The sequence below is a fragment of the Nelusetta ayraudi genome, unplaced genomic scaffold (assembly GCF_046127955.1).
Source record: "Nelusetta ayraudi isolate G7.1 ecotype Tasmania unplaced genomic scaffold, CSIRO-AGI_Nayr_v1 ptg000011l, whole genome shotgun sequence".
Taxonomy (NCBI): Eukaryota; Metazoa; Chordata; class Actinopteri; order Tetraodontiformes; family Monacanthidae; genus Nelusetta; species Nelusetta ayraudi.
In genome coordinates, this window is record NW_027466061.1 from 15,515,541 (window position 1) to 15,576,525 (window position 60,985).

The window sequence follows — 60,985 nt, forward strand, 5'->3', positions numbered from 1 at the left end:
GTGCAAAACACACACAAAAAGATTAAAGATACCGTATTACAGCCATTTTGCAGATGTCTTGTTGTACGTCTCGTCTCTGTTTTAGCTTCCTGTTATTTGCTGAACCTTCCACATGTCCAGAAGAGGACAAAGAGAAGCTGCAGCCTTGAGAGGAAGACCTGGCTGGGGGTGTTGTCACTAAACTGGGGCAGGAATTGATTCCCTTTGTGACATCACAAAGGGTAGATACGTCCTGAAGGGCAAGACACACAAATACAGATAATGTTTTTTGTGGGTTCATTGACACATATTGTCATTGTAATGCAAGGATGCATTTTTGTTATTCAATTTTTCTCAGATGAAAGGTCCTGTCCAATGAATTGAAACACACCAACGTCATCATCTTGTGCAAAAAAGAGTCATATTATTGTTCAAAATCAAACAGCTCAGCCTCCTTTTCTTTCCAGAAAGTAAAGCTGCGGTCGATGTATTTACAGATGTCCTCGTTGTTGAAACAGGAAAAGTCTGTGTCGCTGCCGCTGTCATCTGGAGTGGCAGCCTGAACGACAACTTTGGGTACGAGTCTAGAATCTGACGACAGCAGCGAGGACGACGTTGGACAGCAGCACAACTTCGAGTCACCAAAGAAGCAAACTTTGATGTCTTCAAAACCGTCTCCCCATTGTCGCCTTCCGGCCCGGATTTCTTGAAGAACGGTTTTGTGGAAGTCCCGGACTACCTCCCAGGGGAAAGACCCTACATGGTCAAACACCTCAAAGCAGAGAAGGTGCCTCATTTTCCTCTCCTCCGGAGACAGGTCCTGCTCCAGGATGTGAAAGTAGCCCAGCATGAAGAGGTCGAGGGTCAGACTGTCGTAGCTGACTGCGACGCCATCCACCTCTGGCAGGAACTGCTCGGGAGAGTAGGTTTCTTGTGGTGAAGGGTTTTGAGAAGGGTCCAAAGAGGACAAGTTGGGTTTTTGCACAACCCTCAGTTCTAGTTTATTCTTCCAGGAGTTTAACATCTTGTCCACAGCACCTCGCTGTTGGCAGAAGTGAAACATGGAGGTTATTTTCCCAGAGGGCTCTTTTCCAGATATCGCCTTCTGATCCTGTCGCTGCCTCGCCGCTCTCACTGAAATGGCGTACGCGGATTTCTTCCAGTGGCTCAGGAAAAGCACCACGATGCGCTCCTTCCTCAGACTGTTTGTCTCCATCACTGGAACGGGTTTTTTGGGCGTACTGCAGTGCCTCACATGGCAATCGAGGCCCACATTGGCATTCTGCGAGCTCGCTTCGGAGGTTCCGTGCGCTAATTGGCCTCCGTTCACGACACCAGCAAAGGGATAAATACCACCGATCTGACCTTCAAAGTTGGATCTCAGGTTTCTGACGGATACGCCGCATTGCTGGATTTCCCGCTCCACTCGCTGGATCCGTGCACGGCTGTAGCTGTTTGTCTCCAGACGGTGGCTAAAAGCCGACGCCATTCCAACGTGAGGGATCCTGCATCCGCCAGAGTTCTCGGAACGCGCTGGCTCGATCTCGGGGCCTCCCGACGTCGGCCCACGCTCGACTCCAACTCCTGAACTACCTCTGAGCCCTTGCAGGCCCTTGATCTCATCCATCATGCCCTCCACGATCCTCCTCTCACCCTGATGCTCGGTGCCCTGGGTCAGGTTGGCCACCAGCAACGACATGCTCTTGACGATCTCCGAGACTCGACTGCACCACGCCGGCAGGGTCAGCGGCATGGCGCCCTCCGCATCCATCTGTCGCAGTGCCTCCTTGTTGAGGGAGATGTTCACCAGCGGCTCCGGCAAAATGGAACGCAGCTCCTCGGTGAGCCTGGTCAGCTCCAGCTCGTAGGCCTGGCAGCGCTTCTGCAGCGACACAACCTCAATCTGCTGCTGCAGGTACAGCAGATCCTCCTCCGTTAGCAGCTCGCCAAACGGTCCCAAGACGGCGTTGTGGGCTTGGGAGTATTTCCAACCGTCCTCCGACGTCATGCCGTTAGTCATGTCCTGTTGGAGGGATAAGAGCATTTGAGAAGATCATGCAGGAAGGAGGTAATGCCAATTTGTTTTCAGGCTACAGCTGTTGAGTGCTAGAACATTTTTCAGTCATGATATTTGAACTGCTGGGAGTTTAAAGGTCCAGTTGGTAAAATTTGGCGTGATTTTTTTCTTTTTATAGGGGTAAAAGCTGAACATACGGCCCATAAATGCAGTAATGTAAGTGTATACTCACAGCACAGTAAAAGTAATTTGGTTTTAATTCCCTTAGGAGAATTCTCGTGTATATATATGAATATACATAGAGTAAGAGTCTCGCTCCCAGTTAGCTTCCATCTTGCGCTGCCATTTTTTAAGGAAGCTTGCCGGTGGGCTTCCTCAGAGAGTTTACACAGTGAACCGTTAAAGCGTTGTGCAGACATCAGGCACACACACAGACACACACAAGACTCTGGTATTTGTGCCAGCAGCTTGACTTTAACCAGACTGATCCACTCAATTGTTATTACCTCTCCCACCCATAGAAACACTTGCACTGCAATGGCTGAGGAGAAGCACCATTGAGTACCTGTCTCCTCTGCTCCTCCTCATGCTGCAGCCTGACCTGCAGCTGCCGAACCATCACCTGACGCTTCCACTCAGCTATGGGTCGGCCAGCTTCGTCGTGAGTGGGCACCAGAGAGTCGATGTCGGCGAGGATCACGTCCACAATCTGCACCTCCTCCAGCATCTCCTCGCCGTCGAGTTTCTGTCGGTGGTGAGGTCAATGTGAGTGTCGCTGCTGAAATTAGGGCTCTTGTCCCGAGTTTGGCAGAACGCCACCACAGAATATGGAAATGGGGCCTGTTTTCTGATTGCCTCTTTTCTTGAAAATGTGTTGTACGCTATCACGTCTATTCTGCGATGCCTCTATATCCAAAGAATCATGGAATTTGTTATTATCACAGAGCAAAAGCAAAGACTTACATAGAACATCTATCAAATCGCAAGGTCCTTTAACTCCACAGCCTGCCACTAAAACTGTAATCAGTTTGTAAGGTCGTTAAAATCAAACCTGTCGGGTCTTCCTTCCTCCTCTTTCCAAGCAAGCAAATGCCAAATTGCAGATGCATTTATTAAACATGACGGTTGCTTAGACAAGACTTTGTAATTTGGTTTGATCGTTCATGTTTTGTGATGACGCGTGGTTTAATATTTAGATTCAATTGTGCTGCAATCCTCAACAAGACAGACAGACTGTTTAACTTTGGGCTTTTTCAGAACCTTTATTGCTTGGTTTATTCCGTTTACTTGGAATGCTAACCAGCTTACCGCTTGGCCCGTGAAGACTGCAGTGAGGCCTGCGTGCCTCAGAGACTTAATGGATTTCATGTGGGAGGCCAGGCAGAGATCTCTCTCCGGAGGCTTCAGGTGGTTAAATGAGGTCACCACTGAAAGCATAACAAAGCAACGGCACTTGTGAAAATCGGCACAGAAATTTCAACTAGCTGTCAGATGCATCCCACAGAGCATGAAACCACTTGACACAAGCGACACGGCTCCAGGGCAACGACTGCAGTGGAATCAATAAATGCTAATTCACAAAATTAGAAATGCAAACGTGCGATGTGTGACATGCAGGTCACCTGAGGAGGCCACCTGCACATGCTGGATGGTGCCTGGAGCGGGCTTCTTTTGAGTGGCAGCAGGGCTCAGGGAGGTCACAGGAAGTGGAGAAGGGTGGCGAGGGAGGGGGAGCACCTCCTTCACTGGCTGCTGGTGACACACACACACACACACACACACACATACACACACACACAATAATGTTGAGCAATAAAAAGGAAGAATGGACATTCAGAAATACAAAAACCCGAAAATATTAACGTCTTTATCTGAATACTGACTTTCTTGGTTACAGTTGGATGACCATTTTGTAGCATGTCAGAATCAATTTTAGTCAAACCTCTGTATTCAAAACAAGTTAAAGTAACAGTGCTGATTGATTGTCACCTTGCTGTTCTCCATTTTGATTCCACTTATTCAAAGTCCAGCGTGATGCAGCGACAGGAAGATCAAATGGCAGACAAGGAGTATCGCACCACAGTTTAACATAAAAGATTGCAAAGTAATCCTCTAAAAGGTCGAGACCCCCTTGATGCTTCGTATATCCATCTGCAATAAAGAAAAAGGGGGCAGCGGGATTATAGTACCTGAAACAAAAACAAAACAGGCACAACACAAAGAAGGACTGCAATCGGAGCCTGTCGAGGGAAAGCAGCGTAGGCCACACAGGGTGCTGGAGAAAGTGTAAGAGTCTGGAGACACGATATCCTGTTGCAAGTAATCTTACTGATCCAACAGGCTGCCTTGCACATGGCGACTTGGCTGTGTTCTTTTTCTCATTGCATAACAGTAAAGAAGACACCTTGTCAGTGGCTTTCAAAGGCTCCACGCATACTGTATGCTTACTGCAATGTATACTACCTGCTGTCAACTTCAAACTGAACGCTTTTTAAATATTAGCCAATCAAAGTACAGGCAATATGTATGTTGTTCAACTATGAACTATGTTCAACTAAAACAATGGATTTTTTTTCACCAACTACAGAGATAAAAAGAAATGACTTAATCTAAATCAGCTTCTATGTCATACTTCTAAAATTGAACCTTCTAACGGTACATCTACGTGAACAGAAAGACCAGTGGTCCTCAAGTATTACAATAAAATAATGCAACAATGTATACAAGACTTACTTCTTATTTAACTCACTTACTTTCAAAAGAAAAAAAATTAAAAGAAGACGCCTGTACCTACTTTTGTGTCCGGAACTGAAGCATCAAAGATGACAAAATGATGCTGGGGGATATATTGAATAAAATATTGTAGAAAAACAGTTTGAAGAGGCGTCAAAGCCGTTGCCTGCCTTCACGCTGAGGCATACAAATTGACAGTAGGACCAAGGAGCAGCATCATCGGGACCCAAACCTTAGATGGGGGGCCTTCTTAGTGTGCATAATTAAAGAGGTAGGATAGGGTGACCTGCATCTGGAAGTATAGGATAATAGCTGCGTGAATGTATGTAGGAGACGACACGGGGGGCAGCTGTGTATACGCTGCCTCGTTCTCGTATGCATGTTGTGTTATAACAAAACTGACAGACTCCGACAGCATCAGGTTTAGCCACAGTTTGCACAGTTCAGCAATTTTAGCATAGCTTAGCAACTCACCCTGGAAGTTGTCATATTAGCATTTTTAACAAAGAATTAAAATAATTATTAATACCAATGTTATTATTTTACCAGGGGATAATTATAGTTGCTAGCATCATGCTACCAGCAAAGCTAAGTGTGGCTAACTGTCAAATTCATTGCACAAAATTTGCAATACAAATTGCACATATACTGGAACCCTTGTCTTAAAATATGCCTGATCTTAAAAAAGTCTTCATGACTGCATGATAACAACACTCCAGAAATTCATATTGAGAAAATGCACTGAGGTCTTGCACACAGCAGATCATAAAGACACTCCAGATGAGAAACAACCTCCAGTTTTGAAGGTATGGCAGTGACGTGGCTGGCAATTTTGAGACCTATCACTAAATATCAGTTTGGTGTATCAATCCCAATGCACAGCATACTAATAACAGTACAACATCCCTCGGGCCTAACGTGACTGCTTGGCCCATAGAATCGTCCCTATTTACCCCCCTAAGGACGCCCCATGCAAAACCTCTTGCACGGCGTGTTTTGCCATGTCATGTTTGCCATTTACTGACCGCATGTGACACAAAAGTCGACTGGGCCAAAGCCTGCATTCACACGAGTCAGCCAGAAGAGAAACTCCCTCAAATTTTGAATCAAAGATACGGCAAAATACAATATGGCACTGATTTGGCCCTGATTTGCTTGGACTTGCCACATCTGAGGTGCAGATGCCGGTTCAGCACCAGGTGTGGAACGGACATCCTCGCCGTTGGGGATTTTGCTCTGTCTGGTGAGAAATGGCTGCGGCTCCGTCCTTTGTGCGCAGCTCTGTGTATCAGTCTCTCTTATTAGGAGGATTAGACTGACTGGCCTTGTTGCAGCTGAGCACATAATCAATAATGAAAGGCCGCAGCAGCGCACAGGGACGGGCACGTGTTGGCCCAGAGCAGGGGTAACTGCTATGGAGAACATGCCGAAAAGATTCTTTTGACTGACGTCAGCCCATTTCTCATGAAAGACTGAAAGGCAGCTTTAGATTTTCACTCTCCCTCCGTGTCAGTGTGTGATATATGGCTATGAGTGACGGTTTAGTTTTGATCAAAGAAAAAGAGACAACACACAAAATATTTGCATAAGTTTCAACACTCATTTATTGGTTTGCCTTGTTTTTTTGATCTTGACAACTTTTTTTTTTTTTTTAACGTGTCCACAGACATGAGAAAGAACTCCAGATCACTCAAAAGATAAATGTGAGCACTGAGCTAAGACTCCATGAAAGACTTGGACCTGTGTGGGGGGGGGTTTCTTTTTCTTTTGAAGCTTCAGTCAAGTGGCTCTGGGCAAGAGAGTAGACCTGATATCCGTCCACCCCGGCCCGTAGCGACCATCTCCCTCACTCTGAGCTGACATGTGCAAAACCGATCCCCAACCAGCGCTCTTAGCTTCTGGACACCTGGCGAAGCAGCAGGACAGCTAACTGTATTCATCACGGTATACAGAGGATGAGAGATTTAATATCATCTGTTGTGGCGGGACCCAGAACACAGAAAGTCTCCATTTATATACAAGACAGAGCCGAGAGGAAAGTTTCCAGTTAGTCATGGAAAGGATCATGAATGACAATACTTTACAAGCAGCACTTCTCGGGGAGGGGAAGGTCGCTGTCTTTAGCGAGCTGTAGGGCAGAGTACAGCAGAGGGACAAGTGGACCAGCATGCTTCGATCCAGAGATATGACAGTTAAAAAGCGACCAAATACAAAAGTTCCTAAACGTCTTTGATCAACCTTTTCTGTATTTCTCGGCCAGACCTGTTCATTTCAAACCTTTAACACAGTACCCTAAATTTTAAGGGCTGGAAGCATCACAAGAAACCTGCCGGTTCTAAAGAATTCAAACTAAAAACGAAGAAGAAGAATCAATATAATTTGTTGGTGGTTGGATGTTTACAAGCAAAAGCAAAGAGAAAAAGCCAATCTTCCCCCTCCACGTCAGAGGTGTACTGTTTCTCCTAAAAACAGAAACCAGTTATTTCTATAAATCATCTTAAAAAAAAAAAATCATACTCAAAATTACTTTGTGCATGAGTGTGATATTTTTAAGAACATAATCCATCTTTCAAAAGCTCATAAATAAAACTTTCAATCTGTCTTTCTGTCCCAGCAGACAATATACAGTTTACGGCAAACTTATTAGCTTTTTACACAATACACATATTAACTATTCCGAGATGACCCCCAGAACATTCTGCTATAAATGCCCACAACTGATCACTTTTTGCCTAACAATCAAAAAAAGAAAAAAGAAAATGAAAACGGGTACTTCTTAGCAGTAGGCTGCAGTGCTCAACAGATTGGTTGGCCTGTGGCATACAGACAAACATGGAAAAGGCAGGAAACAGGAAAGACAAAGTGGTTGGCTGACCACGTCTTCCAGAGCAAATCAAACGGAAATAGAAATAAAGTCTAACTTAAATATTTTTCTCAGCAAAAGTAACGTTTGTGCTCCAAGATTTCTGCATTCACTCATTTAAACCTTGGGGGTCATCTTGAAATGATTTCAAAAACAAAGAACTGCATAAAAGCAACAACAAAATATCTCTGTACATAAAAGTCACTTAAAAACACCAAGTTAATCTTACTTTTGTGTTCTGACACAAGCATCAGGTTGTCAAATACCTACAGCAGCTGCTACAGTACAAAAGCGTGGGGGAGGGCTTTAAATGCAATGTATATGGTCAATGCTAATGAGATATGGTGTGCTGTACTGCTACAGGCTATACCCACATATTATAATAGCATTAATGAGAATATTCACTCTCCCAAACATTAATACACTGTATCCAAAAAAAAACAACAACAAAAAAACCCATAGCATTACTTTTACGCTACATAAAAGCTGTGCCTTGGACTTGTAGCTAAATTGGGTGCTTTGCTAAACACACAGAGACGACGGAGGCGAGAGAAGAGACAGAGGTGAAGATAGGGAGGCACTATCTGGTGCATGGACAGCGCTTTTGCCCGCTCGTAGCAACCACCTTCATTAGGTTACAGGTCCACGGTCAATTGCAACTTTCCATTTGGGGGTTCAAAGTTATTTAATGTAGCATTATAGCTACAGTACAAGACTGAAAAATGCACTTAAAGCCAAATGAATTACAAGTGAAATACTCCTGTTCAGGTGTCTGTACTGGAAAGAGTGATTTTTTGGGGGGGCGACTTGGATAAAAAAAAATAAAAAAAAATGTTTTATGCTTGCTAAGTACAAGCTTTAAACTTTACATTTCATCGGCATTGGGATTTGAAAAATTTGGCATCATTGTGTTCCGATTAGCTTAGCATCACTTGAAGGCTTTAGATAGACATAGCTATCTCAGATGCATGTGAAAGTGAATATAATTTTAGCCCTAATCTAGCCACATCTGAACCTCTATAGTACAGTTCCTTATAATTCAGACGCAACAAATTAAATAGCAAAGGTCCGTTTCTTTTGGTGTATGCAGCATTTATGATAAGCTAACAGCCGTAGCGGCTGTAGCTGGGATTGCAATGTATTTACTAAATATTGTTTCATTTTGTATCTTCTCATCTGACTCTAGGCAAAAATAAAGCAAACATATATTTCCCAACAACTCAGATCATTCCTTGTACATCCTAAATGTCTGCTGACGGGATTACACAGGCCAGCAGTGATTTTTTAGAAACAAAAAAAATAAAAATACAACATTGACGCTTTGGTTAGAATAACTTAAAGTGTGAGACACATTAACTCATTAAAGACAATAAAGTGCCATGCAACAAAACTGATCAGTGATCCTGTCACAATAAGAGCACAGAGAACCCCTGACAAAGTAAATAACATTATCCTCTAGGGTTCTACGCACATGGAATAATAGATTTTTTTATTATTATTATTATTATCATTATTGTTTCACAGACTGAGAACATTTGTGGATTTTTCCCTCTCTGTTACTAACACATTTCATTTTACTTTGTCATGAAAAAGAAACGACACAATGACTCAGCTTTTGTCCTACTGTAGTGTGCGTCTACTGCTACTTTGTGTTTTGAATGACAAATACGTTCTCAGTCTAAAACCCCTGCAGTAAAATGTTTCCTCTGTGCTGTGGAGCACCAGGCCTTCTTCAAGCTGAGGCAATGTCTGTGATGTGTGGATGCACATGAAGCCATCTGTGATCCTACACAAAGGAACATCCACTTTGACATTTTCATTTCCCCTCTTTGCCTGACGGCAGTAACAATTTTTTTTTCTTTTAAATACATGAATGGTTGATTTAAAACTGAGAAATGCCCCTTTAATCCGACTAAGTTATTACAAACAGCTGATCACACACTTACTTTCTGCAGTGGACTGGTGGCCTCATTGATTACCAACTACAACATGAAAACTAAATGAGTCCCAATGCCCAGCACAGGCAAGTCTACAGCTTTGTTTTCTGTAAAGGTCAGGAGAAATCACACCATGCAGGGTTTTGGGTTCGGCGAGGGCGGCGTTAATGTTTTGCTTTGTTTTCTGGATGAGCGAGAGCATCAATGATATGTAACATATCAATGTCACTCCAATGGTTGTATGTTTACATTGGCATATATGGTCATTTGAGCAGATGAACTGAGTTTTAAGATTGTAGTTTTTTTTTGTCTTATTTTTGTATACTTGTTATTTTCTACCCAGGTGAAAAACTTCTCACATCCTCGGAGCAGCTGGGGCTGACTGGATGGATTTCCTCCGGGACAGTTTTGACCTGGAAATAGAGGGACAAAGAAAAGATGATTCAGAAACAAAAGAAATGTTATAAAAAAAAAAAAAAAAGTAACGCTTTACAGTGTGTTAAAGGTCCCATGTTGTACGCACTGGAGTTCTTTATTCTTCATCATAGACTGCAATGAAGCGGCAAGGTTTTACCCACAAATTCTACTGATCAAACACAATGAAAAACAGGAAAAACAGCTTATTTAGCCCTCTGTTTACAGCCTTCTGCAAAAGCACTATTTTAACTTACTGCTGAAGCCAAAGACTTGTTGCATGTCTTGAAGGGAACAGAAACAAGGCACCCGTGATGTGTCCCAGAGCCCTTTGTGACATCACAAGGGTCAAGAATGCCTCTAACGAGCTGTGCTTACTACATCTGAACCCTACTTGAACACAGTTGTTCATAATATGCTTACATGAAATGCAAACACAGTGACTACAAGCATGACGACTCCTTGTTTTTCCTCAGTGTTGGAAAAGAATCAACGCTTTGTAAATCTTGTTTGCAACTCACGCTATGCCAACATGGACCCGTGGATTTTTGCAACTGCACGGAAAATGTGCAAATACAAGCGAGTGCTGATTCTCTGTGGATTGCAGAGGTATCTCTTCAACTTGAAAGTTATCATCTCTTCACCTTATGGTGCCGGCTAGCAGTGGATTGAAAGCATACAGCCAGTCGTGCATCTCTTTGTCGTTGATGGCCTGCAGCAGTATCCCTCTGTGCTCAGTGCACACAGCAAATGTGTTGGGAGTCTGAGGATGGAACAAAAAAAATAACAATACAGAAAATGAATTTATATATTATATAGGGGTCTGCTTATGAACTTGTTGGAACGAAGCCGGCCCTTACCCGCAGCAGAGTCTGCTTGTCCTCGCTGTACTCCACTTTGGCAGACGACAGGTTGATGACGGCTCGCTCCACGCTGTCCCTCTCGCTGCGGTACAGGTAGACATAGGGCCGGCGTACCACCACGTAGCGCTTCACCCAGCCGCTGGTGTGGGGCTCCAGGAAGTGCAGGTAACCCTTCTTCGACACAATTGGGCTGCAAACAGGCAAAACAGACAAACGAACGGGACACACAAACCCCTCACGTTAGACAGAATGAGTAAAAGCTGTTAGCAGCAGTGCACAACAAATACATATAAGCCGCCTGCACACAGTGAGGATAAAGTGACCGGTGGGCCTGACCTGACACGAATCTCCTGGATATCAGGGACAAAGGTGAATCCTTTGAGGGCCCTCTTTCTGTCCACCGGGCTGAACGGGTCCAGGTCTGGTGTGGAGGCTCCTGAACCAGGTTCAGTGTGTCTGCACACAGTTAAGTAAGTAAACTTTACTTTACTTTACGTCCCTAGCACATTTCACAGATAAAGCAAAGACAGACGGTTTAATTCACCCTAAATTATGCATTTGCCCAGACAATGATGGGTGAGTGACCTAAATTCACTGCCAAACAGGGTCATAATTGTCAACGAAAACGAACAAAATAACGAAAACTACATTTGAAAAAACTATTTTGTTAACTGACATAGATCAAAACTAAAATTACAAGACAAAAACGATAACTAACTTAAACTGTTTTGTGTGTTTAGAAAACTAACATAAATTGAATTCATATTTCCCTTCATTTTCGTCTCTGTCAAATGAATACTTGCCTAGGAAAATTTTAGTTTTAGTTTTACGCAGCAACACCTAAATGCACCTCGCGTTCTGTGGCGTCACCCCTTTTTCACAGCAGTAGGTTAACGAACGACTCAATGCAGCGGTAAAGTCCGATACTTTTTCGAATATGACGAGGAGAGTGATAAAAACAAATGTCTTGCTGTGGAAAAAAACAAAATATTTGGCTTGCTTCTAAAGGGGAAAAAACGGACAAACCTCCATTTAAGAAGCTTGCACAAAGCGGCAGATCATGAGTACCTAAACAAGCTAGCATGTGTCGGTCCACTCTCCTGCCGCCGCCCTCCGAAAGAGAAGCAACATCTCGGCTAGGTAGCACGGGGAAGGAGACAACTGTAATGGACTGCTTTCACTGACGACCAAGTTGCTGGTCAGTAAATACAAAGGAACACCACAAGCGGGATCAGTATCAGTAATGCACTTTGTATATAGTCCTTGATGTAGTAGTAGTAGTAGTACAAAGTCAGTTATAATTAACTCACCCTCATCTTTTAAACTTCTATATTTTGTTGAATTTTATCGTACAATAGTCATTCTGACCTTTTTGAATCCTGCACCAGACAAATAAGCCAAAGTATGAAACAACTAAAACTGTAACTAAAACAAATAAAAACTAAACTAAAACTAAGCTTTTTGAAAATATAAAAACTAATGAAAACTAACAAACCCACGCTAAAAATGAATTAAAACTAACTCAATTGTGGGGAAATAAGTCAAAAAAAAAAATAAAACTAAACTAAAATGAAAAATTCAAAACTATTATAACTCTGCTGCCAAATCACTTTTAACTCACGAACAAGAAAAATCTGTTTTTCTTTATTTATTTTCTAATGTTGTCTATAATGCATCATTTAAAAACAGTGGCTGCTTTTTTTTTCTTTTTTTTTTCAAAGAAGAAGAAGAAGAAGAAGAAGAAGAAGAAGATTAAGCAATGCCTCTTCAAAGTACATAAAAAAATACCAGGGCAACCACAAAAACAAGAAAATGAACTTGAGTGGGGCTGATGTGATTCCAGCCTTCAAACAGCACCCTCTGACACACCTGATGTCATAGTGTCCCTCCAGCAGCGAGGGGCAGGTAGAGGATGGCGTGAGCGTGCTCAGCGTGGACGAGGACGAGTCCCTCATGAGCGACGCCGACATCTCGGAGAGCTGCGGCACACGCGGTCACACACAGGCGCACATTCACAACAGATCGCGCCAGGAGCAACACGGCACAACAATACAGACAATGAAAAATAACAACACACAAAACGTACCGGCAGAACAATTAAATACGTACAAGACAAAGACGTGCGTTCAGAGAAGAGTTTCATCAGTGCAGTTGTCATCTACAAGTACTGTACTGCAGAATCATGCATGTGTGTAAGTGTGTGTGTTTGTGTGTATGTGTAAGTGTTTGTGTGTGTGAAATCCTGATAAACTAAGAGCCCCTTGTTGGTTAATATGTTAAAGAGGACATGCAGGAGGGACACTGGGGTTTATGGAAGCTTTGCAGACAGGAGAGTCAGTGTGGATGGGCACAGGAGGAAGGAAAGCTAATATGTGTACAGTGGTTAACATAAACGGGTGAATGCAGCAGATATGAATGAATACTAATGTCCACATGTGGCAAATATCATAAATGCAGATTTTTCAACACAGTTTGTCTGTAATTTTAGGTCACTTTTGCAATGAACCACTTTGTTTCTTTATGACTTGTCCTTTTTGTTGTTGTTGATTTGAGAGCTTCTTAGTAGCATGGACTGACAAGCTGCATATGCAGTTGCAAGTGTATGACGTGGATAAATCATAATAATACCTATGTACATGTAGACGAGGCCTGGTCGTCTGTGGACGATATTTAAACCAGGATTGCATAGTTTGAAAAAAAAAGGCAGATTTGATTTGATGGGAAGGAAGTTAATAAGAAAAAAAGGGGGGGACTGTGTTCTGGAGAGATGTGAGAGTGGTGGCTGAGTGAGATGGCAGGGGGCTGAGGGGCGGGGCTAGATTATTTTGCGGTACAGGTTGAGAAGGGTTAGCGGGCTGGGGTCAGCGGGCCTAGGCTGGGGCTCACCTTGCTCTCACTGGCACTGCTGCTCACCTGGCTGTACTCCCTGTTGAAGGTGTGCATCAGCAGACGCAGACACTGGAGAGGGAGGAGGAGACGGCAAGGAGTTAAAACACACACGCTGAGATGCTTCTTCTAAAGTGCCTCAGAGAGGGCCGGTCACCTTTGCAGCCAGCTCCCTCTGCCTCTGGTTGGGGCTGTCAGGGGCTGGGCTGCTGCAGGGGCTCTGGCTCAGCACTGGACTTTTGGCCAATTCGCTGATGTCGCTGCTCTTATAAAGAGCATCTTGTCCGGCCTGCAGAGTGGCCTCCAGCTTCTCCCTCAGCAGCAGGTAGTGCCTGGTCTTCTCCACCTGAAGATCAAAATCATTGGTTTGAGTCAGAAAATCTGAAAACTATGACGTGGCAGCTTTTCTAATGTCCACGAGCCAACAAGGAGACTGACCTCCTGCAGCAAACTGAGCTTCTCCAGCTCCCACTGGTGGTCCAGGATGAGGCTGTCACTGCGAGGCCTCCAGCCAGCCAGGTTCTCCTCTCCTCGGACATAGGCCACCGAGGTGTCCAGAACCCTCCTGCGACGGCGCTGCATGCCTGAAAAAAAAAGGAGTCGTAAATGCAGCACAGCTGCAGAGAAAAATCCCTCATTGTTGGTTCTGTTTATTTATTTATTTTACTTTGGTCTAACCTGGGCTTCCGTTGTCTGCCACATGGCAGAGTGTGACCTCATAGACTCCAGTGACACGATTGCTGAGAAGATTGACAATGTAGTTGAGACAGTTTCCGTGAAAAGTACTTGATTATCATTTTCTAAAACTCTGCTATAATAATATTATTTAAATAATATTTCAAGCACGTCCCAGATGTCTGCATCGTTTGGTATTTCAGTGAAGCAGTTCACTTATACTCAAATGTGTGCGGTGGAATTATATTATTTTGGGACGCAGCTTTAGACTGTATGAGGATTTTAATCTGTACCTCTCAGACGGGCGCAGGCAACCAGTGCTGAAGAGGTTCCTGATGGAGCGAGAAGCCGGCAGCTTTGCATCGCGGGAGTAGAACACCATGCAGAAGTCTTTGGTGATCACTGTTGGCTGGGTGCAGTTCTCCATCTGGAGAAGAAAAATATGCCAGTAAGTAACAGTAAGATGTCTGATTTACCACAAGACCTCCTTTAAAACAAGGTCATTATTATCACTTGCATTGTAAAGTACCTCTAGATAAGCAGAGAGGGTGATGTAGATCTTCTCCCCGTAGGGCGTGACTCTGTTCAGAAGGAGGGAGTTGTGCATGGAGCTGTCCCATGCTGCCTCGAAGCGGTAGAAAGTTCTGCATCATGAAAACGTTGAAGTGTCAGTTTGGTTTAAACGTCATGGTTTTGGTTGATCACAAGCAATGATTATGGAGTAGAAAAAAACAAACTGATGATACCTGTGGTCAACTCCCAGCGAGATGCTGTCGTCAGCAAACGATCAAGAGAAAAAGCGTTAACAGAAGGCGTGAAAATTTCAAAGTGGTGATGAGAAAGCGACTTTAGACTGCAGCTTATTTTTATGTTAATTCTGATCCAGGATTTTGAACAAATCAAACAAATGTCAAAGGTCAGAAAGTCCTACTTGTCGTTTTGTTTTGGCCAGAAGTATCCAGAGGACAGGATGTTGAGGGACAGAATGTTCGGGTCTATGATGGTCTCATCCGCCTCTGGTGTGTTTCGAATACGGCCTGGAAAAAAAACGTTTTTTTTTGGGGGGATTTTTTGGGATTCTTCAATTTCCAAACCCCCCACCCCAGGCTTTTTAAATGTGCCTTTTAGCAACTCACCAATCACCAACTCCTTCACCTCCTTCCACTCAATGTCATTTCCTGTCTCATGAGCGATGGTGACTGTGATTCTCCTCTGAATGCCCTGCATGATTGATGTTCAGGAAGGGGAATCAAACCATTTTATCAGTATACATGAAAAAATGTCAGGCTCGATGAAATAGCTAAAGGATTTTAATGTTTTTTTCATACATATTTAAGAAGGATGAGTTCATATTATAAGGAGAATATGATCCTGAAATAGTGGCCGAGGATCTGTTGTTGACAGTAAGTTTGGGGAGAAAGGACCAATGTTTGCAGTGACATGGTCATACCTGATGTAGGAGGAAGGTGCCGTGGCAGGGCATCCCTCCTCTGTGGTCAACAACAGCTGGGATGTAGCTAGAGAGAGAGAAAGAGAGAGAGAGAGAGAGAGAGAGAGAGAGAGAGAGAGAGAGAGAGAGAGAGGGAGAGGCAAACATCAGTACATTGAACCGTGTGTGCACTGCTGCGTGGCACAACATTGGTAGTGTGGACTCACTCTCCATTTGCCTCCAGCTCACAGATCTCAAAGAAGACCATGAGGTCGTATTTGGCGTGACAAGGACCAGCTGTGGAGCGAGTCATCGTGCTGAGCTTTGTCGCTGGCACTGCAGGGAAAAGAAGCGGAGGAGACATGAGTGAGTGACGGAGCCTCAAAATGTGTCAAGAAAATTACATATTTGAACCTGAACCTTTTGTTTTTGTTTCCAAAAACATAAAATATGTTCTGAATTATCTTAGGTCATGTTGAGCGCCCTCAGCGTTACTGTGAAGCAGCTAAACACACGGGTTCGAGTGCAGCTTTATGTCATGGCAACAAAATCAAAACCAGTTGCTGGTTAAGTTGGTGGTGAAATACCGTACCAACATTTGGATGGATGAACACATTTGCCAAGGTGTTTAACAAACTGCGATCAAACAAACAAAATTCAAGAGCAACAACACTGTTAAACACACGAAGACGGCAGAGCATCATAATACAAGATTATTTTGTCAGTGATCTTTTGGCTCAAGGCTGACTTGTTCCTTGCGTCCAATCTTCCCACTGAAACTTTCAGCTTTCAAAGGAATCAAACGAAGACTAATTCTTCTCCACCACCTCGTGGTTTTGTTCCAATGGCGAGCGCATCAAAGTTTAAAGTTGGTTCTACAAAGCACTTTTAGATGCATTTATGTAGGAAACGTGCAATACAAATAAAGTTTTATTTGATTTAATTTGAAAGCACCTTTAATGTCACTACTCACCTGGTTTGGACAAAGGCATCACCCTGGGGAACTGTCTCCTGGACGGTCTCAGTGGACTGGAGGGCAAAGAAACCAAATGTGAAGAACCTGTCCTTACATCTCATAAGATCACCTCATAAATAATCATCAGTTTGTGTAAATGAAAGCACAAATGCCCTTGAGTGAGCCCTGACCTTATGAGGTCTTTGCAGAGGAGCGGGAAGGGCTGTTTCTGGTAGTGGCCGAACACCTCGAAGACGATGGGCTGCGTCTTGATGTACTCCACAAACGACTTGGTCACTTCCACTGTGATCTGATGGGCAGTGGAGGGAAGAAATGAGCAGCAGGCCAAAGCACATTTTGACGGACGACTTGAAACACCGTGATTATACTAAACATACATTTTGAACATGATAGAAGCCCAGCGGGGGTCCCCTTCCTGTGTTCTTCAGCGGCTCGGTGGAGAAAGCTTCGTCATGACGGTGGATGAAGCTGAGAAAGTTGAAGCCAACATATCAATGGATCTTTTGCAACAAAAAAAAATCAACATGAAACACTGCAACACAGGGAATTCTAATGGCAGGAGCTGGATGTCATAACTTACTTGAACTGACAGAAGATGTCGGCGTACTCGGCCGAGATGCTGGAGGCCTGGAGGACGGTGACTCTGAAGGTGAACGTGCTGCCAATATTCAGGTGGGACAGAGCTTTCTGGGGGGACAAGTCCAGCGGAAGATCCAGGCTCAGGCCTGAACTCTTGGCCGGACTGTTGGGAGTATCTAAGGAGGCTGCGTCAAACACATTATGGGATTATTTTCTCACTAATCTGAGGCCGCACGTCCTATTTAGTTTGTTGACCATCAGAAATATGAATATTACTCTTGAAAGACACAGATCTAATACCCATCTGTTGTCTCTAGGATATTTCAGGCTGTTACACACCTGGACAGGTGTTGTTGTTGACCTCATCCGCAGAGATTCCAATATCTGCATTCTGTCCTTCTCCCTCAACGATGCGCAGCTCCTCCTGAGAGGTGTTGGAGTGGGAGAGTCCACCAGGACACGACTCTGTCTGGAACTGGACCAAGAGCCAAACTCAGCCAACATGCTAAAAATCAGATATTCTAAATCTTTGCCATGACACAGGCCATTACCAGCCTTTTTTTATCAGATTGTTACTGATTATAAAAGACAGTGACGGTACAAAGCAGTGACGGGAGCACCTTCTCAAACTGTTTATCTTCAAAGGAGATCTTGGCTGTGCCTGACTGCCTCACGCCGGAGCCGTAGTCAGGGGCCTCTTCATCAGCTAAATGGATGTATGAGGACTAGATGTGAAATCTGCGCTGCAGTCATATGACAAGAGGACACTCAGAGTGCCAGGGCTTTGTTGGTACCTGAGATGGCCTGCACAGCCACTCTGAGGAAGCCTTTCACTTCTCCTTTTTCACTCACAATGGCCACGCGATGCACCAGAGGCACCGGGTACAGCAGGTTACTCAAGTAAACAAACGCCCTGGGGAGAAGGACGAGGCGGATCAGTCGCATAGAGGAGCGAGACAGAACGATTCGAATCAGGTCTGCGTTGCTGCTGGTTCAGGGACCGACCTGCCGACCAGACGAAACCAGGGGAAGCGGTCATAGAAGGGGTCACCGCCAGTCAGGGCGTGGTCGCAGTCCTCCACAGCGCTGCTGGGGAGCTCAGCTGCACGGTCGTACATCTCTCGCATCAGGTCCAGCCTCAGCCTGCAGGGGGCAGTATGTTAGCGAGACTGACAGTTCAACAAAGGACTGCTGATTTTAAGCATCAGCAAAAATAACCTATCTCAAACCAACTGTGACTACTACAATTGTGAACAACATTTGCTTTTCAGGAATTTATTTTGACTAGTTATTTGTTTTTATTTATAATTTTACTCATACATGTGTATCAAGAAAATTATTATTGAATATTTTGGATAATCAAGTGATCACAGCAAGAACTAATGTGACAGTACAGTATACTTAAAATAATATCCGTAATACAATTTAGAAATCATTTTTTTTCTCTTTGGATTCAGCACCAAGTTTTTGTTTTTTGTTTTTTTTATGAGCAAACTGGAGGACCTGAGTTTCTCTAGAGTCCAGTAGTGTGTAGCTCCGTTCTTCTGGTCTTGCACTTCGACAGCCACAATGGTTCGAGGGAAAGGTCGTCTCTCCCTCTCTTTGGCCTCGCTGGCGGGCAGCAGATCAGGAGGCAGCGGAGAGTAGAGGGTGTCTGTCAGCAGCACAAACTGAAACTGCACCTGTGGGCAGGATGTGGGATGGAAATCTTGAATAATTGAATCCTTTGTGTAATCACAACATGTTGTAATATTGCATATCTTCATTAAAAGTCAAAGGATTTTAACAGTTGAAGATATTTTGGTATTTTGGCTCTTATTCAGGTCAAGACTGTGCTCAGTTGTTGACCCACTGGAAGACGATCAATAGCTTTCAGAGAGGTTCAGGCTGAAGCGCGTGAAGCTAAATGGGCTTTTGTGGCTGCTGATCTACACTCAACACAATGAACCGCCTCATTAAGGGGGTTTTAAAGAGGAAGAAGTGCATTGTACATAAGGAAAAGATGTAACTTTGACTCAAATCATGAGGGTTCACTGCACTTAATGGGGATGATGAATCTTTTTTCAAGCACCTTTTTCTTGAGCTCAACACTGATTGCGTTGGCTTCTTTCAGGAAGATGGCGTTGCCCCACAGCTGATCCCTGAGGGAGGTGAACTGGTAGAAACGCCACTTTCTGAACGCCCACAGAGCCAACTCGGTCTCACGCACAGTCCACGGCACTGAGAGGGCGGGACAGAGGAAGTGTGAAGACATCTTCAGAGGATCAAACAGACACAAGATTTCTGGAATACTTGAAAGTGTCCATTTTACCTTCCTCTTCAGGCTCCTCCTCTTCTTCAGGAGACTCCAGGTAGCGGGAGTCCACTTGTTTCTGAAGAGCTTCCAGTTTGCTCTCATAGTCCTGAGTTTCAAAAAATTTAAAATATTTCAATGAAGCTAAAGAGTATTTTTGAGGAGGTAAACCTCACCGTCAGTGGTCCCTCACTCACCAGCCGCTGCTGCTCCAGCAGGTTACTGGCTTCTTCCCTCTCTTTGCGGTACTGGTCCTCAAGCTCCTGAAGTCTAAAAAGGATTTCGAAAATAAATGAACAGAACCACTCTGGCAGAAGGAAACATTCTCACCACTCTCCACTCACCTCTGCTCCATCTCCTGCTTCATGTCGATGCCCTGTTTCTCCAGCAGTTCCCTCTGAGCGAAGGCCCAGTCGACGGGCTCCACGGGGGTCTCGGCGCACGGCGTCCGCTCCCGCTCCAGGCGGGCCTGCTCTGGGTCGTTAAAGCGGAACACGTGGCTTTTGCCCATAATGATGCGGTTCCCTAAAAAGTCCAGGTGGAGACACAAAAGTCGACCTATAGCGGCGTTCCACGTCGTCCTGCTGATGGCTTCGGCTGCGACGTACCTGACCGGAGGACAATGGGCGAAGTCACCCGCTTCCCGTTGACGTACGTCTCTGCCCCCTCACATGGCTCCATGATGACGCATCCTGGTTAGTCAAAATATGGAAAATGAAGTTGATAAAAAGCGTGTGTAAAACTTTTCTGTTGCGTGCAGCAGCAGCCGTCACCTTCGCCCTGAGGACTGGTGGTGCTGCTGAAGGTGCAGTGCTCGTCCTTTATGAAATGGCCACTGAGAACGATGTCTTGGCGGGTTTTGGCGTTTTCACGGCCCACCCTGAGGAAGGACAAGATCATCTGGTTGAGACAAAGTCCCGTCCACATTCACACATTATTTGGATTCAATTTCCCCAATCCGGATCTTACTTGGTGGTGCCATCTTTGATGTAGTAGAGAAGACATTCTGACATCAGCGGGTCCTCGTTCAGGTTCACCAGATGAGGGGTCTGGAAGTGTCCGACCGCAAGGGTTAGTGCTTAATGCCTCAAAATAAATCTTGTTGCTGACAGGGACAAACTGCTGACCTTTTTAGGGGAGAAGACGCCCACAGTGCCTCCATCTTCTCTCATGGCCACACCCATCTCAGCCAGCAAGGCCTCTCTGCAGGAGCCAAGACAAGGTTTAAAGGTCATTCATTGAGGTCAAATCATTTGAAAATTCACATCAGTTCATGTTTGTGTATTAGACTGGGCAAAGGAAGAAATTCTGCTGCTTAGAAGCTTTTCCTGATAACCTTAAAGTGAGAGAGGTTTGCAGATATTGTATTGTGAGGTACTGAAATCAATTTTATAAAGTTAAACTTCCATGACCATATGTCAATTAACAGATTAGATTAGGCTCATGTCTTTTCTTACATTTAAGGTAAACCTCCGGCAAAGAAAACTATCCACTAAATGGCCAAACATCTAAAGAAGTGCCAATAAACCATTAATGACAGGAGCGATGTGGTCGGCAGACCTGTCCATGCGGATGGCTTCCGTGCGGCGCAGCTTCTCTTCCCACGTCTCATTCAGCTCAGCTATAATCTTCTCAGTTTCCTGTTGGCGATGCAAAGGCAGGTGTCTCAAAGTGAACTATTAATTCCCCCAAGTGCTTTGAGGAACCCCGTTTTAACATTTCCCAAAATGCTGGTGTCCTACCTTGAGCCTCTCGATGGTCTCCTCACTGGCCGGGCTGAAGATGCGGTCGTGCAGGTTGTTGATTGAGCCGGCTCGGCTGGAGAGGGCCGACAGCGAGGGCGAGGGGCTCATCCCTGTCATTGCATTGGACACTGTGGAGAGATCACCCCTTTGATTGACAGCCTGGCGATTATTGACCAAGTTCTTGTAATCGCACAGGTCTGCCAGAGAGAGAGGCGTGGGAGTGAGGAGGACAAACGGACGGACGGACGGACGGACGGACGGGAGGTGGGAGCAGACGCCGGGTGGTTTAGGAGAGACGTTACAAAAAAAGGAACAGGCAGAGGAACGGATGAAAAGAAGGAAACAAAACGGGCGGGGGAGGGGGGACAACAAGGAGGAGTGAAAAGCTCAAATAATGGTTCAAGGAAGCAGAGCTCATTTTGCTAACCAAAGCCATTGCTCACAGAGAGAACACGTTCAAGTGAGAGCACAGAAAAACAATGCCAGATTGCCTCGGATGCCGACGACAAGCACGCAAGCATGGCAATGTCATGGAAAAGAAAGACAAAAATCGCATGAAAGACTCGGCTGCTCTCATGTGCTGCATGTCAATGTGCCCCCAACATGTGCCTGGCGCAGGTGACGCAGGCCTCACAGCACCCCGCTGTGGTGGAGCCCACACACAGAGAACCAGGAAGTTCCTGCGCAAGCCAAAAGGGCTTCCTCGTTAGTCCTTCCGTCCATGGCCAGTGATGTCACAGCCGATGTCACCATCTACTGTCTGCCGCGTCGCACATCTTAATGGGAATATAATCCCAGCCAATTTAAACTTTTTGTACAAAGATTAAAGTATGAGGACGGCTGCAGTGCTTCATGAAAATAAACTTCGACATGGAAGGAAGAACAAAAAATTCAGAGGAGGCCATTTTGCATTGAACTGCTAATAAAAAAATAACTTGGTTCAGGTGCAAACCTCTTAGAATCTCAACTGGCCGAGGAAGAGAAGATTTTGCGTAATTTATGGCAACACTTTGCAAGTATTTTCTCAGTATTGTTAAATTAGGCTCCGGTGTGAAGGCTGGCGCGAAATCTATCTCCATTGGTAGCAAAAAAAAGCAACAAGCTGGCTCGGATCATACACACATTTCAAACCAGTGATGATGGGGCCAGTGCCACGATACGCTGAGAGGACAGAGGAGAGAAGAGAAGGAGTCTGAGACACAGCGGCGCTCCACGGCAGACCGCCGCCCTCCCACTTTTCATGAACACACTCAACAATCTCTGAACTGTGTTAACTTCAGGTTGAGCGCCGCCTTTCTTGTAGGTAAGCACACTCACTCTCGATGATGTCTCCCAGGCCCTGGGCGTACAGCAGGTCCTTGAGGCGAGCCACCTCCTCCTTCAGCTCACGCACCAGACGGTTGTTGGGGTCCTCGTTGATCACGGCGTTGCAGCGGATCTGCTTGGCGCGGTCAGCGTACCTGCAATCACAAACGTAGTGAATTCCTTGGCAGCACACACGAAAAAAACAAAACAAAGAGACTGCGAGCCTAGTGGGAGCAAAGAGGCCACGATGAGCCGACCAAAGCAATTATGGGACAGAAATTCTGGCTATTCCACAAAATTCCTGCTGTCTGAAGTGCAAAATGCTCGAAAAATGCTAGAAAAAGGTTTCGAGCAACTTCATTATTCTGGAAGTGCCAAGGCAACAAAATAAGATCTCATTCAGCATTGTTCATGAAGGCGTTCTGCTCACCGAAGGGTGCTGAGGGTTTCGTCGTAGTTGATATCAGCAGGGCTGAGAGCCGCCACCATGGCGGTGCGAGAGTTTCCTCCTAGAAAAAAAAAAAGGTCAAAAGAATGACCACATTAATTGAGGCAGACAAGTAATTTGCTGTGTGTGTATGACCTGAAAAATCATATGAATGTGTTCATACCCAAATTCTCCCTCAGTAGCCACGTCAGGACTGAATCTCTGTACGGAATGAAATTCTCCACCTTCTTCTTTTTCTTGTTCTGTCAATAGAATAACTATAACTCCTACTTGCATCATGTTGTCTCTAAAGCATGTTAAAATTGCATGAGTTGAAATGTTCCAGCACTAAGGCGCCAAAGTGCCAAGGTTAGTTGTACTGACCTTGTTTGGTGCAGAGTCCTGTGAGTTGGAGGAGAAAGGCCAACATTCATTAGTTTACAACAAATGGATTTTCTCAGTCACCTGTATGTCACAGCATGTGCAAAAAGTAAAACGCACCACTTCGGCAAGAGCTGAGATCACTTTTCCCAGTGTAGTTAGAGATTTGTTGATATTTGCTCCTTCCTGTAAAGAAAATTAAAATAGAAAATCAAAAATTGTTTGTCCATCCGTTTTTCTTACAGCTTAAAGTTCCTGTGTTTAGCTATTAAGTCCATCATTCACTTATTTTGCTTTCTCCACTTTTCAGAAAGTGAGTTTTAAAACACAGTTCCGGAAACCAGTCTGTGTGATGTCACAGAGGGCATCGAAAACTGACTGAGACCTCTCTCAGATTTTGGCCAGGCACCTGCAACCACCTTGTTGTTGTCTCCTTTCAAATGTGGGAGCTACAACAAAGTGATCTCAATATTTTTGCAAGAAGTTGCAAACAGAGAGCTAAATATTTTATTTTTTTTGTAGAATTATTTGTTTGTTTGAAAATTTGAGTTACAGTATATGGACACTGTAGATACTGTATAGAATAGAATATATTGGCCCCACACCAATATTCGTGTGTGTGATAAAATATGTTTGACTAAACACACAGGCAAACTTTGGCCTGGGGGCCATATGCGGCCCGTTAAGCTTTTTAATCTGGCCCGCGAACTTGAAACTATATTGATAAACCTAAATCTTAGTGTTTTAGTTTCCCTGATCCCATGATTTAGTTTTCCTCCTATGAGGTGAAACAGTTTGCCCATCCCTGGACTGAACATTATTCTATATGCTCTAATATGATGCACGTCGTCCATGGAAACATATCAGGGACTCTTACCTTCAGTCTAGTTCCTTTAGCTCCAGTCGAGTCAGCTCGCTCACTGCCAGCCAAGTCCACCAGACTGATTTTACTGACCTGCCGCAGTAAAACACAAATTTTCTAAATAGGCCTTTAAATATAAATCTTCCACACAGAGTCACGAGTGCGGTGCCATTTGTGGCTAGTGATCAATAGAGCAACGCATTTGTCAGGCAACAGCACCACAGTCGGCCTTTCGTGCTGCTCATAAAAAGAAGGCAACCATCATCATTCAACTCTGGCCAGGCTGCAGTGGCCACGCAGGGTTCAGAGGATGTACAAACAGCACAGGAAAGCTCCAACTCAGGACACAGCACTGAGCTTGAGTCAGGACCTTTTCAGATGTGTTCTCTGTCTCCATGTCGTGCTTCTTCTGCGTGAAGATGATGTTGAAGACGGCGTGGGAGCGGCTGCTGGTCTCGTTCATGTTGGTCGCAGCCACAGTGCTGAAAAGAAGCAAATGATTCAGCCATTGTTTTTTTTTTGTTGTTGTTTTTTTCCACCGAACATCGACATATTCATAACGTATACGAGTCCCAACTCACCGGGCTTTGTTCCCCGAGTCCATCAGGTCCTGGATGTCATTGTACGAAGTGACAGCGAGCTTGGAGAGATCTTCAACGTAGGGTCCCATCAGAGGGTGCTCACGGACACGCAGGTTCCCTTTGTTCTTGGGATTGAGCAGGTCCCGCACACGCTCGCAGTAGATCTCCATGTAACTCACCTTTCACAGGAGGTTCAAAATGAATTTATGAATTGTGAAAAGCAATTCATAAATTAGGACTGTTTTGCAAGACGTCCTAATGTGGAAAATATCTTATATCTTATATCTACATCCGGCCTCACCTCCACAGAGTACGACATGCTGTTGTGATTATTGCCTTCATTAATCTTGGTGAAAAGGTCCTCACACAGCTAAAAATAAACAAACAAACAAACACACAGATCAGAATTGTTCTGTTTGAGTTCCCCCTTGCCCAGAGTTGCATCATTCATTACCAGAGGTATGATCCCCTGCTGGTCTTTCTCCTGCCGCCCCATCATGGTGTAGCTTTTGCCTGCTCCTGTCTGACCATATGCAAATATGCACACATTGTATCCCTCGAAGGCGTGAAGCAGCATCTCTTCTCCGATGTCCTTGTACACCTGCATCTGGGACGCATAGTTGATGTCCTCGGGCTGCGCGAGAAAGAAAAGGTGCCAAGATGAAAGAGATGCAAGTTACAAGTGACACTTGCTGTTAACGATCCACACAAATGTCAACTTTAACAGTTTGAGAGGATGTCATTCCCTTATTTTAAGTCCTGTACAGTGAACTCACCGTGGTGTGTGACCAGTAAGAATAGTCAAAGTTGAAGCTTTTGTTCTCTTTTGGCTGTTTGGGATTCAGGATTGCTGGGGACGGCAGAGCAAACACAGTTAGAGGCATCATAAAGGTGGCCTGCATTGGTCACTTCAGTCATGTCAGGAATCAAGAAACATGACTGCGTTTTATTAAAGATCCTATACTGCACTCAATATCTGAGCTTTATTCATTTTTTTCCACCTGGACTCCAACGACGCACCCTCACAAGATTAATTGTGCCAAAATTCTCAAGCTCTGCAGAAATCCTTATATTTAGCCGTTGCAGCCTCCTTTCAGGGTTCCTGCTAAAAGTGGTACTTCATTGTATCCTGCACATGTTTTGAATTAGATAAAAACATAGTGGTCTCAGAAGGGAGAGCAAACATCTGGCAGGAGTCACTAAGATGGGGAGGTATCAGGGAAGAACAATTTATTGTAGCCAAGAAGAAAATATATATATATCTGATGCCCCCTGTGGACAAGATCAATACAGCAAAAGCAACATTTTTTTCCACACATTCGCATTTAGCCCAGAACATCACAGTGACACATCCAACTGTCTGTTAGCTGTAAAAGCTAAAAGCTAAACTTTAGGAACTGATAGAGCCAAGAGACATGCAAGGTGCGCGCGCACACACACACGCACACACACACACACACACACACACACACACACACACACAGCCATCAGCTGATCCATTGACTCAACCAGAACTAAAAGGTCTGTTTGTTCCCTGCAGCTTGATGAGAGAAGAGAGCAACAGGGGTCATCACATCCTACAAACACACACACATACATACACGCACACAAGCACACACAGCAAAGCTTTCGGCCTGACTGACTAAAGCCTTTGTTCCCTTTCCGTGCTGCCAAGATGCCGCTCGCCTCTCTCGCCTGCTTCCACACAAATAACTGGGGGAAATGCTGGGCTTAATCGAAGTAGGTCAACATTAATGAAATCAAAAGCAGAGCCAGTGCATCGTTCAAGAGCTAAGGCCAAACCGTATGAAGCAATGGGTGAAATTTAAAAAGGACAAAATAAACTACAGAAAAACTATTGGATCAGAGATGCATCAAGAAGTCTGGGACTTGTTTATGATGTTTACTGCATGTATACCACATGTCATCAGCTTTGTCATCAGGCAAAGACATTTTCACATCAAGGAATCCATTAATGGAAATGAATTTATCTGCCTGCCTTTGATGGGGAAGCAGTTCAAAGCACCCCCACACAAGCAGAATTAGCTAATCTGATGACAAAAACAGTGTCACTGTCAGTGAATCCTTCATTCAACAGCAGGTGTTAAGTGCAGCGCTGTTCTATACCTCTCATGCACCCCTGTGACTCTCCACATCCAACTTCAGAAACATTGATCCAGCATTTACAGTGAGTTCAGCCCAGAGATCAATAAGAGTCACTTTTTTTTTTTAGCAGAAGCTCTTAAACTGATATATTTTCTTACAACTCAATTTAAGGTGTAAAACTGTCCAATTGGTTTTCCCTGAGTTTTCTAACAATAAGAATGATAACCATCTCCATCTAGTCACAGAAAAATTGGAAAAATCAGCCCTTTACTTATTTTGCTTGCTCAAATTTTTGTAAAGCATGTGCAAAAACAAACAGTTCAGGACATTGTCCCTTTAGGATTTCACAGCTCTGATGCCTCTCCTCAGTTTGTAAAAACAGTTCCATCTGCTCAAGGACAGTCACCATGTTTCTATTACCTTTGAAACACACAGGACGTAGAAAAAAGCATTTGTTTGTGCAGGAAGTTAAAACTAAGATGTTTTTGACTATAAACAGAGGGCTTATATTGTTTTCTGGACTAATATTGTTTTCTGGACAACCCATAAGTTTTTTCTGTGTGTGTGTGTGTGTGTGTGTGTGTGTGTGTGTGTGTGTGTGTGTGTGTGTGTGTGTGTTTATTATTGTTAATTGTGCAGTCAGTGTAAGTCAAAATCTGAGAAATAGATGCATTTGATTGCAGGTTAAAGTTAGGGCGAGGAGAAAAATTCTTTCTCCTTTTAGCAAATGTTAATTATTTTGACCTTTAGCTGTGATACTTTGCATTTCCCAACTTGTCACATCACTGCTGTCTACGTTTGGCAACAAACAAGTAAATGATGCCACAATAAACAGAAATCATTTTCTAATTCCCAAAGGCAATTCCTGTCAGATTCGAAATTCGATCACGCAATCTCACTGAGTCCGGTGTAAATGAGGCCGGTGGCACTTACTGGTGGTGTTTCCTGACATCTGAATGATGCACTTGCTGTCCTTGCCCATCTCCCTGGAGTTGAAAGGTCGGACCCTTACCGCCACCTTGACAGAAGCTCCAGCCATCTTGCAGGTGGTGCGTGTTGCCCGGCAGAGCTGAAGGTCTGTGTGGCTGCAGTGTCACACAGCTGGAAGCTGCACAGGCAGATGATTGTATGGGGATTAGTGATGCACTTTTAAACTGCACTCTGTTATTTATCTATTTACTTATTTATTTCTCTGTTTATTAATTTTTTTTACTATGACCAAAAGCCTCAACAAGCAGCTCAGGCTGTGCCAGATCCCCCATTTTCTACTGCTGGATCAGCTAGTCAGGGAATCATGCAGTTTTTAAAACGCGCTGACTCAATGGCTGCCTGTGTGTTTGGACAGTGAGTCGATGAATCTCCGTGGTATTCTACAATAAAATGGCTTCTTCTTCTTCTTCTTCTTCTTCTTCTTCTTCTTCTTCTTCTTCTTCTTCTTCTTCCAGCATCATCTCTCCTGCTGAAGGCCCTGCAATCAAACTGTGTCTTCACCTCCATCATCACACACCCAGCCAGCCAGTTTCAGCATCATTTGCATAAAATTCTCGAAATGACGTTGGCATTTACTTTTCAAAGCCGTACTGTTTTTGTTTATTTCTGTTTATTTCTAAGGCCAATGACGACACGTTTCAGTGTTGCCAGCATAATCAGAATTAAGAGTCGTGTGGCTGCGATCAAGCCACTTTCTGTGTAGATGAGGTGGAGATTGTGGAGGACATTTTGGGTAGCGACGAGCGAGTATATGTGGGCCATGTAAATATTGCCTCCTCCATCTTGCCTCGCCTGCCTGCCGCACCTCAAACACAGGCCGCGTAAACACACGGGGGTCGGCGCGCCACCAAATACTGCGTCAGAGGATGTCAGCCCGCATCACCCCAAAAAGAATGACACCAAAAACCGATCGAGGAGCTTTGACGGCCATTTGGTGTCCTGGTCCAGTTTGTCGTCAAATGAACGCATGTTGTCTCGGTTTGTTATTTATTTATTTATTTATTTATTTATTTATTTTAGCCGGAGGACAGCGAAGGGAACCATCCAACCACCTCTGACGCAGTCGATTATGTACAAAGCGCCACAACAACCAAAGCACAGAGCTAATGACCCTGAGTGGCAGCTTTCTAACAACCACTGTTTGTATTAATAAACAAAAAAAAAATAACGTGCAAACATGTGAAATCCCGGAGATGACGGCTTACCTCAGCAATTCAGGCTCGACGAGCGCCCATTCAAAGCAGCGATCTCCGCCTTCCTCCTTGCTGAATCGCCCTCGTTTTTTTCCTCTTTCTTTTTTTGTAAACCTCCACCTGCACTGTCAGCCTACAGCATCCCTTTCCTCTGCGCGTCCATACATGGAGAATCCGCCGGCGGGGAGGTGGATTCTGCGCCTCGGCAGCGGCGCTGGGTGTGATGGAGCGTCAAATCGGAGCGGTGCGTCAATAGGCGGTGTGAGGTGGAAGAGGGGGAGGAGGAGCAGGAGGAGGAGGAGGGCGGGGGAGAGGCAGGAAGAGAGGGAGGGGAGGAGAGGCCCGTATTATTTAAAAAAAAAAAAAAAAAGAAAGAAAGAAAGAACAAAAACAAGCAGGTGCGGGATGTGGCGGCGGTCGAGCGGCTCACTCCGTATTTAAAATCAGGCCGAGGGACGGAGAGAGGGAAAATGGCGGTGCGGCTGTGGCGGACAGGGATGCTGGGAGGCGGCCGGTGACATCAGCATCAGCATCATCGGAGGGCCATGAGCCCGAGGGATGCAGCGTCGAGGTGTTTCTGGGAGGGAGAGGGAGCGGAAAGACGTGAGAACAGGCGGACGAGGTTTGGAGCCGACACATCAATCTGATGTTTTCTAGTTATTTTATTATTTATTAATAACATTAATTATGTTATCATTTTAGTTATTAACCCTATTTTATTAACTCTATTTTTTTTTTTTTTTTTTTTTAAACGGCAGTGCAATCAAATCACAGATAACCTACCCATTTATTGGAGAAAATGTGTTTGTAAAACAGCCAATGGCCACCAAGCCCAAGTGCCGAGCCGCAGAACTGTCTCTTTAGTTCACTTCAACCTGCTTCTTGGACGGAACATTGGACGAGCCAACACTGCCATCTAGTGTGAGTTTGATGATCTGAGACTCTGGCGCGTACGATTGTATTTCTTTGACCAATGCAGAAAACCTTAACGATGCTTTTATTTACACCTTTCCATTAACAGTCTGGTTTCATCAACCATCTATTGAGTTTTTTTGTTGTTTTTTTTTTTGGAGGAAAAAAAAAATCACCCCCGCTTATTATCATTGGAGTTCTCATTGCGCCCCCATGTGGATGCACCAGCTCATTGTCCTTCTCACGGAAAAGCCCACCCCTGCTCCTCCTCCTGACCTGTTTGTGTGGATTTTGAGTGTTCCGTCCAGTCAGTGCAAAGGCCAGCGAGAGGGCTCCCCATTTGTTTACTGGTGGGATAATAATTAACCCACACGGACGTAGAGATAGGCACTTTCGAATAATTATGTCGGCTCAAACGTCAGCAATAAGGGGTACTTTTTTTCCCCCTGAAAAAAGCAGGTAACAGTTTATGCAATCCAGCTTACATATTTGAATACATTTTATTATTATCAAATTATTTGCAATAATAAAAATAACATTTGGAATTTTATATTTACAAAAGAAGGCTTGAGTTTTTCCTCGTCGATTTATGTTTAACTATCCTCTTTCAATCGTTTCCAACACAAACTACTGACATGTCCAATTTAAACGAGGAGTTAATTTATAAACTTTTCCCTGCTGTTCTCTAACTGTTCTCTACTTGTACATTCCTATTACATGGTGACTCTTCAACAATTCTCAACTTTTTCAGAATTCATTAAAGGATGTTTTTCTTTCTTTAAAAAAAAAAGAGCATTGGAACGAAAGACAGCAAGTTTCAGTTAAGTGAAACAGAGGACATTTTATTAATGATATTGTTTAAACAGCTAAGTGTGATCTAAATTTTGATCATCATGACTCTCATAGCGGATTTAAATGAGATCAGTGGATCTAATTTAAATTTATATTGAAGACCCAATTTACATTTTTGGACCACAGCCTAATTGCACCATGATCCCATGATCTGATACTGCAAAGGACAAGGTGTGTGTGTGTGTGTGTGTGTGTGTGTGTGTGTGTGTGTGTCCTTCAAGCGGGCCGTACATTGGCCCGTCCCCTCTCTTTAGAGAGCAGATTGGCTCTCGCAGAGGAGTCTCCTCTCCACCCTGAACTTACCTGAACTGGTCTGAGCTGCCAAGTACAGTTCGTTTCCTGCTCATTTTCCCATGTTAGTTCAATTGTCGCTGACAAAACTACTCCTTAAAAACTACTGCTTAACCAAACTGCGAATATACTGTACATTAGAATGTTGTTCTTAAAGTTATCAATCTTGATTCCAAGAAAATATTAAATAAATAAAAAAATCATCATTATCATGGTCATCATAAGAATGAACTGAGAGCTGTTTATCTTCAATTCTAAATCAATTTAAATGCAGACAATACACCTTTATTGGATATAAGAAGAGGAAATTGCTGCCGAATCTTTAAACAATTTCCAAGTAAAGTTTGAAAAATATTTATCTTGTTGCGCTAACCATCAAGGGGCAGGGTGCTATTACACCGCCCCACGGCCAACAGGTCAAAGACCTGTTTGTTTTAAATCTTCACGCAACCGGCAGTGTCAAGTTCACTTGCTCGCAGACATCACAGGAACCAGTACTCTCACCATGATGCAGCGGACGTTGCTCAGCCGCGGAGGGTTGCTCGTCCAGCAGGCGGCAGCGGCCCTCGACAGTCCGCTGGCCGCCAGGAGCGCGCCCCTGCTGTCGCGACTGGACCGCTCCATGTCCTCCGTCACCATCCCGCCACCACCATGCGTGCTACGACCGCTAGAAGCTCCGCTGCGGTACCTGTTCGGGCCAGGACCCTCAAACGTCCCTCCACGTATACTGGCTGCAGGAGGCAGACCAATAATTGGTCACCTGCATGCAGAAATGTATGAGGTAACAACTTGGCAAAATAGGATGTAAAAGGGTTATGTAATTTTATGCACAAATAATATTTGCACCCAACGCCGGATGTTTTAAATGGGATTGTGGCTTATATTAATTGTGTTTTATCTTGATGGTCTAGTTTTATTCTAACGCGACGCGTTAGACTAAACGCTTCACCCGAACTAACCAAGAACAGAAAAAACACACATTTCCACTAATATTTCAATTGAATGACTCAACGTCAACAGTGGGGCAAATAAAGTCAGCCTGATGATCAACTTCAACTGGCTGCGCACCGAGTATTTGTTTGAAGACACAAATTGACGGTGAAATTTGCGAGATACTATAAAGTTGCTTTCCTACAGGTTTGATTTTGTGTTGGATTTAGATCATGAATGACATCAAAAAGGGGATCCAGTACGCCTTCCAGACAGAAAACAACATGACCATCTCCATGAGCGGCTCCGGCCATGCGGCCATGGAGTGCGCGGTGTTCAACACGGTGGAACCCGGGGAGAGCGTGCTCGTTGCCATCAACGGGATCTGGGGGGAGCGCGTGGCAGAGATCGCAGAGAGAATGGGTGCGTCTTCAGGCGTGCATGCCTTTACGCACCGGTCAAACCTCACTTTGTTGTCAAACCACCAACGGAACAATAATGTTTGATTAAAATATCTGCAGGTGCAAATGTACATCGAATGGTTAAAGCACCTGGAGGATATTTCAGCAACAAGGAGATCGAACAGGTAAGCGCAACGTCTCTATAAACATCTTTGGGGGACATGGGGGGGCGGGGGTCAGATTTGCGTCTAATAGCAATATATATTTTCCATTTTTCCAGGCCATGGAGAAGCACAAGCCCGTCCTGTTTTTTCTAACACATGGAGAGTCCTCTGCTGGCCTCTGTCACCCGGTAGACGGCATTGGAGACATCTGCAGAAAGTGAGCCTTCAGAAGACCCGCTAAGACGAGCAAAAAATATGATGTGTGACCTTTCCTCTGACACCACATACTGTTGTCGTCCCCTGTAGGCACAACTGCCTTTTTCTTGTTGACACGGTTGCATCACTTGGTGCCGCGCCAATTTTCATGGATAAACAAAGTAGGGGCACAGTGGATTAGTAGACTCGGGTTACTCAGTGTGCCTGTGTTATATAATTAATTTCTTAATCATTTCAGACATTGACATCTTGTACACTGGCTCTCAGAAGGCTCTCAATGCTCCTCCTGGCACAGCACCTATCTCCTTCAACGACAGGGCATGGTAACCTAAAACAAAATAAGAACTTCAAAAGTCCTGTGAAAAGTCTCCGTGCGTATGAACATTATCTCTCCACTATCCCTTACAGCAATAAGATGTTCAACAGGAAAACAAAACCAGTATCCTACCTCTTTGATATGACACATTTGTCCAACTACTGGGGTTGTGATGGCAAACCAGCCAGAATGTAAGTGCACACCAATCATTTTTAACCCCCTACTGTCAGAAAACTGCTAAGGTTTTCGCTATCATCAGGCTAATATTTGAAAAGATTAATTCATTATTCCACAAATATTTACACCACTGTATTTAACTGTTAGGTACCATCATACTGGTCCAGTGTCTGGTTTCTTCGCCTTGAGAGAGAGTCTGGCCATTCTCGCAGAAAAGGTATAAACACAAAAACCTTCATAATATTTCATTATTTAAATCAAACTTATGGCTCAAATTTAGAAAAAGTTGTGTGAATCGTGTTGGGGAAACACACAGTTCCATATCCACCATGTGTTTATCACTGCCTTGTTGAGTACCACTCAGATTTGTTGGTATTTTGCTCCCCCTAGGGGCTGGAGGAGTCCTGGAGGAAACACAAGGAGGTTGCAGCCTACCTGTACAGGGGACTGGAGGATTTGGGTGTCAAGCTCTTCATCCCTGAAAGGGTGAATGAGACATAAAAATGCAATCACTTGCCGGCCGGATGATATCGGCAAACTAGCCACCATTCATCAGTGATGTGTAACCTTGGTCCGTCTGTGACGCTTTCTGCAGGACTTGAGGCTTCCCTCAGTCACAACCATAGCTGTCCCTGAGGGCTACGACTGGAGGGAGTTGCTGACTTATGTCATGAAAAATCACCAAATGGAGATGACTGGAGGTCTGGGTCCCTCCGTGGGCATGGTGCGTTGCCCTACTTCAATTTGACCAAATGCTGATTGTTGAGTTGATTGACGTCAGTGGTTATTGTTCATGGAGACCACTAAGAGCCAGAACCTTTATTCTTATCAGTAGACAGATGCAGATGAAACCAGTTTGTACAGTACAGATCACTCTGCTGAGTCACTGCAGGCACTGACTCATTTTGCTTTCCTCCACATTAGGTCATAAGGATTGGATTGATGGGATACAACTGCGAGAAGGCCAACGCTGACATGGCGCTCAATGCCTTGGCAGACGCTCTCAAGAACTGCAAAAAGAGCAAGGCTTAAAGGAGACCAGTGGATGGGTTTTGATTTGAATTCATAATTAATGGAAATCAATGCAATGTGATGCGACTGCACTGAACGATGCCAATAAAGAGCGTATTTTGTCAACCACTTTACCTCCCTCAGTTTGCTTCAACAACAATTATTATTAGAACACAAACTGTTTATCAAAAGGCACACATCATCATCATCATCATTATTATTATTATTATTATTATTATTATTATTATTATTATTATTATTATTATTATTATTATTATTATTCGTAGCAGTAGTAGTAGTAGTATTCATAATGTATTTGTTTTACTTTCTGTTCTAAACGCAATTTCCCAAGATGCTTAGCTCTTATTGAGCCGCATAAAAACTACGTCACAACGATTGAGTGAGAGAGTGCGGCGCTTGTTCAGTGTATGGATGTGGTTTCGTGACATTTAGTGACAGGGGTGCATTCGTCGGCAGGCTGAGTTAGTTATGGCGTCTTCTGAAAGTCACACAGGTAGGATTATCGATCCATTTTGAATTTTAGAACAGTACACATGAAATAATAACAAAAACGATGTCGAATGTTTTAGCTGTAGCACTATTCAAGGTTGAATAGGGCAGACTAAGAGCAGACTGGCAAGCCTAGCAGCAGGTTAATACGGTATAATATGTTTCCAAAGTCAGCTGCCACTGGTACAGGCAAACATTGAGGAGGTGCCGCGGTAAACGAATCAAAGACCCAGACCGCAGTGACACTTCGTACGGCTTTAATTGCGCTGTGATTGTACACAGTGTCTGTGTCCGGCTAAAATAAAATTAATGTTGCATATCACTTTGAATAATTTTGAAATAAAATTAAAATAATTAGTAGTAATTTGTACGATAGGGAGATCACCTTCCCCTGTTTTTGAGAGTCTTCCTCTTGCTTCGTCATTTTCTCGACGACGGTGTAGCACTCCCCCCTAGTGGTGAATTGTGGGTAGATCAAATTTGCTGCCTTACTAAATCTCCCTGATGCATATTGCTGGGTCATGGCAGCCCGTGTAAATCAAAATTCCCTTCACTAATGTTTTATAACTATATTTGTTTGTAGCCTCATGGAAATCGTTGACTTGGATTTCCAGCTCCACTTTTCAGACATCAAACCATGTGTGTTGATTGATTGATTGATTGATTGATTGATTGAGTTTATTTTCAGTCACACCACACAAATAATACAGTACAATAAAAGCAGCTATCTGTGTCACACTCCAGTGACAGGTGAGGTGGACTGAGAACTCTAAACTGGCCACCGGTGCGAGTGCGAATCATTCAGTGTTTGTCGTTCTCTTTGGGCCTGCATTGAACTGGCAACTTGCCCAAAGTGTAACCCTGCCTTTGCTCAAAGACCGCTGTGTTTGGCTCCAGAGTGCAGGAAAAGCAGTTGAAGGAAGAAAAAAAACAATGTTGATGGCTATTGTAGTCTCTTCTTTATTTCATTAATGACACCCGTAAGTAAGATTTTTATGAAAACAACACGATTTTGGAATAAAATGGTTCTTGATTGTTCTTCCCCATCAGTGGAGCTGAATCCAGCCCTTCTCCCTCTGGACTGGCTCCTGGGCCCCTGGGAGTCTGACGAACCTGGAGAGGGCTGTTTCCCCTCCATCAAGCCTTTCCGCTACACAGAGACACTGAACTTCAGCCATGTGGGCCAACCGGTCATCAACTTCACGTAGGTTTACAGACCACTATCTACACATAGGACACAGAGCAAAAGTCAAAGCATTTCTTGACTGAGCTCATTTATGATTGATGACTTGATTTGATTTGTCATGATTCCCACAGATTTAACGCCTTTCACGCAGAGACCAAGAGGCCGCTGCACAGGGAGTGCGGCTTCATTCGCATGCAGCCAGGAACCAACAGAGTGGCATTTATCATTGCACAGAACTCAGGTAGACGAGTCTGGCATGAGCAATGTCATGCAATCTGGTATGGTTGCTATAGCAACTAAATAGGCAAGTCAACAACAAGAGGAAGTGAGGCAAAGACTTATTATATAACCAAGTTAAAGGTTATGTTGATGTATTCTGCCTTTCAGCTTTTCATTTGATTTAGAATTTATGAACATTAAAAATTAAAGGTGAAAATAGGTTTTGAAATTATTTCATTCAAAGTGGTGGAAATTTGACTTCAAATGGAGACGATGAGCTTCTCTGTATTTTCAGTTTGGGACTTTTTCAAGACACTTTTTTAATTGTTATGTGGGTTCTCATAATATTACTGTATTCAAGTGTAAATGTTCTACTGCGCAACATATCAAGAGTCAAATCTCGCAAACAAGTTTTCAAGGGTTTAAAGGCTTTTGTCTCAACCACTTTGTTTACTAACATATTTACACAGTGTGGCCTGCTAGAAATGAATACAACACACTTGACATCAATCTTTGTGTGCTTATAAATCTAGTGCGTGTGTTTACGCAGGTCTGGTGGAGATCGAGGAGGGAGAGCTGACGGCGCAGCAGCTGAACCTGCAGAGTGAAGCAGTGGCCAGAATCTCATTTGCCAGGGAGCCACACGTTCAGCAGGTGATTGTCCTCAGCTTATGAAGAATAATTATCTATACATGCGCTTTAAATACTCTCCTCACACCAGACGGTGACTGTGCCCACTGCCCCGTCTTTTAGATCTCTCGAGTGTTTCAGCTGCGACCAGACGGCAGGCTTGAGCAGACCGTTTCCATGGCGACTGACGGCCAGGAACTGATGCAGCATTTGCACATCACCTACCGACGAGCATCTTGACCCAACTGGCACCTTGACAGCTTCCTTTTGATGCATGTAAAAATACCTCAACAAGTGACGTAGAAAGATGAGAGAACGTACCAGTCAAGTAATAAAAATACCTGTAAAGAGGAACTCCGTGTGCTAGCAGTCAAACACAAGTCACATCAGGTGTAAATGAAAGGTTAAAGGGATATTCCACCCAAAATCAAAGTTTTACTCAATTGCTTCTCACTGCTGATGGTCTAGACTTCAGTAACAGAAGATAAATCAAAAAACACACCAGGTTTTTAGACAAATGATCTTCTCTCGCTCTCTCTCTCTCTCTCTCGCTCTCTCTCTAGTTCCATGTAGCTCTATCAAGTATGGATTTAGTCTTATTATATCAGTGCTTTGCAAGAGTGCCATCTTTGTTTCTGAACTCTGGCTGAAAAATTCTACACCATGTAATGGAGACCGGGACCCCACCTTTTAGGTGGGAACATATTCTTGTATACAAGTAAGTCTGAGCTTCCAACCCTATTTTGAAATCAGCACACATAAAGACATAAAGTAGGAACTATTTTTGCACCTAAAGTCATTTATAGAAATGTGCAACTGGGGCTAAATTTAAAATTATTTCTCTTTTGGTTTATTGGTTTCATAAACGTAAACCAAGAAAAAGTTGTGTTGTTTTGTGTGGCTCAATTTGTGCTGTTTTTTTCTTCTACATTATTGGTGTGTCTTCTGATTTTATTACCACTGTTGAATGAAGAACTGAGAAACACAAATTCAACATGTTGTCTTAAAAATAAAAGCTCATCCAATTCAATTCACTGCACACAAGAATAGAATTTCTTGGGTTTATTGTGGATTTTCATACAAAAAAAGGAAAATTCAGACGCACAATAAATTAACACTGAAAGTGATGACCATCAAGCATACCAAAGAGTCACCCCGAAGACTAATCCTAACAGCGGGTATTTACACTGCAGCAGCTTCAGTTCATGTCTTAATAAAAAAAAAATGGAAAAAAAATCATAAATAAACTATTAACATTCTTTAAAAAAAAAAACAAATCTGTAGCACAGAAATATGCAGCGACGGTGAGTATCAATCTCTCTTTGGCCAAATATGGGCAACATGAGATTTTCCTTGTCAGTGGTGACTAACGTTGCAACAGAGCCAAACAGCTTGGACCGTATATATATATATATATATATATATATAGGGACACAGTGTCCGTTTTGACAGGATAGAAACTGGAGCCAACCTCTGCTTTGAAGTGAGAGATGTTTGGCTTTCACCTGGTGTCTTTTTCAAATGAAGTTCTCGCCTCTCGCCTTCTGACAACGTTCTTCTGTTTGCATTGTTCAAGTTTATCACAGGAGTGCTTCTTCTTCTTCTTCTTCTCCATCTCCATCGTCTTGACACATTCAAAACTGGACACCATCACACATACGGCATATGTGCGAAAAACAAAAAAAATATGTACAGGAGAAGTGCAGAGACACAAACATGCTCTTACAAGTGAAACTACTCTTTGGATGAAGGGCAATCACTCACAAGCCCTGACTGATATCAGCTGGCAGGCTCAGTCCCCACCACGGCAAAAGTGTCTTGTCTCACATGTCCTGTGGTGATGGTGACAATGATGATGAGGAAGAGGAGGAGTAGGAGGAAGAGTCCTGCGTGGATGTTTTCTCTCGTTTACGGCTCTTTCATGACGTAGACGTATACTGTTGTGAGGAAGTACTTCAGCGACTCAACGGTGGAGGACAGCCAGTTGTTCTCAGGGGTGAGATCTTTCTTCACCACACACTTGGTGATCTCAGCCTGGTGGTTGGACACAAAACATTTCCAATATAAAACAGGAAGAAGATACAGGGCTGTAAATCTAAATACTGCAACGTTATTAATTAATTTTTTTTTTAAAAAAAAGAGAAAAAAGTATTTGTTTGCTGGCATCCACAAATTAGACAGTGTCAAAAAATAAAATACAAAAAAAAATAATATTGTTCACACTCTGGTGGATGAACTCCAATTAAAGCTAATATGGATGCTGAGGAAAAACATGACAGTCTTTAATATTCTCTATGTGATTTTTTTAACAATCAAAGAGATGCCAAAGATGAGCCCCCCAAAAATTTTTTTTTACTTCTTTTACTTGCACTACTTTGCAGCCCTTTGTGATGTCAAAAGGGGCATGAATACCTGCTTAAGGTCAACCCTGTTTTGTCTTGGGTTCTTTTGCAGGAAGCTGAAAACAGAGGGCTAAATTTTGTTTTTTGCGACAATCTGAGGTTTGCAGTTTTGCATGTTGTGAAAAATCTTTTTTTAATTAACAAAAGTTAATTGAATCATGCATTACTTATGTATGTATATATAAATAAAAATACTGAGTAAATTGATTGACATTTCATCATTTTTAAGTGCAAATCTTTGCATCTGATCAGCTAACAGGAAACCCATTCTTGTTTTCCAAGTAACTGCCCATCAGATTAGAGGCTTAAATCCTCCTGCTCACTATCAGTTTATGAAACCAAACTGAGTCCCCGAAACGAGATAAGAAGATAAATTTGTCTTCCTGGTTGTAATCAAGTCAGCATGATGGCATAATTTAATTTGTTGTCTTCTGCCTTTTTGTCCCCCCCAAAAATTTGAAAAACTGTGTTAAACTACAAACCACATAAATGCCCAAAGGCTAAAAATGAAGCAATAAAAAATTTGAAATGTGAGATGTTCTTGTTTTTTAAAGTGGCTGCATCAGGGTTTATGACTTACCCATCCCCCTCGTCTCTTCAGCCAGGAAACTAAAAACTTGCGGACAAACTGTCCCAGACTGTCAACGATGATGTGGACTGTGGATGGATGTCCATGTCTGACACAGTCCACTGCCAGAGCTCCCGCTACTGCGTACATGGACACCACCTTCCCCCACGTTATACCTGCAGCCAGAAGAAAAATTGACCAGGTCAAGTTGGCGTTTCTATTAGTGTGTGGGGAGAGGGTGACTATGCTCAGACACTAATCTTGAAATGAGGCATTATTAAACTGACCAAATTATAATATCAACAAACCACACAGATATCCTGTTTAACCTATAGTCAGTTTGCCACTTGTGAGGACAGAACATCAGATAATGATTAAGGATTAGACTCAGTGACCACATCATTAGATAAAATATTCAATTGTCTTGAAACACAAAAATCTGATCAGTCACCCACATGTTAAAACAGAGCACTTAGGCAAGAAGATGTTTAGGAGACAATTTTCTGAAGTGAGCAACAGAGTGTGGAATTTTGTAGTGATGTTGAATGTGGTGAGCGTTGTTGTTGGTGCCATACTTTTTAATTGCTTTAAATATCTCTGTGGGAGATCTCTGAAACGTCATAGCTGTCAAAAACATGACTGTTACTCTGTGGAAGCTCTATTGTCAACAAGCCACTGAACAGAATAAAAACAAACTTGTCTGAATTGAACCACTGTCCTTCTAAATGAGAAGCAAATATAAGTAGCAAACATATTAGCATACACGCACACAAATAATCTAAACAGTTTGGAGACCCTCAAAGTTGTAAAGTGTCACGTTTCTCGCATTTTGAATAGATAATTTCCCACTGTAAGGCACTAACTCCACTTCCTCTGGTCTGAAATTCTGCAGCATATCGTTTGACCTGAACTAATGCTGGTGGAGCAACCAGTGGACCTTGTGCTTGACTGATATCCAACTGAGCCAAATCAACAAGTAAATTAACAAGCAAATCAACAAGGGGTCAACATGCCGTCCCCAAATTGTCCGTCTTGGGTTTCAACAGTCTAACAACTATGAGTTTCAGGGGCAGCGAGGATTGTGATAACACCATCAATGATGGAGTGCCGAGCTTAACGGCATTAACCTGCTTAGGCCACTTTGCTTTGTCAGTACGATGGCAGACTTGGCGCGCGGCGGCGGGCCGTGGCTATAAGTGGACAGAGGTCTGGGCAAGCTTAAATGAGATAACGGTTCATGGAATCTGTCAGAGAACGTCATGTCTCTCTCCCGCCGCGGAGAAGCAGGCCAAGAATAGAGACAAGATTGTGGAGGATAAAGGAGGAGAGGAGGGCAGAAAGACATGGAGCAGGGGTGGGAGGAAGGCAAAGATAGACGGAGGGGCTGATTTCGCCGAGACCACAGCCCAGATGGCCACTCATGGGCCACGCAGTCACTGGCTGCAAGCCTTCCTGGCCCCTTAGATTGATGCTAATCCTCCTGGAGGCATATGACGGGAAACAAAGTATGCAGTTATAAAACAAATTCCGGAAGGCAGGAAAAACAAACAGAGGCTCGGTTTTCTATATATATCCAGGTTTGAGCGGCGTTCCAGAGGGACACAGTCAGCCTGGGTTCACCGCTCTGTTATTCTCCAAGAGGAATCCCACGCTGTTTTCACTCGCATCACCCCGGTGACGTCAACACAGGCTCACGCTCTGGCAGAGCACAGCCAATAAAATCATTTTACTTGAGTTCATTTCTGATCTTTGCCTTTTTTAGTTGCGCATCCCACTGTGACGGCGGCATCTTCTCCATCCGGAAGGCTCAGGATGGAAATTATGCTACTTGACAACATGAGAGTGCTTTGAGAAACTTCGAAATGTTGGCGCTGCTTTTAATAGCACTCACAGTTAAACTGTTGTCAAGACAACTGACGAAAACATAAAAAAGCCAAGATGCAGTTGTCTCTCTCTCCATCTCTCAAAAGGTGGAGATTTGTCGCTGATTCTAAATCTAAAATATGCTTAAATCACCTTTGTTGACTTGACGTATAGTGCTAAAAACATTGCAAATAAAGAATAAGTGGAAGATGGAAAAGCAGCACAACTTCCCATAGGGTCAAAACAATTTGAAGTCATTTTGAAAACCGGCTATTTTCTTTTTAGCATCATGATGTGCGTGATGCCGTCAGGAAATAACATCTACTGTATCATTTCCCATCATATGAATCACAGGCTACACAGTGGTGCAGTGCTTAGAACTGTAGCCCTAAAGCAAGAAGGTTGTGGGTTCAATCCCCAGACCTGGGGCTTTTCTGTGTGCAGTCTGAGATGAGAGCAAACTAGGTCCAAATATGAGGTGAAATATGATTGTGAATGGTTGTCTTTCAGTGTGGCTCTGCGATAAAGTGGCAACTTGTCCAAGGTGCAACGCGGCCTTCGAACTAGGACAGCTGGGATGGGCTCCAGCACCACCGCAACCCAGAGTGAGGAGAAGCAGTAACAGGAAAGGGATGGATGAATACTAGCACCTCTCTAGATTCTAGATTTCATCCACCTATTGAGAATGTGCGTCTATCAGAATACGGTTTAAACTGCAAGAGGTCTTCCACGCTAATTACTTCATGGTTGTCTGTGGACTACTTACAGGTTCAGCCCACTGGATAGCAACACACTGTGCAACATACAAATTCTGCAAAACCACAAAAACTATGCGTGTGCGTGTACCTGTGGAGAAGATCTCCGTTGCCACACCGATAAAGGCATCCGAGACCATGCTCTCCATGGCAACAGAGATGTTGAGCTGCCGCGCTACGTTCCTGTACACGCTGGGCTGTATGCACTCCAGCTCATCGCCTACGTAACAGGGAGGAAGAGCACAAGGAGGAAGGGTAGGGGGGGGGGGGGGGGGGGGGTAAATTATTAAGCCATTACAGAAATCTCAGGGACAGCAATTAAAGCCAAAACACAGATGTAATGTGAAACAATTACTTTAACACTCGCATAAACTATTATGCAACACAGCCATTTAACTCGTCTGAATTATTTACTCTGTTCCTCGACTGGAGAGCCGTCAGGATGTTATGGTCATTCATAAGCGTCTCTGTCGGCTGCTCTTGAAAAGACACAGGCTCATCTTTTTTTCTGCTGGTCTTCCACCGAGACGAGTCCTCGGCTCAACTTAGCTCCAACTAAACATTTTGTATTGAAAGAGCCGCCTGAGGGGTCAGATCGCCAAAGCCTTGTAACTCTCCGTTATGTCTTAAAACGCTGTTGAGTCATCTCAGTCTCATCCTACTGGTTTTTTAAAATTAGATGTGGGAGCAGCAGTAGGTGTAGGTTTTTAGACCCAGGGGCCACAAACGCACCTGTCCGTCAGCTCCAACAATCGCACTAAATGAATGGAGCCCACTAATTGACTGCTCCTCATTTACAGTGAACAGTAAGTGGATACACCTGTGGTACAGGAATTCTGGTCCAATGTTGTTGGACATGTGAGGCATTTGGCCAAATGACAAACCCGGTTAGTTCCCGTTAGCGCTGCACTTGCAGTTTGCTAGCCAATGAAATGAGTGTTGGAGGAAGTGCTGATATTTCCTCAGAGGTAGAAAGAAAAGGAAAGAAAGAAACACGGCGTCAGAATGGAATTTTCATAACTCATTTTGTCTTGACGATATTTAACCGAAAGTACATGTTTAAAGACATGTTTAGCGCTTTCAAGGCAAAGCTATCCAACAGAAGCTCTCATTTTCAGTCTATCTGTAAAACAGCTATAAATAACACTGGAGGTTTTTTGGACCAAAGAAATACCTTAAATGGATACATTTTAAGAACTGTGCAGCCATTGCTTGAGCCCACATTTGCTGAGCCTTATCCAGTGGGGGGGGAAAGAATATTTAAGCCTTACTAATAATAACATCTATGTTTTGTTTAAAGGTTGACGTAATCTTGAGACCATGACTCTGGAGAACAGCTGTTGTAGCCGGAGAAAAGGGCAAACACGACAAAATCAGAGATATATAATTTATGAGGTTCAAAGTCCAAAAGAAAACGTAAACCCTGCCCTGGAATCTCACAAGCTGATTGACAGAAGGATCTGTGTGTAGGGTTCCTCTCACCGAGACAGAGCAGAACCAAAGACACTTCGGAGAGCGCTGCATTTGAAGGCGAGAGGTTGAGTTCAGATTTGGACCATCCAAGTCCGTTCTGGTTGATCCTGGACAGAATGTAGTCCCTGCACAGGGCTTTGGACTGGGACACCAGCTCCTTCTCAGTCAACGACCTGTCGAACACATCCAGGACCTCTGCAGCAAAGACAGAGGACCGCCGCAGGACGTCCATGTCCTCCCGCTGGGGGATCTGGGTCAGAGAGTGGCTGACCTTTTGGGATCAGCTGTGTCTCGGTGTCCTCTCTTAATCCCGGAGGAACTAAACTGAACGAACTAGATGATATGGCATCTGAGGGGAACAAAAAACAGTCATTTAAAAAGGCAGCTGGCAACAGTTACTTTAGTAACTGTACAACAGTACAGTTTTGCTTTTTTTTTTGTAGTACAACAATCAAAATAAATTTACAAAAATAAGCGAGATCCTGCACATTAAAATGTTTTCTGCACAGACACCAGAATGTGAAACTTACATAAGAATATGATGGAGGCGTTATTGTTGTGAGTCACATGGTGGGATAGTCAAGATATTGCTACACTTCTTTGATTATGCAACACAAAGCTGATACCACAGGTTGGCCAAAAATACATGCTGGCTGCTGGGGAAAACGTTGCAATATTTTTGAGATCATTTCTGAGATCCTGAGTTTCTTTTTATTATTTTAAAAGGCACATTTTACAGTAGCCATGTGAGGAAACCTGACAAGACTCACCTGGAACGATGCGCTCCCGCTGCCACAATCAAGCAGAGGAAGCTCCGCGAGGAGGGGGGGGGAGAAAGAAAGAAAGAAGAAGAAGGCACAAGAAGAAAGCAGCCCGCAAGTGCACAAGGGACTGGTGCGGATCATCAGAAGCCCGGGAGGAGAGGGCCTGTCTGGGGTGGCATGGCCCGCTCGGTACACTTGCCTCCACGATTAGAAGAAGCCACACTGAGCAGCGGAGACGCAACAGTTTAGAGGCCGCCTACCTGTTGTCCCACCTTCCCATTGGAGCGTGGTGAGGAGCGCTGGATTTATGCACAAGGAAAGTCCGGAGGTGGAGTTAGAGCGTCTCCTTCCAGCCCCGCCACGGGGAGACCTCAGCACGGCACGTCAAGCGCGAGTTTCGCTGTTTTCATTCACAAATCGGACCAAGAGTGACGCCTGCACGTCATGTCACATTAAAGTAATCCCGTTCGCCGCCGCCTACCTTGAGTTGAATTCCCACTTCCGGGTTCTGTGAGATTCGAACTGCGCTTCTCGTGTCTTCCCACGGCTGACCTCCCGCCAGACTTTATGTAAGTGTTCCTCACCGAGGCCAAAAGTGTCACAGCGGTAATCCCGTTCGCAGAGGATCAGCAAACAAAGGTGTCCCCCCCTCTCCGCCCGATGACACCACTCAGATGGACTGCGCAGAAGACATTCTCTTGTTGTTGTTGGGGCATTTCCAAGATGGCTCAATTGATCTTTTGAACGACGGTTGTGTTGGAATGTAATCCGGTGCATTTATTTGGGTATATATTACAATATGTTTTACTCTAATCATGTAATGCCCTATATTTGGCTTTACATTTCGAAAATTTCAAATTCGAAAATAAGGACGTTTATTTCTTTATATTTTAATATAGCAACGACCCTTTTCCCTTTGTAATTATCGAATTTAAAAGATCGTCTCATGTTTTGCAATTTTCTAGTTGCCAGCACAGCGTCGCTGTTACTCACTTAATGTGTGTCCATTTTTTTTTTATTATTCTGGATGATGTTTGTTGTTGTTGTTGTTGTTGTTGTTGTTTTGTTTTTCATTAGAAATACAGCAAAGAGGGTACAAGCCTAAGTAACTGAAATTAAAACTGATTATATATAAATATATTAAATATTGCTTGTTTTGTTTTGTTTTTTACAAGAAAGAAATCTAAGGATCCTCCTGGTTTATTATCGTTACTGTTATTAAAGTCAGTGTAAAAAAGTAACTTGTGACAGTGAATCTATGTTTTATTGTTCTAGTAACATGAAAAGGCGTGCTGGAAGGTATCTGCCGTTTAAAACCATGCAGACTTTAAACCTGTATTCCACTGAATAAAAGAATCACTGAAGAATACAACCCTGTCGTTTGATGTGTTTAGGTTCTGAGAGTGAAACAGCACTTAGAATCCATATAATTTTCAAACATATCTAGCCTGAACTAAATGAAGTTTAGATTGGAATCGGTGAAACAAGCAACAAATAATGTCTGCTAAGCAAACAAGGAACCCAGTGTTGTGTCTCTGCAGTGAGGAGTGAGGGTACCAGATTCCAAGAATGTCATGGCCTCGCACAAACACAAATGGAAATGTATGAAACATGTTTTGTAACCTCGGATTCCATAGAGTCCCGAGAACTGCATGACCATTCATTACTTTTTTAGTTGCCAATTTGAGGAGGTCACATGCAAAGGCATCCATTCACCTAATTGTTTCCAAATTGGATAATTGAGGACGAGCGGATAAGTATGTATGCTGCCAGACTGATAGTTGCTATGCCCCATTGACGGTGTTTGTTAGCAATTCGGTCAACTCATAGGACAAAACACAAGTTTAAGTCAATGTCCCAAGACCCAGAAGCACATGGAATGTTTAGTGGTGGGGAAAAAACAGCTGACTCTGCGGCTCTATGAAAACAGCATCAGAATCGAAATGGTTGATTATCGCAGAGGCAAATTTATCTAAGATAAGAAGAGGAAGAGGAAATACACAAGCATTTATGTCAAACTATTATATTTAAATAACTCAATACTAAAACTTGACAATCATAAAAAATACAAGGAGGGTTGGGTTCACCATTCCTTCGTCCCTGTACATCATGGGTTCTTGTAAGTTGTCTGAAGTTGTCTGATTATACTGGTTTGCAGGCTTTGCAGCATTTCTCAGATCGAAGTAGATCATATTCTAAAAAGAGAATATGATATTTTATTAATTACCTCCTCATCAATAGATTATAGGTCTAGAGGCAGGTAAAGTAACAGTCATATGAAGAGCCTGAAGCAAAAACGCTTACATCTTACTCTTTGTTCTACCCAAACAAATGCACTAACTACACTGTGATCTCCCCCCTAGAGAGATCGAGAGGTGAGCCCAGTTTCGGTCCCTAATTAGTTGTTGCTGTTGACCTCTGACCGAGAGTCACACCTTACAGAAACCTTTGGGGCATTCAGTGGGAAAGAAATAGCCTGCCCCGTGGTTTACGTTGTCCAGACCCCCCGCTTTGATGTGTTTCCTGATAAGGCCCTTCATCAAAGCATCTGTCCCACCCTTAAATTATCTTGAGAATTTGTCTTTTCACACTGAAACTGCCGTGAGCTTCAAACCGGCAGACGTATCAACACACTGCTATTTCTTGCCGCTCCGTCCCATTCCTTCCTTTCATTCCACTCATTCCAGCCCAACGTACGTGTGACAGCGTACCTTTAGGGGGTTAATCCAGATGTCACGCCCAACGTCGTGGGTGCTCAGGAAACAGGTAAAACCAGAGGCGCAGGAGGATTCGTCATTGCTCTGCAAGGGCTGGACTGGAATCAGGGCCTGTGTGCGCCACCAAAGGAAGGGATGGGCATTCAGGCTGTTAAGAATTTCACCTTTATCCCTAATCAGGATTTTCTCCAATGAATCGAAATAACTAAATCCTTGTTTTCTAATACTATCAACACCAGTATATGTCCTTATCTTAGCACTGGTACATATCATGACTTTTTAAATGTGAAACATTGGTGATTTGGCAAAATATATATTTAAAAAATCCTCAAAGTTTTTGCCTTTTTTGTCTTAAATGAAGAAAAATAGGTTTCTATCACTCTGAGCTTTCCACAACCTGTGACTTTCTGTCACCATTCCCACCACTTTCATTCATGAGACAGACCAATCAGAATCAGGCTTAGCTGGGGTGGAAGGTGGAGCCAAGCCCTGAAACAGGGTGTGGTTCTGAAACTAGCTCAGTCAGTAGCCTTGTGGTTTAAATTGAGTGGAAAGGTTTTTCTGTCTCACAGTCAACTCAGCAAGCCTTTTGCCTTTCCCCCCCTCATCTCTGGTCCTGCTCCCTCCCTCACAGCTTCATCTCTCACTGGATTATATGACTGCACAAACTGAAAACACAAAGATTCTTCAGGGCCAGGACAGGAGAGGACATGCCGCTGAGCTGCTGCTAAACTCGAACTCTCACTAGAAACCTCTGAACAACTGCTTCTCTCACAAACACAAGCAAGTGCTGAGGACTTGTCCCCAGCAGGTGAGTATCCAACAATGTCTCACGATTCCTTGCGGCTTTGGGCAACAAATGCGTGAATTATAAAATGAGCCATGTTGCCTTATGTTTTTTTGTAGCTTTTCTCCCTGTACCCAGGAGGTTTCTAGCCTCGGCTGGCATGGCTGACCATGAAGGGCCAAGTTCTTTGCCTCACCTGTTTGACTTGCTCTGTTAGTCAGCTAGGGAGCGCTTCATTGTCATCTAAGCGACAACTACAATTAGATGTTTCAGCTTGATGAAAAACAATTCAGTCTTTAAAAAAAAAACACCAAGAAACACTGTTTGCTTGTGAGATGCCAATCACCTAAAACCTTAAACCCACTGAATTTATTTAGTTGGTTATTTATTTGTTTTTTTGCTTGTTACAAAATGGTTTGGACAGTAAAAGCGTGCAGATTTCTGCCTCTTTTTACTAGTTTACACAAGGGCACTTAGAGTTGTTGATAAGCTTGTGCAGCTGTGCTTTGTGTGTTTAGTCTGTGGCTGGCAGGCAGGCAGGCAACCAGAAACACGGGTCTTTTTATGGCTCACCTGACAACCAACCCAGCTCTCACCTCAGGTCTTTGACTCAGCTGCTCTCTGTATATCCATCTGTCTTTTTTTATAGACACATCAGGGTTTTTATAGGACCAGACCTAAGCAGCCACCATGCTGCAAGACGCTGTCTCAAACCTCTTAAAGTTCCACAGTTATCTGCAGTCAAGGACTGGTACGTATCTCCATCACCAAAGTGTGTGCTCAACTTAACACATGCAGTCATTTCAAAATAGCTGTGTGTGTTTTCCCCCACCAGATGCGCGAATCAGAGACTACCCGCTGATGCAAAGCCCCGTGCAGATGACCTCTATTCTGCTGGCCTATGTTTTCTCCTCCGTGTACGTCGGGCCACGCCTGATGGCGAACCGCAAGCCCCTCCACCTAAAGACGGCCATGATTGTTTACAACCTGAGCATGGTTTTACTGAACGCCTACATAGTATATGAGGTAGATAAAACGAATGGCAGGTTGCGTGTGTGTGCGCTTGCATGGGATTTGTTTTTCTTTGTTTTTGTTGGACAGGTATCCACCAAACACAGTTTGGGCTGTGGTGAAAGATCTGTGGGAGAGAAACTCAGGGTCAAATAAGATGTTTTTCTGCATACAGTGAACATGCTGACTTTTTGCAATCCAAAGATACTCAGTTTTCCACTTTACAATCCCCTTAGTCTTTGCAATGACATGTACTTGACGGCCACCTATGTGTTTTTCACGACCAGTTTATGATGTCTGGATGGGCCACCACCTTCACGTGGAGATGTGATCTCATAGATACCTCAAGCAGTCCACAGGCTCTCCGGGTAAGCCGCTTTATTCTTCCAGAGCCTAAACATTCTCATTTTATCTTTCTCGTGGTTGACCTCTATGTCTCAAAGAAAAGTTTCAACAGGCTTGAGATCAAAGTTATTTGAACTTGTCTTTTCTTTCTCTCAGATGGTTCGAGTGGCATGGATGTTTTATTTTTCAAAATACATTGAACTCCTTGACACGGTAAAGTCGTTCTCCACTCCTTAATGCATTTATTTTCTCTGTCCTTTTTATTTGAGAACATGTCTCTTATGGCTGATCTGTCTTTTTTCAACCTTAGGTATTTTTTGTGCTGAGGAAAAAGCAAAACCAGATCACGTTTCTTCACGTGTTCCATCACTCATTCATGCCATGGACATGGTGGTGGGGCGTCACCTTGAGCCCAGGTGGGCAGCGGCTGTTCAGCAGTCAGCGTCAGACTCCTTGTCATTTGGTCAATAGCCTTCCTGCTTTGTACACAGGAAGAATTTGTCAGTCTAAGAGCTAATATTGTGGCATTTTGCATTCATAAAGAATGGACGCAACCAAACCGTTTTTTAACCATCACAGATACATGTTAGATAAAAAGATACACCAACACATATTTTCATTCTTTCATAAATATCCACATTTGCCAGTACACATTGTAATCATAAACACACATGTAAAGAATGTTGAGTAATCACACTCAAAAAAGATGTGTATGTGATTGCACATCCAGTTTAAACAATGTGTTTTAACTCATTTTTCTAGCTGGAGGAATGGGGTCTTTCCACGCCATGGTTAACTCAGGGGTCCATGTCATCATGTATTTCTACTACTTCCTGTCTGCTGCGGGACCTCAGTTCCAGAAATATCTGTGGTGGAAGAAGTACATGACTGCCATCCAGCTAGTACGTCTATTAAAACAACAACAGCTGGTCATTCATGGTTACACTGTCTTTTTTTTTTTTAAAGCCAACATCAATGCAGGTATTCAGTAATCCTCTCCTGTCATTTTACAGACACAGTTTGTCCTGGTCTCCATTCACATCAGCCAGTACTACTTCATGGAAAAGTGTGACTACCAGGTTCCCTTTTGGATCCACCTCGTTTGGATGTACGGTGTCTTCTTCTTCCTGCTCTTCTCCAACTTCTGGATACAGGCCTACATCAAGGGCAAGAGGTTACCTGCCTCCGAGAAGCCGAAGGTGAACGGTTCAACCAGCGAAGCCATCTCTGTGGTGGCCAATGGGAAACACCTGGAAAACGGGCACGCCAACCACCACATCAACGGCAAGGCCCTCGTCGGCAAAGTAAAAGAGATCTAACTTTTTGACTGACACTAGATGAAGGCTTAGTAGGCAACACACATAAATCGATAAGCCCGTTGGAACAGCCAAGGTTCCAGCATGCATCTCATAAATGGCAGTTTCAATTTAAACTAACTTATCTTATGCACATTTGTCGGGATATGAGTGTCTCTTTTTGTCACACTGTATTTGTTAGCAGTTGCGGGGTGGAAAAAAAATATTCTATGAACTGTGATGAACTTTGCATGGACACGTTTGGTGCTCATTTTTCTCACTCATATAGTATTTTTTTTTTATTATTATTATTATTATTAATAATATTGTTTCTAACTTGGGCCTCAGTCACACAAGCTTGACCTGCACTACCAACCGTTTAACTGGCTTGGCTTTGTAGCTCAGCATCATCACACCTCATCCACTGGAGGCATGCACAAGAAATGACTTCTGCATTGTTTCATAAATGCAGACTTCTTAAATGTCAGATATTTAGTTTTTTCTGCTTTTTATTTATCATTTGAAATAAAACTAATTTTATAGAAAGGTCTGTGTCATTTGGAAAGCAGCTATGTTGTGCACAACAAACTGCATCTCCAATTTTTTTTTTTGATTATTATTTTAGGAATTGTGGAAAGGAAATGTTATACTGTATATTACAGAGTTGATTTGTTTTGCATTTTTTGCAATTTAGGTAGTGACAACCTTGACTTTCTAAGTTTCCCACAGTGACATGTGAAAATTCTCCACCTGTCATGAAAGTGATTTCCATTTGTTTATAATTACATGGCCATTACATTACATGGCATGTCTGCCCTTCACTGTAAGATGCAGTAGAGAATCCAACCTGCCAGTGTTTACTGTTGTGGATTTGCACACAAACGAATAGCAGAAGAGTCTGGATGCTGTAGTCATATTGTGTTGCCAGCTTTTGTTTAAAAATTAGATCAGCGAATTACCACAGAAACATACATTAACATGAATGTGCAAGCGGAAATCACCCTAAACTCAAAAAAAATAAAATATTACAACATTGCTTGTCCCTTTCTTTTGACAGGTTTGACCTAAATGAACAACAAAAAATGTGTGTTGCATGTAGATTCAATAATGACTGTTAGATCTGCCGTTTGTTTTTGTTAGAAAACATAGAACCATTAGTGTTTTGACATCATAGCCAAGTACATTGGAGCTCCAGTACACATTCCTCTGAAATATAGTATATTTTTCAGTTTAGAGGTTGAGGGATAAGGGGTTCAAATCCATAAAAGTTGGTGATCACCTGAGCTCAGCTGTGGGTAAATTGGGAGAGCGGGTTGTCCAATGACAGTTGGGCGGTTTGAATCCTGGCTCCAACTGTCCACGTAACTGCCCTTGGGCCAAAATATTTTCTGCTTTACAGCCACCCATTGGTGTAAGAGTTTGTACAGAGTAAATTAGAAGCCTTTTAAAGTGCTTTGGGCAACCATTGACATGCTGAAAAGCACTATATAATTGCAACCTTTACCATAAAAGCCACAGCTTTACTGCTGGCAGAACCAACCAAATACTGCAAAGGGAATTGACATATTTTTGTTTAGCTGCTGTTAATATACTACTAGTGATAAAGACAAGGAAGAGACCATCAAGTCACATATGAACTGAATTTAATCAAATGCACAACACGAATGAAATAACACTTGAAACATAAAGTCAATTTAGTAAAAAAAAGGTCAATTACATTTCAACACAATAAAACCTATTCAACACAATTTACCCTGGTGGGTCTGAGGCCTCATGGCCATATACAGCTAAAATACATTGGAAAACTTTATTGACAATACATAAAACCAATTACATAAAACAGGTTTTCATTTTAGAGGAAAAGTGAAGAGAATTATATTTAACGGATTGACTGATGAAGGCCTCCACTGGTTGGTTTCATCATTCTCTCTTTGGCCTTCTTTGCCGGGTTCACTTCAAAACTCTTCCACATGCGAATGGTTTCATCTGCGGCAATTGTTGCCATGGTGGAGTTATCTGGGCTCATAGCCATATTGAGAACCCTGTCTTGGTGGCCTTTGAAAAAGATAAATATAAAAACATTTTAAGATAAAGGTATAGTACAAGTTCATGGGATTGTTTCCTTGTTTTCAGATTTATGGGACTTTGCTGAGATCTTACCTTTCAGTTCGATCACTTTGGAAAGGGAGGGGTACTTCCAAATGACTACACTGTTGTGAGCAAATCCATGTGCAGAGACCAACTCCTTGTAGTTTGGTGCAAAGGCCAATGCTGAGATCTGAAAAGCAAAGTTCAATCATTCAAGACACCAGTGGCGTAGAATCAAAGCCGGCCCCTACTAACCACTGTCTTAACATCTTTCTGAAGAGAACTGAGGCCAGACAAGCATCAGCGCTGATATTTCAAAAGCCTCACTAATCTCAACACTGAAGTCAATTACTAAATGCTTTAGCAATTAATAATTCAGTCAAATGTAGGAGAAGTGTGTGGCTACCTGGGACTGAGTGTCTATGGAGCTGATGCAGGAGCCACTGTTGACGTTCCAGATGCGGATGTGGCGATCGCTAGTGCCGCCTCCAGAAGCGAGGATGTTTGGCTGCCATGAACACCAAGCCAGAGCCTGCAGGGGGATTTTCAGACAGAACATTGATTTGACTTCCCAAAACATATAGAAGACAAGAGATTTAAATAAAGTACTTCTTAAAACCAAGTCTCTCAACCTTGACAGCGCCTTGATGTTCACTCCAGCTGCGGATCGACTGGCTGTTGTTGCCCAGGCCGCCCTCCTGCACACGCGGCCAAACGCACACCAGGTTGTCATTGCCTCCGCTGGCGAGGTATCTTCCATCCGGTGACCAGCGCAGACCACACACCTCCTGTGTGTGGCCGCTGAGCGTGGCGATGTGATGCTCTGCAACCCGCACGTCATGGTGATGAATGTTCCCCAATCTGGAGCCACTGCAATGGGGAGAAACACCAAACATTTGGTCAAACTAACCCATTCACACTGTTGTACAAGTCATGAAGGAGGAAGCAGCTTTACCTTGAGAGAACGTAATCGTTCCAGCTCAAGCTGCAGACTCTGGCTGAATGGCCCCTCATGCTACGTAGACACTTCTGATTTTCTACATCCCACAGCTGATGAGACAAGAGCAAATACATTTACATTTATCAAACAGTCCCTTGACCTCCTGATTCTCCAGTGAGACAAAGTGTCCCAAACACTACCAACCTGAACGTTGGAGTCACTGGTGCCAACAGCCAAGTAGCTCCCTTCTTTGGTCCAGGACAGCGAGCAGACATGGTCTTCCTCACGTTCTAAAGTCATGAGGAGGGTGATGTCTCCTCGAGTGGCATCCCACAGATAAACACTGTTGTGTAGGGCCACAGCAAGCAGATTCTGACTGCTCCAGTCAAGCAGATTCAGATCTGGGTGGAACAACAAGAATTGACGCTTACAAAAACAGTCAGTTATGATGCATACAAGTCAGCATTAAGACAGGTGTTCGTCACAACAGTGCAAATACTCGTCCTCTGGAGTTTGGTGGGTTCAGTGTGCACTCACAAAAATCATTACAAAGCTCAGGCGCATCCAGGACCCTCTCAGGAGTTGAAGATATGTATCTGTTCTTTGTGACAGAGCCAGGTGTCATTGTTTGGCCACTGTAGAGGACTTTCAAGTTGCTTTGATAACCTTCAAAACACAAAAGTACACATATTTAAAATGTGTTCAAACATCTACACAATTCCTATGTGACATTAACATCAATCACTGAGACCTCACAGGTCCACTCACCCTCTGGTGCATTCAGAGGCCTCCCTCCAATGTGCAAGATCTTTGCATCTTCAATGTTGAACCCGTTCAGCATCGTGGACATAGTTTTCTGGTTATCCTGTAACACACACACTGGTTATGGTCTTTCATTTGGGTAATGTGCAAACAGGAATGCGGGAGCTGTATGATAATAACTCACTGTGAGTGCTGTCTCGGCAGGATCATTCCCCTTTGAGATCAAAAAGCTTGCCACCTCCATCTGCTTGCTGTTTCTCACGGGGATGTAGCGGTCGCCTCCAATCCTGGAAGGGGTGTACTTTTTGCTTTTGCCTGCAATACAGACACGCGGCCTTAAACGATGGTCAAAAAACTGCCAGTGTGGTTGTGCAAGGCCAGAGATGAACAAGTTACCTGGGGTTTTACCAGGCGTTTTGGACGAACTAATGGAAGCGTTCCCACATTTCCCGGGGGACAAACCACTCAGGGTGGAGGAGCTCGAAGAGCTGGTCTTCCTCTGCCATCGCGCCATGGGGCCATTTGAGATGGGTACATCCAGCTTCAGGGTGCTGTGGATGTCATTCTCCAACCCAAAATGGGCCATTTGGATACAGCTCTATTCTCGACCTGTTGCAATGCAGCAATGCCAAGGACATAATGAGCCTCAGTGGTTGTTTGGCCATATCCTCCTCCTCCTCCTCATCATCATCCTGAAACACTACTGTGGCTCTTCAAGCTGATGGATGCCATTCTGCATCTCTCTCTCTCTCTCTCTCTCTCTCTCTCTCTCTCTCTCTCTCTCTCTCTCTCTCTCTCTCTCTCTCTCTCTCTCTCTCTCTCTCTCTCTCTCTCTCTCTCTCTCTCTCTCTCTCTCTCTCTCTCTCTCTCTCTCTCTCTGGGGGGGGGGGGGGGGTATTTACACCCATTGCACGTAAAGTCGTCCGAAACTCACACATAGTCGACAAGTCAACATCACCTTTAGTTTCACTCGTTAACCTAAGAAACACGGACGAGGTCGTGGCGTTAGCTTTGGCAATACTGGCCGTTATTTTCTTTAGGAAAATCGAAATTAAAGGAACAACAGGAATACTGAATTGACGTTAACACAGTTACGATTTGGTGTAGTTAACATCTGTCGACATACAGTGACTGCGCTTTAAAATGACCAAGCAAGCAGGAAGCAGCAAGTAGAAGTTAGCATTAGCTCGGACAGCTTGAAACTGCAAATACAAGGTAAAGTTTACCTCCGACGGCTCCGCTATCAGAATGAATCAAACTGCCTTTGTCACTTTTAAATCTCCAAAACAAACAAAAATGTGGGTGTTGTTCTGTTGTTGTTGTTTTTTTCTTCTTCTGGTGAAGTTGTGGATTTGAGCGTTTCACCAAATCGATCGCTTTCCAGTGTCGGCAGAGAGTTCAAATCTCGTGACGAAAGATGCCACACAGGTCTAAATGGACGAATGCACTCCAGCGATTGGCTCTTCTCCTTCTTCCTCTTCCTGGCATTTCCGGCAGACTAGATTCCTTGCGGCACATTGCTGCCTCCCACAGGTCAGATCTACACTGCACGTAGTTCAATCTTTACGAGATTAATCCTCCAGCGGCGATGGACTGTAGGACTGCTTTCACAGCCCTTGGTTGATTTTCGGTGGGATTCAGGAGGCTCTTTAATGTGACATCACTTGTTGTCTGATCTGCCACTTCTTTATACATCATCTTTTGCTCTTCTGTGTACTGGCTGCACTCCATGAGGACATGCCTCCCAGGTTGTGGTTTCATGCTCCAGCTCCACAGAGTCCGTCTTGATGCTTTCCAATCTTGAACTGGCCCCAGGCCCAGCCCACAGTGCCACAGTCAGCCTTTTGTTCCGTATTTAACAATGAAATTGTGTTTTGAATCGATACGGGATGGGGTTTGTCCCGTATTTCTGAGTTGTCTTTAACATAAATTTATTTTCGATGCAAACTCACCTCCATTTGCATAGAATTGGCATTCAAAACCGTAATCTACAAAGCTGCAGGCAATACCATTGCGCAGCCCATTCACAACAACTTTGTGCTGGCTGATTAGCTTGCATAGAATAGGCTATAAATCGGGATTGCTTGTTCTTTTCAGATTTTTTTTATTATTATTGTTCATTTGTAAAAAAAAACAAAACAAAACAAAACAAAAAGAAAAACATCCATCCTACACCTTATTGACCATACACTTTTTTTGAAACCCTATTTTAAGTTATGATTTACCACTACTGGCAAGCCACTGGCCTGTGATGGTCATGGCCCCAAGCACTGCGGGAGGCCTCCTTTATTTTTCTGAGTGAAAGGTGGCAACATTAGCCTTGTTATAGTCACTGTATGCCTCCTCCCTGACCCCAAGTAACTCTGCCCAATTCTGAATAGTAAAGTAATGCCTCCCCTTCTTTTCCTTTTCCCACTGCTCAGCAATTGGCTCATTCAAAGAACAGCTGTTATTCACCGTGCTTGCCATAGATATATACAGGCTAGATGTCTCACGGCGCAGAATCGAACGTCCGCACTGGCCGCCATTTTTCCACAGTCAGGCAGTCACTGTCTGATGTATTGAATGTGATGGAACGTGAGTGATCTGAACAAGCATTAACACTCTGATCTCGCTGAAAACTTGACGGATTTGCACACGGTTCGCTTTCTTACAAACGTTCATAACGTAGCAATAATTCTGGATGGTTGAACATGTTGAGAGTGGAGCTTTCTATTAGAAAAAAAGCATAATGGTGCTAAAGCAGCCTATCTGCACAAGTTAATACAACTGAGACCACTAAGATTTTCATTTCTTAAGTTAAGTTAAGCCAACAGCTATTTCAGGACAAACTAGTATTTTGTTCACATACAATATTTCTGGTGTCGGTTGTAGTTATTCGCTGAGGTGCGTTTCCTATAACGTTGCAAACCAAACTAATGCAACTTAGCCTACATCCATTGCTGCTGCGTGAACGCAGTCTCATCAGTTCATGCAGCAGAGACACGGTGATCAATGAACAAGAGCTGCTGATATCTCATCCCCCACCTGTTTGATTCAGAGTCTAACGGTGACAAACTGAGATTACAGTCCGTCTTTTTTGTTGTTGTGATAAAATGGATTAGGATTGGTAGGTGTAAATAAAACAAGCAATTTGACATATGGCGAGACAGAATAGCTTTTCTTTTCAATATAATTGAACTTAATTCGCAAATGATTTAAAATTGGATTGCTTTGTTACAGCATCATGCATTATGATTTCTACAGGAAATCGGTGACTGAAAAAATGCCGAACTTCTGTGCCGCGTATGGGTGCAGCAATAGTCGCTCGTAGGATCACATTTCATCTGTAAGATATTGTTGGAGCTGTTTGATTAATGTTACGATTTAGTGCTGGTTTGTTTAGTTTAGCGTTTAGCATATACGTTTTTATTAAATATGGGTGTGTGCGTGTTTTTGCTCTTTTCACATGAAAGCCTATGGTTATAAATCATTAATAAGTATGCAGTATCATAACTATGCTTATAACCTTTATAACAAACCAAACCGCTCGAAATTCGGGTGAAAATAGAGCAATTTAGGGCTATTTAAAATAACATGCACAATAAGAATACATAGTTATGAGTGAGAGAGGCGGAGCGAGGTGACTGTGGCAAGATGGCCGCCAGTGCGGACGTTCGATTCCATTGGCCAGCAGCGCGGATAAGACATCTAGCCTTCTGTATATATCTATGGTGCTTGCATGGTGACGTTACTAAACCTCGCATATGATTGGTCGATATAACTTCCTGTTAGACCAACGTTGTGGATGACGCAAAGATATTATATTGCCATCTAGTGGGCAAAAGATGAAAAGCATTCATTTTGACAACGTTACGGGCCCCAAAACAAGAAATGGCTCGGGGGACCCGTAGCATAAAAGGAGACAGAACCAGACCGCAATTTGGTAACGCAAAGTATTTTATTTGTATTTGAACAAAAACCCCAACCCCCAGGTGGACAGGTGAAAAGTGTCAACTCAGAAAAACCAAAAAGGGCTGTGGGCGCCGGCCAAACGAAACAAAAGAGGGAAAACGGACAAGGCCAGCCCACACAGGGCCGTAGGACCCCGTCCGAGTCCTGGCTATTCAGTTTAACCTGAAGGCTCTCCAAAACCTGCAACAAAGTTAAACCAAATCCGAAAATAGGACTACCGGTCAGCCACAACCCAAACTAACACAAAAAAGAACACATGGGTCCTATTAACTCAAGTGTGAGATCACCTGTCGGTGGGGAGAAGAGGGAAAAAGATTAAATTAACAATGCAAAATGCGTGCGACCTGGACGCCTCCGATGGTCGCGGCGTGTGCCCGACCAAGTGCTGAGATGCGCTCCTGAGTGGGCGCGCAAGAGAGAGAGAGCCCGCCCTGCTCTCGCTCCTTTTATAGTCCCCTCCTGAGCACCAATTGCACGCTGGTGCTCACTGGGACTGGGGAGGAGCGAACAGGGAAGGAGTGGTCGGGCTGCACGTAACAGACAAACTTATCTACAACACTTCATAAATTCCGAACTATCAAGTGGAGTACACACACACATAGTGTGTAGTGTGTGCGGCAATTACCAAGACAACCCCTGTAAAGGGGTGGTTCTGCAGGCGGTGTCGACAGACCATTTCTCTGCTCTCATCATTTCTGGCTGATGTTTTGCTCACATTTGCATTTTGTCAGTGTCCCACCCCTGGGGGTACTATGAGGCAGTGCGAGCAGTGGCAAGAAGGTTTGCTGTGTCTCCCAGCACAGTGCCCACAGCATGGAGGAGATATCAGGAGACAAGCCAGTACACATGGAGACGTGGAGGGAGCCGTAGGAGGGCAACAACCCAGTAGCAGGGTCGCTACCACCTTTGTGCAAGGAGGTACAGGAGGAGCACTGCCAGAGCCCTGCAAAATGAGCCTCAGTCGGACACTAATATGCATGTTTCTACTCAAACGGTCAGGAACAGACTCCATGAGGGGGGTATGAGGGGCTCAAGGTCCACAAGTGGGGACTATGCTTACAGCCAAACACCGTGCAGCGCGATTGGAATTTGCCAGAGAACTCAAGATTGGCAAATTCGCCATTGGCGCCCTGTGCTCTTCATTGATGAGAGCAGGTTTACACTGAGCACATGTGACCAACGTGACAGAGTCTGGAGACGCCGTGGAGAACGCTAGCTGTCTGCAACATCATCCAGCATGACTGGTTTGGCTGTGGGTCAGTAATGGCTTGGGGAGGCATTTCTTTGGAAGGCCGCACAGCTCTCCTTGTGCTAGCCAGAGGTGCTTTGACTGGTTGGGTACCGGGTGAGATCCTCAGACCCATTGTGTGACCATATGCTGGTGCAGTGGACCCTGAGTTCCTTCTGATGCATGACAATACCAGGCCTCATGTGGCTGAAGTGTGTCTGCATGATGAAGGCATTGATGCTATGGACTGGCCTGCCTGTTCCCCAGACCTGAATCAAATTGAGCACATCTTTTGTATTTTTATTTATTTATTTATCTTAACTATATATATATATATATATATATACGTGCGTGTATATATATATATATATATATATATATATATATACATATATGTATATATATTTTTTTCTCTCTCGTGCAATATGACATTACAGTGACAATAGAGGACAAACAAGGTGTGAACGACAAAAAGAACAACAACTACAACAACAAAAAAACAATACAAAAAACAACAACATCATTCGTGGTTTTGCGTGTGTCTGTGTATGTGTGTTTGTGCATGCGTGCGTGCGTGCGTGTATGCATGAAAAAACATTGCAAACTTCCGTTTTTATAATAAGAAAAATAATAATGTCAACAATAACAATATCAAATATTATTAATGATGTTGAGTAATAATAACAATAACAATATTAATAATAATAACATTATGGAGGATTGGAAATTGAGCACATCTGGGACCTCATGTCTCGTTCCATACACCAACACCACGTTGAACCACAGACTGTCCAGGAGCTGAAGCTTTAATCCAGGTACAGGGGGGGACCCCTCAGGAGACAAGTGGCCGTTTCATCAGGAGCATGCCCTGGCCTTGTAGGAAGTCATACAGGCACGAGGGTAGCCACACACACTACTGAGCCTCATTTTGACTTGTCCTTAGGAATTTCCACTGAAGTTGGATCAACCTGTATTCTGTGTTTC

General features: G+C 43.7%; 7 protein-coding genes across 10 annotated transcripts; 3 read left to right on the plus strand and 4 right to left on the minus strand.

Moving 5' to 3' along the window:
* Positions 1–278: 278 nt before the first annotated feature.
* espnlb (espin like b) lies at positions 279–4,000 on the minus strand. Its single transcript, XM_076019813.1, has 6 exons — positions 3,986–4,000; positions 3,619–3,664; positions 3,305–3,423; positions 2,562–2,741; positions 1,648–2,002; positions 279–1,512 (listed from the first exon to the last, which is right to left on the minus strand). Exons 1-6 carry the CDS (start codon positions 3,998–4,000, stop codon positions 404–406), a joined length of 1,824 nt encoding a protein of 607 aa, XP_075875928.1. The 3' UTR covers positions 279–403.
* Positions 4,001–8,396: 4,396 nt separating this feature from the next.
* On the minus strand, positions 8,397–29,749 carry kif1ab (kinesin family member 1Ab). 3 transcript variants are annotated; one of them, XM_076021370.1, is made up of 49 exons: positions 29,247–29,749; positions 27,985–28,159; positions 25,722–25,795; positions 25,400–25,579; positions 25,247–25,315; positions 24,946–25,124; positions 24,735–24,846; positions 24,380–24,457; positions 23,623–23,688; positions 23,506–23,523; positions 23,306–23,384; positions 23,125–23,203; positions 22,707–22,849; positions 22,512–22,550; positions 21,387–21,517; positions 21,205–21,284; positions 20,772–20,847; positions 20,614–20,693; positions 20,418–20,524; positions 20,253–20,336; positions 19,989–20,169; positions 19,842–19,914; positions 19,663–19,753; positions 19,423–19,571; positions 18,855–19,033; positions 18,357–18,494; positions 18,146–18,264; positions 17,972–18,057; positions 17,691–17,826; positions 17,353–17,536; positions 17,150–17,240; positions 16,943–17,061; positions 16,770–16,825; positions 16,024–16,132; positions 15,818–15,884; positions 15,504–15,588; positions 15,299–15,404; positions 15,114–15,137; positions 14,897–15,011; positions 14,661–14,794; positions 14,371–14,432; positions 14,131–14,276; positions 13,850–14,038; positions 13,693–13,764; positions 12,676–12,785; positions 11,143–11,262; positions 10,804–10,996; positions 10,588–10,706; positions 8,397–9,942 (listed from the first exon to the last, which is right to left on the minus strand). In XM_076021370.1, exons 2-49 carry the CDS (start codon positions 28,088–28,090, stop codon positions 9,885–9,887), a joined length of 5,091 nt encoding a protein of 1,696 aa, XP_075877485.1. In that variant the 5' UTR covers positions 28,091–28,159; positions 29,247–29,749; the 3' UTR covers positions 8,397–9,884. The 3 variants fall into 3 exon arrangements, with proteins under 3 accessions (XP_075877485.1, XP_075877484.1, XP_075877486.1); XM_076021369.1 differs by lacking the exon at positions 22,512–22,550 and having other exon boundaries at positions 21,387–21,586; XM_076021371.1 differs by lacking the exon at positions 22,512–22,550 and having other exon boundaries at positions 29,247–29,748.
* A 1,996-nt stretch (positions 29,750–31,745) lies between these two features.
* agxtb (alanine--glyoxylate and serine--pyruvate aminotransferase b) lies at positions 31,746–34,633 on the plus strand. Its single transcript, XM_076021373.1, has 11 exons — positions 31,746–32,070; positions 32,450–32,642; positions 32,741–32,805; positions 32,901–33,001; positions 33,091–33,161; positions 33,239–33,323; positions 33,409–33,507; positions 33,641–33,710; positions 33,884–33,979; positions 34,089–34,217; positions 34,418–34,633. Exons 1-11 carry the CDS (start codon positions 31,795–31,797, stop codon positions 34,523–34,525), a joined length of 1,293 nt encoding a protein of 430 aa, XP_075877488.1. The 5' UTR covers positions 31,746–31,794; the 3' UTR covers positions 34,526–34,633.
* A 228-nt stretch (positions 34,634–34,861) lies between these two features.
* thap4 (THAP domain containing 4) lies at positions 34,862–37,403 on the plus strand. Of its 2 annotated transcripts, none has more exons than XM_076021376.1 (5): positions 34,862–35,018; positions 36,065–36,218; positions 36,332–36,441; positions 36,970–37,073; positions 37,141–37,403. In XM_076021376.1, exons 1-5 carry the CDS (start codon positions 34,994–34,996, stop codon positions 37,249–37,251), a joined length of 504 nt encoding a protein of 167 aa, XP_075877491.1. In that variant the 5' UTR covers positions 34,862–34,993; the 3' UTR covers positions 37,252–37,403. The 2 variants fall into 2 exon arrangements, with proteins under 2 accessions (XP_075877491.1, XP_075877490.1); XM_076021375.1 differs by having other exon boundaries at positions 37,173–37,403.
* A 693-nt stretch (positions 37,404–38,096) lies between these two features.
* Positions 38,097–45,981, minus strand: bokb (BCL2 family apoptosis regulator BOK b). The gene is made up of 5 exons (XM_076021374.1): positions 44,881–45,981; positions 44,120–44,459; positions 42,729–42,857; positions 40,032–40,195; positions 38,097–39,083 (listed from the first exon to the last, which is right to left on the minus strand). The coding sequence occupies exons 2-5, from the start codon at positions 44,340–44,342 to the stop codon at positions 38,958–38,960; spliced, it is 642 nt and encodes a 213-aa protein (XP_075877489.1). The 5' UTR covers positions 44,343–44,459; positions 44,881–45,981; the 3' UTR covers positions 38,097–38,957.
* A 2,135-nt stretch (positions 45,982–48,116) lies between these two features.
* On the plus strand, positions 48,117–52,064 carry elovl1a (ELOVL fatty acid elongase 1a). Its single transcript, XM_076021377.1, has 8 exons — positions 48,117–48,402; positions 49,028–49,129; positions 49,214–49,404; positions 49,677–49,757; positions 49,891–49,947; positions 50,045–50,150; positions 50,497–50,636; positions 50,748–52,064. The coding sequence occupies exons 2-8, from the start codon at positions 49,069–49,071 to the stop codon at positions 51,051–51,053; spliced, it is 942 nt and encodes a 313-aa protein (XP_075877492.1). The 5' UTR covers positions 48,117–48,402; positions 49,028–49,068; the 3' UTR covers positions 51,054–52,064.
* A 591-nt stretch (positions 52,065–52,655) lies between these two features.
* LOC142885176 (cell division cycle protein 20 homolog) lies at positions 52,656–56,201 on the minus strand. The gene is made up of 11 exons (XM_076021378.1): positions 56,046–56,201; positions 55,216–55,428; positions 55,004–55,134; positions 54,826–54,922; positions 54,595–54,723; positions 54,262–54,458; positions 54,073–54,167; positions 53,750–53,987; positions 53,524–53,649; positions 53,190–53,307; positions 52,656–53,084 (listed from the first exon to the last, which is right to left on the minus strand). Exons 2-11 carry the CDS (start codon positions 55,403–55,405, stop codon positions 52,909–52,911), a joined length of 1,497 nt encoding a protein of 498 aa, XP_075877493.1. The 5' UTR covers positions 55,406–55,428; positions 56,046–56,201; the 3' UTR covers positions 52,656–52,908.
* Between the last annotated feature and the right edge of the window lie 4,784 nt (positions 56,202–60,985).

What these genes read in the sequence shown, in the direction of transcription:
- kif1ab (XM_076021369.1), bottom strand. Translation starts at nt 28,090, where the DNA reads ATGGCTGGAGCTTCTGTCAAGGTGGCGGTAAGGGTCCGACCTTTCAAC. An exon ending in GGCAGACAACGGAAGCCCAG is followed by an intron (nt 14,277 to 14,370) that starts GTTAGACCAAAG and finishes TTTTTTTTTCAG; the next exon opens with GCATGCAGCGCCGTCGCAGG. An exon ending in AGAGGGAGCTGGCTGCAAAG is followed by an intron (nt 13,765 to 13,849) that starts GTGACCGGCCCT and finishes CTCCCTCTCCAG; the next exon opens with TGTCTGCGTCTGCTGATGCA.
- elovl1a (XM_076021377.1), top strand. Translation starts at nt 49,069, where the DNA reads ATGCTGCAAGACGCTGTCTCAAACCTCTTAAAGTTCCACAGTTATCTG. An exon ending in TTATCTGCAGTCAAGGACTG is followed by an intron (nt 49,130 to 49,213) that starts GTACGTATCTCC and finishes TTCCCCCACCAG; the next exon opens with ATGCGCGAATCAGAGACTAC. An exon ending in ACATGACTGCCATCCAGCTA is followed by an intron (nt 50,637 to 50,747) that starts GTACGTCTATTA and finishes GTCATTTTACAG; the next exon opens with ACACAGTTTGTCCTGGTCTC.
- bokb (XM_076021374.1), bottom strand. Translation starts at nt 44,342, where the DNA reads ATGGACGTCCTGCGGCGGTCCTCTGTCTTTGCTGCAGAGGTCCTGGAT. An exon ending in TTTGGTTCTGCTCTGTCTCG is followed by an intron (nt 42,858 to 44,119) that starts GTGAGAGGAACC and finishes CCTGTTACGTAG; the next exon opens with GCGATGAGCTGGAGTGCATA. An exon ending in AACGGAGATCTTCTCCACAG is followed by an intron (nt 40,196 to 42,728) that starts GTACACGCACAC and finishes TTCTGGCTGCAG; the next exon opens with GTATAACGTGGGGGAAGGTG.
- agxtb (XM_076021373.1), top strand. Translation starts at nt 31,795, where the DNA reads ATGATGCAGCGGACGTTGCTCAGCCGCGGAGGGTTGCTCGTCCAGCAG. An exon ending in AGAGATCGCAGAGAGAATGG is followed by an intron (nt 32,643 to 32,740) that starts GTGCGTCTTCAG and finishes AAATATCTGCAG; the next exon opens with GTGCAAATGTACATCGAATG. An exon ending in GCAACAAGGAGATCGAACAG is followed by an intron (nt 32,806 to 32,900) that starts GTAAGCGCAACG and finishes CCATTTTTCCAG; the next exon opens with GCCATGGAGAAGCACAAGCC.
- LOC142885176 (XM_076021378.1), bottom strand. Translation starts at nt 55,405, where the DNA reads ATGGCCCATTTTGGGTTGGAGAATGACATCCACAGCACCCTGAAGCTG. An exon ending in GCCTCTGAATGCACCAGAGG is followed by an intron (nt 54,724 to 54,825) that starts GTGAGTGGACCT and finishes TGTGTTTTGAAG; the next exon opens with GTTATCAAAGCAACTTGAAA. An exon ending in TGAGCTTTGTAATGATTTTT is followed by an intron (nt 54,459 to 54,594) that starts GTGAGTGCACAC and finishes TGTTCCACCCAG; the next exon opens with ATCTGAATCTGCTTGACTGG.
- espnlb (XM_076019813.1), bottom strand. An exon ending in TGTGCAGGTGGCCTCCTCAG is followed by an intron (nt 3,424 to 3,618) that starts GTGACCTGCATG and finishes TTATGCTTTCAG; the next exon opens with TGGTGACCTCATTTAACCAC. An exon ending in GGTGGCCAACCTGACCCAGG is followed by an intron (nt 1,513 to 1,647) that starts GCACCGAGCATC and finishes AGATCGAGCCAG; the next exon opens with CGCGTTCCGAGAACTCTGGC.
- thap4 (XM_076021375.1), top strand. Translation starts at nt 34,994, where the DNA reads ATGGCGTCTTCTGAAAGTCACACAG. An exon ending in CAACCGGTCATCAACTTCAC is followed by an intron (nt 36,219 to 36,331) that starts GTAGGTTTACAG and finishes TGATTCCCACAG; the next exon opens with ATTTAACGCCTTTCACGCAG. An exon ending in TATCATTGCACAGAACTCAG is followed by an intron (nt 36,442 to 36,969) that starts GTAGACGAGTCT and finishes GTGTTTACGCAG; the next exon opens with GTCTGGTGGAGATCGAGGAG.